Here is a 72,089-nt window from a genome sequence, read left to right on the forward strand (position 1 = left end):
TGAGGCACAAAAAGGGCAAAGTGTGTAAAACACACAAACACTTAACAATAAATGGTAAACATGATCAATCAAAAGGAAAACCAAGTATTGGAACTCATTTGAGTCCAATTCAACACAAGAAATGTCACTAGGACATTTTGACAAACACCTAACGTGCAACAATGCAATACAACAATGAACAGTGTATGAACATGATTAAAACTTGCCTCAATACACGCCAAATTTGCCACATGGGCCAACACAGATGCACAAAGATCAAATGGGACTCAGCCCAATCAAAGTTTTGAAAAAAAAATTTCACAAAATTAAGAAACCCACCATTTTTCAAAAAATCCCCAATTTTTAAAACCCTAAGCTAAAATCTGCAAAATTTAAGGAAAAATGGAAGTAATGTATAGAAAAACATATCTTGAAGTGATTTTACAGAGATTTTTGCTTGAAAATGATGGGGTCCAAGTGAAAAATGATTTTGGGTTGAAAAGGGTTCAAAGAGAGGCAGTGCGAGGGAAATAAAGAGGTTTTGAAAAACTGTCACATCTGCTACATAAAAACTGGAAACACGAATTTTTTGCGGGTTAGACAATAGCGAAACAGTCGTGAGATAGTTGCGAGAATCGCCACTGAAGTACAAAAGCTTTTGCGAGAAGCTTTTAGTCACGAATGAGTCGCGAAATAGTCGCGATAGCCTCTGTATGAATTGAAAATTTTCCAGTTTTTGCCTAAAAACATTTCGCGAGAAGTGTTTAGTCACGAAATACTCATGAGGCAGTAGCGAGAGTCTCTGTATGAAAATGTGACTTTTAATTTCCCTTAAGCACCTTTCGCGGGAAGCTCTAAGTCGCGAGCTTCTCGCGAAACACCTTCTAAACCAGTTTTTGAAGAAAAACACAAAAATGCATTTTGAACAAAAACTAAAAACACGAAAGTATAAAATCACTTTCAAAAACATATAAAACACTCAAAAATTATTTTGGGTTCGATCAGCAAGTTCTTGAGCATACACATCACATTTGAACATGTATAATCACACAAATGAGATAAGCACTACTTGAACCAAAGTCTTGTGTGTTGTGTGTGAGTATCAAACATGGAATGGTCCTTAGACCAGAGTGAAGCTTCAATGATCAATTCAATCAAGTCATATAAGACTGGTACTAAATCAAGTGGTCTATCTTAATTATAGAAATGAACATATATGACCACCCATAAGAGATTGATTACAAAACTTAGAAGCTTTTCAATTGGCTTTTGCATAAATCATAACTTTTGATCATTTTTGGATAATAAATCTCTTTTTGAGATCGATGCTTGAAATTTTTGATATTTCAACATTAAGAGTTAGCCTTTGGCCTTTTGAGAACCATGCATTTCATTAGAAAAGTCACTTTCACTTTTTCCTAGTCAAATACTAGTATGTGTGACAGGCTTTTGCAGCTCAATATCTCTTTTCATTTGGAGATTTACATTTGGTGAGCTCTTTTGCAAAAACATAAAAATAAAGTGGGAAGAGATATAGGCACAAGTCTATGCAAGTATCAAGACTATCAAGATTATTGACCAATCATTCATGACAAGCTTGAATATCTATTTACAACAATCACACATAATTTTCAAGATTTCTTCCACACAAATATATGTGCATATAGAACAAGCTAGGCTCGAAAATGACTACACCATTAGTACGAAGGTATTAGGCCAAACTCACATGTGATATACACAACACAAGCGATCAAACTTTTTGAAGATTTTTTAATTTTTATGGGTTTTTGAATTTTTGAACACACTCAAAAACAAAACAAGTAAAGTAAGATCAACAATAACAAGTACAAACCAAAATATGTGAAAGAAACATGCTATAAACCAGAAGCAATTGACACAAAGTGAATTATGCATGTCGTGATTCATGAACATATGCCCCTAAACATTGGAAGAATTAATGCATGGGCATGTTGTAATGCTTATGCATGATTACCCCTTTTCACCCACACGGCATGTGCATTTGGGGTGATATCCCTATAGGATTGCGTACGAGTGTTGTGGCCTTCAAACCTTCTAGAGAAGCTTGCCAAACAAGTGGTGAATGCATTAATCATTTTCATCACATCCATTACATCGGAATCACAATCTTGACCTTTTGATTGCTCAACAGCCCAATTTCATTCATCATTTATTGGTCCTCTTGACCTCAAATCACTTACATTCTTCAATGCCCTCAGCTTATGACAATTTGGTCTAGTGTGTCCTTGAAGTCCACAATGATGACAGAAATGTTGAATTCTCGGACCTCTTTATGATTCTGGAAGTGATTTCCCTTTGGCTTGAGACCTAACCATTGATTAGTTACGAGGCTTATTCAACACCCTTTGGTTAGCCACATTTTTATTCTTCTCCGGCTTTACTTTCTCAGCATTTGTGGTAGCTACAATTGGCTCCTTGGCCTTCACAAACTTCACTTCCCTGGTTACATTGATAGCTGAACTACTTTCTCTAGTATATCCCAATCCGGTTTTGTCGGAGAAAAGTTTTTCATGAGAGAGGACTTCATCAAGCTTCTTAGAGGGAGACTCGCTCTACTTAGCATTGGCTTGAACCACCTCAAGCTTAAGGAATTTTATCTTTGAGTAGGCTTTGATCAGCTCTCCATTCAATGTCTTTATTTCACATTTGGCCTCCTTATATCGCACTAGGAGACTTCTATAGTCCCCCACTGCCTTCTTCATCTTTTTAACTGCTACCTTGGCCACCTTTGTATATTCTCCTGACTTCTTAAGGAGGGAATTATAGTTTTCTTGAAGTCCCACTACACTTTCATCTTCTTCAGCATTAGATTATTCTACTACTCCCATTGGCTCCATTTCACTCTATTCACTGAGCTTTTCCATTAGCAAACTCATGTCCTCCAAGGACTTTACATGAGCAATAGTCATAAAAATGGAGTAATTCCCTTCTCCATCACAGCTCTCTTCTGAATCTGAATTGGAAGAGTCCGAATCACTAAGTGTTATGGCATATGCCTTGCCCTTTCCTCTTAGATAGTTAGGATACTCCTTCTTGAGATGTCCATGGCCATTGCATTCATAACGCACAATGCCTTGAGGAGATTGAGAGTCCTTCTCGTCTTTCTTCTTAAACTCCTTCATATCACCTTTGGAGGATGAAAACTTTCCTCTGCTGAACGATTTCCCACTGTTATTCATCTTCAAAAATTTTTGGAAATTCTTTGTAAGGAATACTACCTCCTTCTCCATACCATCTTCTTCAAAGAAGTCATCCATTCTTTTGGTGATGGTTTTGAGAGCAAGAGATTTGCTCAAATTATGAGAAGGCATTCCCAGCTCATATGTTTGGAGAGATCCAATGAGCTCTTGGATTTTGATCTCATCCAAATCTTTACTTTCCTCTGTAGCTGTGACTTTTGTTCGAAAGCTCTCTGGCAATGATCAAAGGATTTTCCTCACTATCTTTGAGTCCTCCATTTTCTCACCCAGGTTGAACTTGCCAATATCCACTTCATTCAGCTTACTTTAGAAAGAGTCAAATAACTCATCCTCACTCATTTTCAGCTCCTCAAATCTGGTGGTTAGCATCTGCAACTTTGTATCCTTCACTTTCTTTATTCCTTCATAGGTGGTCTCCAATATCTCCCAAGCTTCCTTGACTATTGTTATGTGAAAAATCCTTTGAAACTCATCTGGAGAAACACCACAAAAAATTGCATTCAAAGCTTTATTGTTAGCGTTAGCTGCAACAAGTGATGCTTCATCCTAAGTGGATTTAATGGCCTCCGACCTAGTCCATCGTACTTCTACAGCATCCCAAACAGTATCATCAATTGAACACAAAAGTGGCCTCATTCGGACTTTCCAAAAGGCATAATTACTACCATCAAAATATGGTGGAACATTTAAAGATTGAGACTGGTCCATCTCAAACGGGGTCAAGAATCGCACTAAGGTAATTAAACCACAGCTAGTGCACCCGCTCTGATACCAATTGAAAGCTCGAAAATATGTTGAAAACACAAGAACTGTTTAGACCCCTAAATTAAAGTTACGGCTCTATAGATTTTACACTAATTTAATACTAAGTGCAGAATAGTGTAAATGCGAGCGGATAAACAAATAAGCTACTTTTAATCCACAATCAAAGCAACACAACAGTAAAATGAAATGTAAAAGAGTAGGGAAGAAAGATGCAAAAACAAGATAACACTCTGATGTGTTATCGAAGAGGAAGCTGAAGAACTCAGCGAAAAACCTCTTTACTGCCCTCTAAGCGGTAATCGATCCATTAGACAATCAGTTGGGATACATGTGTTAGCAAGAAACCCTCCAAGCCTAATCTACCCGATGTACCTAAGCCCTCCAAGCTCCTACTCCAACAAGGCGTCTCGGAACCATGTCTTGTCTAGCTCTCTAGATCCCGCAACAAGCTCCATGTTGCATCTACCATCCTTGGCTTCTTCCAATGCTTCCCAACAGCACCAAAACTTCACTTGACACTCTGAAAAAGTGTGGTAAGTGTTTGGGATATTAACCTCTTAATGGTATGGAAATTGAGAGGTAGGAGTTGAGGAAATTCCACAAGCAAATGTGTAGAGGATTATGGGTATAACAATCTCTAACTCTCAAGGTGTTTGGCTAGAGTTTTCTCTTAGAAGCACTCCTCAACATTTGTGGGTAATATGGGTATATATAGTGTGCGTACAGAAAGTGTGTATCAAATAGTACAGTCTGGCAGAAAGAATGTCTCGCAGGTGTCTCGCGGGTAGCCCTTACCCGTGAGATACTCGCGAAACACAACTATCGGCATCTATCCTAACTCTTCACATTCCAGTCATGTGCAGGGCACATAGCTCACTTCGTGGGATGCTTAGTCATGAAATACCCGCGAGAGCTCCTCAGTCTTTAGTTGCTTGAGTCTTCACACACTCTCTCTCTATCACACAACCCTTACAATCAAATCCTATAATAAATATAGGGTACAAAAGATTGAATAAAATTACAATCAAATTTAGTACGGAATAAAAGCCAACAAAACACATAGTTGTAAATCACAAATTTACAGTCTAAATCTCCTATAATTTTTTGTATGACCATTAATATTGATTGTCTACGTGTATTTTAATCACATGACTAGTAGGTATCATATACCTAATAGTATACATGAATGATGATTTGAATCATTACTTACATGTTTATACGGTTTTATCAATTTCAAACATTTATGGTTTTATGGAAGTTGCTAATTTATTTGATTTCGGATATCCACTTATGCAGATTGTATGGGAGCCATACATGCATATACTGCTGACCAGCATATTTGGAGGGTTAAGGTGCCATTGATATATTTTTGGATAGTGAAGGGGCATCATCCCAAATGTGTCTTCTATCGGTTTGGGATGAAGTAACCGATTCCAGAGTTCGTAGATACATCGAGCGACCTTCACAAGATATCTCTCTGGGGTAAATAGGAGATGAACTGGGCAATAGAACATGCTGTCCATATTTAGCAATGGGGCAACCAAGGGCAACTTGTTCGCGATGCCCCTCTCCTGGATGGTGATACGACATACCTTGTTTAGTACGTGAGGTGGTACAATGGCAACACAAGGCAGTACATGACACTAGAATTTGCATACTGGGAAATCATGGTGAGGCAATAATTCCTTCCCCTTTAACAATTTTGCAACATGCATGAGTTGCATGCTTTCTTTTCAACCAGCATGGCCCCTTATTATAGTTTTGCATTATACCTGCATTCCTGCTTTCATGACGCCTTTTTTACAAATTTTAGGCATTTTTGCTTGAATAAACAATATTTATTACTAATGGGTTTGGTTTATGCTCCAAATCACCTTGATATCTGTAATATCTAAATATTACATTATGGGAAAAAGCTATCAAGTACTATAATTTTGTAAAAGTTACCGTAAATGTAACTTGAATGCAATTCCTATCATATATTTGTCTTGCCTTATATTAAAAAGTTGTAAGGATATATCCTTGCTTGGGATTTGAGGAAGACATTGGAAAGAACTTCGAATTACTTGACTCTTAAGAAAGCATCTGAATTGTAAGGTTTAGCTTTTTTGATGCTCCACCTGTATGTTTCGAATGTTGTTAATCATTATGCTTATATTCACCTGCAGTTTGATGTATTTAGGGGTCTAAGGAGAGAACTAGATTATTCACTAGACAGTACACTGTTGACATTTAAAGTTTAAAGTTATTTCATTTTGGACCTAATTTATTTTTGCCCAAACAAGTAGTTTTATTATTTGTAACATAATTTGTGGTACCTATAATAGCTTAAAGCTATGTCTACGTAGCTTTTACAATAAAGACGCTTGCCATATGTTATAAAAGGCTGCAGATGTAAGATTTTATTTTTTGAAAAATATTGTTCCACATTCACTCACATTCATTATTTTCGGCACATATCCATATAACTGATATGAAAAAAAACCACATTTTAACACATAAAAGGGGAAATGTGAGAATCAAAACCCTTCAAGTTTCATTACTTTGTAACCAAAATAAATTTTAAGTTAATAACAAGATAAATTCACATGACCCCGTATTATAGTTTTGCATCATACCTGCGTTCCTACTTTTATGACGCTCTTGTTTCGCAGGTTCGATCGACGCTTACGTCTCTACAAAGGTGCGATAAAGGTTCTGACATGTACAATGACCTTAAGCTAACACTAGAGGTTATGGAGGAGCTGGGCTGACTTAAATAGGTAGATGTGCTCACGGAAGCATCCAACTAGTACACAAGCCCTGGGTTGCAGTGAGCGAAGTGGTGGATCTTGAGGGCATGGACGTAGTAGAGGTGATCAAACTAGTCACGGTTGTATGACTGAGCCAGAACCCATCTACTTGGAAGGAGATAAGTTGTTTGCAAACAAATCATAGCTTAAAGGTGATTGGGTACTGTCTGTCGACGGCGACGGGACACCACTATGCACATCTAATGTTTGTGCTGGGCCATCCCACACCGCCGATCATGAGGACACTATTCCAGCCTAGACTATGTCCCATGGTGCTAGCAAGGACTACGAGGACCCTCCCCGTATGTCGCCCCTAGTGTTCAGCAGATCTGCCCATAATGGTGGATGCATATTTGTCCCCACACCAGGCATGCCCACCCCACCTTTAGTGCATGTGGAGCCCACCGTGGACCTTCATCTCCAACCCCCCATGAAGAGGCTGTACAGATTGAGCTGATATTGGGTTAGGACACTAAGCCGGTGGAGGGTTTTCAAAGATCACGATGCCTTCTTGCGCACACTCCCGATTGCAGGATGGTGATGGTATGTAATTCATTTACACTTCCCATCTTCTTGAACTAATTGTACTTTGCATTTGATTGAATATGTTCATTTAATTATGCTGTTGTGTCTGATGAAATAGTTAAGATGAGAGTTGTGAGAGCATATGGGTGGAAATGAAAAGGTCATTGGGCAGTCAGAGAGGGAGGGTGTTCATGCTATTGTGGTGGCGCATTTCGAGTAAAATTCTGGTTGCTACAAAATGTTTTTGTTGTCTCCATTATAGTGTGTTTTCCCATATATTGTATAAATATTTAGGCGGTATCATTGAAGTAGACTTCAAAGATACTTTTTTAAAAAAAAATGTCAAAGTTACTTAGTAAAAAAATCAAATAGGAAATCAATGTTTAATTCATTCAATGGCAGGTTTTATGGTTGTCCCATAAATATATATATATATATATATGTTGATACCATATTTTGTCTGCCCACGATTTGTGTGCCGGACCCCGAAAAATCTAAAAAATCATTTTCTCTCCATGGATCTGTGAGAGCATCCAAAATGACATGGTGTGACCCGTTCGGGGCATTGGAGCATCCGAAGTGCCTTTTTTAGCTAAAATAACCAAAATGCCCCTAGTCAGCCTTAGGTTCGACTGAAGGTCAAACGAAGTCCAAACTCTTGTAAAACAACATTTTTCACAGTTTTACATCAAACCCGGGCTTCTCAAAGATCAACCAAGTTTTACATTAAACACAGTTTTTCAACATTTGACCAATTTGACTAAGTTTTACCTGAAGTTGATCCCAAGTAGGCCCAAAAACCCTAATTTTTTATTCAACTGTCAAAACAGGTTAAGACCAATGTCATTACAAAGATTATGAAATTCTCATTCTAATAACTGTTCATGGATCGAAATCGAAGTTAGAACAGCCGACCATTGGATTTTCAAGATCCATACCGTTTCAAGAACAAGAAGTCAAGATCTTTCCAAAAGTGTCAAGATTAACCCGATTAGAGGAAGTTAATGCTAGAGGCCTTTGAAAGGCTGCCACCGGCCCTCCAAGGGCCACAGCCTAGAAAAGCAGGCCAAGGCTATAAATAGCCCCAGGCACCCCACAGACCAGGAAAGGAAGACATTTTTCTGAATTTTGCTCTCTGCCTAGCTTCTCCACACATTTCTCTCTCTTCCAAACACCAAAAAAGCACACAAGAAACACCTAAAAACACATCAAAGCTTCTTGATTCTTCTCTCTTCACCGAAAATACAAAGTATTGTTCTAGACCCAATCTTCCATTTCTTGCTTCTACACTTTGGGATTTGGGGTTTAGGGGTGTGGATTAGCCTTTTGATTTCTATCCACACCTCTAACCTTCTAAATCTTTTTCTAGCATTTATTTTGCTTTTATGCTTTAATAACATGATTTATTGCTTTCCTAGCATGCTTCTTGCTCTCTTTGTATTTCTAGTTTGAATCTCTTTGTTGTTATGTCTTATGCCATGTTTCGTGCTTAGATCCATGTTCCTATATGTTCATATGTTTAGATCTGCTTGCTTAGGGTTTTATGCCATGTTTTCCTATGTTTTGTTCCCCTTTTTGCTCTATGTTAATGTTAGGGTTATATGCTCACATGCTTGATATCATATCTATGGTTACATCTTGCTTAGATCTACATGTTGTACGTACGTTCTATGCGCCTATATGTTACATGCTTGTATGCTTGGATTCATGTCCTTCCATGTCTATGTTCTAAATTCCTATATGTTACATGTTTCTATGCCTGTATGCCTATATCTATGCTTCCACATGCTTGTGTGCTTGGATCTATGCTCTCTACATGATTTATGCTGTCTCCCATGTGTTCGTGCACTCCATGCCATGTTTGTGTGCCTAGGCCTAGGCTACGTTTGTCATGACATGTGCTATTGTAGCCCTTTTGTCATTTTATCTTTCTTTCTTGCATTTTCGCCTATTGGTTCGGATCTGTTCTAGACCTTATGGTCTTTGTCACTATCCGCACACCTTGGCCCACATCAAATGGTTTGGATCATCCTTATTTGCATGTATATGCTTGCTTGCTTCTATGCTTTATGCTCGTGTTAGCCTTTCTTGTTCTAGGCTTTGCCATGCTTGATGCCCTCCGTGGGTATGTGGTTGTGCGGTTACGTCTGATGCCTAGAAAGCCTTGTTTGGATGTAACCACTTGGGATGCATCGTCGTGATGCCGGTTGATTCATGCATGCCTCTCCCCTTTTCCGCTCCATGCGATGATATGCTTACCATACTTGTTTGTACCACCCGTTGGCTTTATATGCATCTTTACAAGCTTGCCTACATGTCCATGCATGAGTCTTGCTTGCTAGTGTGTCGTCCATGCTTCAACAAAAAGAATAGTAAATTGCCTTTCAGGGCAAGTGGGAGATTGTTGGGGTTTATGCCCTAAAATCCAATTTAATAGCATGTCATAAATAATTAAATTGTTTAATTATATGAGACTATTTATTAATGAACTAATGAGACATTATCTTAGTCCATGAGATGCATAGTATGTGATTTATGTGAAAAGTCACAAAAAGATATAAATCACAAGTTCTTTGTAAACTCGGAATTTTAGTTCGTAGTTGGTGATGAAATTGGGCATTTCATCTACGAAAACTATGATATATCAACTAAGATGATTTGTCTTGATCATGGAAGTGGAGACTTCTAGTTGATATGTCGATATGTTTTAAGAGTTAAGACATATTGAACTGGACCACTGTGAGATTTATTATTCTCCTAACAACTGTCAAATGAATAATAAACCTCATGACTTCTATTTACATTAACTCTAAATCCTGAGAGAATAATGGACCTGATCATGAGGTGTAAGTTACTTTGATATATCAGGAGTGAGATCTATAAGTCATGATCAAAACCTCAGTATGTTGGGCAGCCGCATTTAATGTTGATGGAACATATATTCTCAACATGGAATTCATAATCTCTTAACGGAGATATAAAATATTCCCTTGAGATAAATTTAATGGGTTTGGTTATTCAAAGTGTTGGGCCCAATCACTTTAGTAAAGAGTTACTAAATTATATATTTATGAAACTGGATTTCATAAATATATAATGAATAACATAAAGGTTTAAACTGGGTACTCAAGGGTTAAGATGTAGTAATCTTCAAAGTGGCAGTCTACATTCATGACTTTGTATTACTACGAATATTTTAATGAAAAGGTTGTATGTGAAATTAAGATAAAGATTAAAGGTATTCTCAAGTTTTGGTTTCGAACTTCATTGCATCAAGGTATGCTTCCTATTCTTTGTTCTAGAATTCAAGGTACATGTTATCTCTCATGAATGAAGTAGATCTGTGATTGTTGCTTCCGTTGTGTGTTTTGTATGAGATGCAAAACTAGATTTTCCAACAACAAGCCCGTCAAAGAATGAAATCTAAGACCATTTTGAAGATCAAAGAAGAAGTAGGAAAACAGTTGAAAGCTGGTTTCCTTACCACAATAGCCTACTCCGACTGGGTTGCTAACATTGTTCATGTGCCTAAGAAAGACGGGAAAGTGTGCATATGCGTTTATTACAGAGATTTGAACTAGGCCAGTCCCAAGGATAATTTTCCATTGCCACACATCAATACCCTGGTCAATAATATTGCAAGCTTGGGATGTACTCATACGCCTACCATGTCAAAATCTGCCAACATCCCTCCAAACTCCTGAAATATCGCTGGGAGGCTCGCCTTAAGAAACCAATGAAGAAGCCATAGGTGACAAACCTCCAGTCGTATGTCCCAACGCCGAAAACTACTCCCATGGCCTATAGCAGCTGGCAAGTCAACACTTACCGGTTTTTACCAAAGAAACAACTATCGAGGAACCACAAGAAGAATAGAGGAATATGAATGTTGATGGGTGCCATGTCCCACAGAATACTACTTTGCAGCCACTTAGTGTCGATCTGTGGCGATGCTGTGGGTCTGAAATATCCCCTCATCTCTGCAGTCCAGGGAAGAGGAATGCCTAAGAGCTCGAAAGACATATCAAAGCTCATCGGGTGGCCACCAAATCTGATACCCAAAATGGCTATCCAATCAAGAGGGACGACTGCATACTCCCCACAACTCAAGTGAAAGATGCTCGTCTTGGCATGAAACCGCTGCACCAAAGCCTCCTCGATCACATGCCTCATGGTAAACGAGGGAATCTGTAGGAAGTCCTCAAATCCCTGCTGTAATACCCAAAAAAAAAAAAAAAATAAAAAGTGGGGTATTTAAGCAAATTTGTTTATGGAGTCAACTTTTATAATTAATCTAAGGGGTTTTTAGAAAATAAGGTTGAAACCCTAGTTTATATAGTCTAATTTTTAGTCAGCGTATAGTGACAAATGTTTTGAGAGAGGAGACTACCCAAAATACTGAAGTAGAGAAGATTTGACTGCATAATTGAGGTAAGAGCCTAAAAAATAAAAAATAAAATAAAAATCTCTGCTTGTCAAATCTAAACTTTATTTAGAATTAGAGTATTTTATTTATGTGGGTATTTTGACTAGTAGTGAAATTATTTATTTATTCAAGAGTTTTAATGATGCAAACGAAGAAAATTTTAGATTTCTATTTCGGTCAATTGGACGCTACTACCTACAGATTTTTCTGTGCTCAACTTTTAAAAATATATATTCACGCTCTGTTGTGATAAGTGTAGCTGAAGTTCTAAATTTTAGGCGTGAAGAGTCTGGGGGTTAACTTTCTACACAGTTTGGTTGTTTAAGAAACTGTGCCCGAATTGATGGAATTGAAAAAAAAAATGAAGAAGAAGGAACCTGTAAAGTAAGTGTAGTACACATCCTTGTCATTCCTAGAGTGACCTAGTACTACTCCTAGGTGCTAGCCTTATCTTGTAAGGCATAATGGGTGGCAATATATATATATATATATATATTATTCTGATTAGGTGGAATTTTGGTGTGAGATGAGCAGACAATTATGAGATATTTTTAATAGTCTTTTTCTGGTCAAGTACAGTTATAAGTCTTTCTTGGATTATTTGATTATTGAGTAAAGTGTGCTTATAAATTGTTAGGTGAGATCTAAGGATTTTAGAGAAAGTGTTAGGGAGAAGTTCTTTGTGGTGAGCTAATTGAGGTTAGTAACCTTATCCTAATTGGTTTTATTTTTGCGTAACTTTAGCTGCTGAAAATTGTTTACAGTTGTTACAATTTTATTTCTATTGTATTACTGATTTCAAGTAAAGAATTATCATAGATATATCTAATTACTGAATATATGATGTATTTTATTTAATTGTTTTAGCTATACTGATTCAAAGTAAAGAATAAAGAATTTTCACAAATACATATGAGCATTGAACAAGCTATAACATCAATGAATTTTAGTTTTGATATCAAACTCCATCAATCATGTTCATATGGTGATAGTTTGTTCATTGAAAACCATAGATGGATTAAGGTTCCGAATTAAGCAAGGAGTTGTGCCGTTTGAGTTGACTACCTGTAGGGCGGTGGTGGGTAAGGCTTTACTAGTGGAGATGGGACTTAATGAGGCTTAAGAAAATAGAGATAATAACCAGAAGAAGAGACCTAGGCAAGGAGAGCAAAGCTCTAGCTTTCAAGCCAAGAAACAAGGAACACAACGTGCTAATACCAAGGCACTACCAAAGTGCTCTCGATGTGGTAGGCCTCATGCAGATAAGGATTGCCACTGGAATACTAGAGCATGCTTTTCATGTGGTCAAAGGGGTCATAGGATTACTGAGTGTCCCTAACGGAAGGAGGTTCAAACCATTCCAAGACCAACAACAGGACAGAATTAGGGAGTAAGCCAAAGGCCCAAGATCCAAGAAAGGGTTTACGCACTCACTCAATAAGATGCTAATACTTCTAATGCTATGGTAACAGGTATTATCCCGGTTTCCACAACTTATGCTTATGCATTATTTGATCCTGGTGCCACTCACTTCTTCATATCTTCTAATTTTACAAAGAAACATAATTTTAAATTTGAGCCAATAGAGTTTGAATTATGTGTGGATACCCCAGTTAGGGGTGTAGTAGTTACCGATAGTGTTTGCAAGTCTTGTGTTGTTAAAATAGCAGATAGAGAGTTACTAGCAGATCTAACATTGTTAGAGATGCGGGATTTTGACATAATCCTTGGGATGGATTGGTTGGCTGCCCATTATGCCATAGTTGATTGTCATAGGAAGAATGTAATTTTCCAAGTATCCTCTGCTTCTATTTGGCAAAATTCGGGACAGCTATTCAGATATCTGTCTTTTCTACTTGGCCTAAGACCAAGGCTGCTATTCAAATATCCTCTATTTCTACTTGGCAAGAATCGGGAGATCTATTCAGATATCCTCGGTTTCTACCTAACACCAAATTGGGACTGCTATCTGGATATCCTCTGTTTCTACCCGGCCTAAGAATAAGACTGCTATTCAGATATCCTCTATTTCTACTCGGCAAAAATTGGAACTACTATTCAAATATCCTCTGTTTCTACCCTGCGTATGACCATGGCTACTATTCAAATATCCTCTATTTCTACATGGCCAAGAATTGAGACTGCTATTAAGATGTCTTCTATTTCTACCCAACACCAAATTCGAACTGCTGTCTAGAAATCCACTGTTTCTACCCGGCCTATGATCAAACTGCTGTTCAGATTTTCTCTGTTTCTATTTGGTAAAATTCGGGACAGCTATTCAGATATCCATCTTTTCTACTTGGCCTAAGACCAAGGCTCCTATTTGAATATCCTCTGTTTCTACTTGGCAAGAATCGGGACAACTATTGCAAATGTCCTCTGTTTCTACCTAACACCGAATTGGGACTGCTATCTAGATATCCTCTATTTCTACCCGGCCTATGATCAAGACTGCTATTCAGATATCCTCTGTTTCTACTTGGCAAAAATCGGGACTGCTATTCAGATATCCTCTATTTCTACCCAGCCTAAGACCAAGGCTGCTATTCAAATATCCTCTGTTTGTACTTGGCAAGAATCGAGATTGCTACTCAGATGTCCTCCGTTTCTACCAAACACCAAATTGGGATTGCCATCTAGATATCCTCTATTTCTACCCAGCCAAAGATCAAGACTGCAATTCAGATATCCTCTATTTGTACTTCGAAAAAATCGGGACTGCCATTTAGATATCCTTTGTTTCGACCCAGCCTAAGACCAAGGCTACTATTCAGATATCATCTGTTTCTACTTGGCAAGAATCGAGACTGCTATTCAGATGTCCTCTGTTTCTACCTAACACCAAATTGGGACTGTAATCCAAATATACTTTGTTTCTACTCAACCTATGATCAAGATTGCTATTCAAATATCCTCTGTTTCTACATGGCAATAATCAGGTTGGTTATTTAGATATCCTCTGTTTCTACTCGGCCTAAGACTAAGGTTGCTATTCAGATATCCTTTGTTTCTACCTGGCAAGAATCGGGACTGCTTTTCGGATGTCCTTTGTTTCTACCTAACACCAAATTGGGCGTAACGACCTAAGGAAATGCGCTAGCCACATCTGCGCTATACCTCAAAAGGACTAGTCACAATTGAGGCTCCTTGTAATTGTTAATAAAGCCCAGTTCAACCCAGTAAATACCCGATGTGGGACTCATCACACAATCAATCAATTAAATTGGGGCATCACAATCTCTCACACTTAAATCCTTAATGTCCTCGTTAGGGCCTATTTTTTTGAGCCCACACGGGGTTACTGGGCCAGCTCTGATACCATATGTAACGACCCAAGGAAAAATACTAGCCACATCTGCGCTATACCTCAAAAGGACTAGTCACAATTGAGACTCCTTGTAGTTGTTAATAAAGCCCAGTTCAACCCAGTAAATACCCGATGTGGGATTCATCACACAGTCAATCAATTAAATTGGGGCATCACAATCATTGTAGTGACCCAAAAAGGGAGGTCTTGCATTCCATGAAATCCCACATCGCCTAGGGAAGTACATGGGAATGTGTTTATAAAGAATGACTTCCCTTCAATGTGTAGAGGCTTTTTCCCTAACGCAACCTGGGGAAGAACAAAACCGTGAGGGGTATGGGATCCAAAGCGGACAATATCTACACAGTTGGGGCAGGGTCATTACAGATGGTATCAGAGCCATGCCCTAGCTAGAAGTGTGGGTCCCACACTCGAGGACGCGTGTGCTCGTAAGGGGGGTGGATTGTAGTGACACAAAAAAGGGGGTCTTGCATTCCATGGAATCCCACATTGCCTAGGGAAGTACATGGGAATGTGTTTATAAAGAATGACCTCCCTTCAATGTGTAGAGGCCTTTTCCTTAGCGCAACCTGGGGAAGAACAAAACCGTGAGGGGTATGGGACCCAAAGCGGACAATATCTACACAGTTAGGGCGGGGTCGTTACATTGGGACTGCTATCTAATTTTCCTTTATTTCTAGCAGGCCTAAGATCAAGACTGCTATTCAGATATCCTCTGTTTCTATTTGGCAAAATTCAGGACAGCTATTCAGATATCCGTCTTTTCTACTTGGCCTAAAACAAAAGCTGCTATTCAAATATCCTCTATTTCTACTTAGCAAGAATCGGGACAGCTATTCAGATGTCCTCTATTTCTACCTAACACCAAATTGGGATTACTATCTAGATATCCTCTGTTGCTACCCGGCCAAAGATCAAGACTACTATATAGATATCCACTACTTTTACTTGGCAAAAATTGGAACAACTATTCAAATATCCTCTGTTTCTACCCTGCATATGACCACGACTACGATTCAAATATCCTCTGTTTCTACTTGGCCAAGAATCGAGACTGCTATTAAGATGTCCTCTGTTTCTACCCAACACCAAATTCGGACTGCTGTCTAGAAATCCTCTGTTTCTACCCGGCCTAAGATCAAACTACTATTCAGATATTTGTCTTTTCTACTTGGCCTAAGACCAAGGCTGCTATATGAATATCCTCTGTTTCTACTTGGCAAGAATCGGGACAGCTACTTAGATGTCCTTTGTTTCTACCTAACACCGAATTGGGACTGCTATCTAGATATCCTTTGTTTCTACCCGGCCTATGATAAAGACTACTATTCAAATATCATCTGTCTCTACTTGTCAAAAATCGGTACTACTATTTAGATATCATCTGTTTCAACCCGACCTATGATCCAGACTGCTATTCAAATGTCCTCTGTTTCTACTTGGTAAAAATCAAAATTGCTATTCAGATATCCTCTGTTTCTACCCTGCGTAAGAGCAAGGATGCTATTCAAATATCCTTTGTTTCTACTTGGCAAGAATCGAGACTATAATTAAGATGTCCTGTGCTTCTACCTAACACCAAATTCGGACTGATATCTAGATATCCTATGTTTCTACCTAGCCTAAGATCAAGACTGCAATTCAGATATCCTCTGTTTCTATTTGTCGAAATTCGGGATAGCCATTCAAATATCCGTCTTTTCTACTCGTCCTAAGACCAAGGCTGCTATTCAGATATCCACTGTCACTACATAGCAAGAATTGGGACTGCGATTTAGATGTCCTTTGTTTCTACCAAACACCCAATGGGATTGCAATCTTGATATCCTCTATTTCTACCCGACGTAAGATCAAGACTACTCTTCAGATATCCTCTGCTTTTACTTGGCAAAAATCGGGACTACTATACAGATATCATTTGTTTCAACCCGACCAATGATAAAAACTACTATTCAAATATCTTCTGTTTCTACTTGGTAAAAGTCGAAACTGCTATTTAGATATCCTCTGTTTGTACCCTGCGTCAGACCAAGGCTGCTATTCAAATATCCTCTGTTTCTACTTGGCAAGAATCGAGACTATAATTAAGATGTCTTGTGCTTCTACCAACACCAAATTCGGACTGCTATCTAGATATCCTATGTTTCTACACGGCCTAAGATCAAGACTGCTTTTCAGATATCCTCTGTTTCTATTTTTCAAAATTCGGGACAGCTATTCAGATATCCGTCCTTTTTACCCATCCTAAGACCAAGGCTGCTATTCGGATATCCACTGTTTCTACCCAACCTAAGACCAAGGCTCCTATTTAAATATCATCTGTTTCTACTAGGCAAGAATTGGGATTGCTATTCAGTTGTCCTCTGTTTCTACCTAACACCAAACTGGGACTGCTGTCTAGATATCCTCTATTTCTACTCGGCCTATGATCAAGACTGCTAGTCAAATATCCTCTGTTTCTACTTGGCAAAAATCAGGAATGTTATTCAGATATCCTCTATTTCTACCCGGCCTAAAACTAAGGCTGCTATTCACATATCCTTTGTTCCTACCTGGCAAGAATCAGGACTGCTTTTTGGATGTCCTTTGTTTCTACCCAACACCAAATCGGGACTGCTATCTAGATTTCCTCTATTTCTACACGGCCTAAGACCAAGACTGCTATTCAGATATCCTCTGTTTCTACTCGGCCAAAATTGGAACTGCTATTCAGATATTCTCTATTTCTACCCGGCATATGACCACGACTGCAATTCAAATAACCTCTATTTCTACTTGGCAAGAATCGAGACTGCTATTAAGATGTCCTCTGTTTCTACCCAACACCAAATTCGGACTGCTATCTAGAAATCTTATGTTTCTACCTATCCTAAGATCAAACTGCTATTTAGATATCCACTGTTTCTATTTGGCAAAATTCAGGACAGCTATTTAGATATCCGTCTTTTCTACCCCTCCTAAGACCAAGGCTGCTATTCAGATATCCTTTGTTTCTATTTGGCAAAATTCAGGACAGCTGTTCAGATATCTGTCTTTTCTACTTGGCCTAAGACCAAGGCTGCTATTTGAATATCCTCTATTTCTACTTGTTAAGAATCGGGACACCTACTTAGATTTCTCTGCTTCTACCTAACACCGAATTGGGACTGCTATCTAGATATCCCCTGTTTCTACCCGGCCTATGATCAAGACTACTATTCACATATCATCTGTCTTTACTTGTCAAAAATCGGTACTACTAATCAGATATCATCTGTTTCAACCCGACCTATGATCAAGACTTCTATTCAAATATCCTCTGTTGCTACTTGGTAAAAATCAAAATTCCTATTCAGATATCCTCTGTTTCTACCCTGCATAAGAGCAAGGATGCTATTCAAATATCCTCTATTTCTACTTGGCAAGAATCGAGACTATAATTAAGATGTCCTGTGCTTCTACCTAACACCAAATTCGGACTGATATTTAGATATCCTATGTTTCTACCCGGCCAAAGATCAAGACTGCTATTCAGATATCCTCTGTTTCTATTTGTCAAAATTCGGGACATCTATTCAAATATCCGTCTTTTCTACTCGTCCTAAGACCAAGGCTGCTATTCAGATATCCACTCTTTCTACTTGGCAAGAATCGGGATTGCGATTTAGATGTCCTTTGTTTCTACCAAACACCCAAATGGGACTGCTATCTTGATATCCTCTATTTCTACCCGGCCTAAAATCAAGACTGCTCTTAAGATATCCTCTGTTTTTACTTGGCAAAAATTGGGACTACTATACAAATATCATTTGTTTCAACCCGACCTACGATCAAGACTACTATTCAAATATCCTTTGTTTCTACTTGGTAAAAATCAAAACTGCTATTCAGATATCCTCTGTTTGTACCCTGCGTAAGACCAAGGCTACTATTCAAATATCCTCTGTTTCTACTTGGCAAGAATCAAGACTATAATTAAGATGTCTTGTGCTTCTACCTAACACCAAATTCAGACTGCTATCTAGATATCCTATGTTTCTACCCGGCCTAAGATCAAGACTGCTTTTCAGATATCCTTTGTTTCTATTTGTCAAAATTCGGGACAGCTATTCAGATATTTGTCCTTTCTACCCGTCCTAAGACCTAGGTTGCTATTCGAATATCCACTGTTTCCACCCAACCTAAGACCAAGGCTCCTATTTATATATGATCTGTTTCTACTTGGCAAGAATTGGGATTGCTATTCAGTTGTCCTCTGTTTCTACCTAACACCAAACTGGGACTGCTGTCTAGATATCCTCTATTTCTACTCGGCCTATGATCAAGACTGCTAGTCAAATATCCTCTGTTTCTACTTGGCAAAAATCAGGACTGTTATTCAAATATCCTCTGTTTCTAGCCGGTCTAAGACTAAGGCTGCTATTCACATATCCTTTGTTCCTACCTGGCAAGAATCAGGACTGCTTTTCGGATGTCCTTTGTTTCTACCCAACACCAAATTGGTACTGCTATCTAGATTTCCTTTATTTCTACCCGGCCTAAGATCAAAACTGCTATTCAAATATCCTCTGTTTCTACTCGGCAAAAATTGGAACTGCTATTCAGATATCCTCTATTTCCATGCTGCATATGACCACGGCTGCTATTCAAATAACCTCTGTTTCTACTTGACAAGAATCGAGACTGCTATTAAGATGTCCTCTGTTTCTACCCAACACCAAATTCGGACTGCTATCTAGAAATCCTTTATTTCTACCTGGCCTAAGATTAAACTGCTATTCAAATATCCGCAGTTTCTATTTGGCAAAATTAAGGACAGCTATTCAGATATCCGTCTTTTCTACCCCTCCTAAGACCAAGGCTGCTATTCAGATATCCTTTGTCTCTACCAAGCCGAAGACCAAGGCTACTATTCAGATATCATCTGTTTCTACTTGGCAAGAATCGGGAATGCTATTCAGATGTCCTCTGTTTCTACCTAACTCCAAATTGGGACTGCTATCTAGATATCCTTTGTTTCTACTCGGCCTCTGATCAAGACTGCTATTTAAATATCCTCTGTTTTTACTTGGCAAAAATTAGGACTACTATCCAGATATCTTCTGTTTCTACCCGGCCTAAGACTAAGGCTGCTATTCAGATATCCTTTGTTTTTGCCTAGCAAGAATTGGGGCAGCTTTTCGGATGTCCTTTGTTTCTACCTAACACCAAATTGGGACTGCTATCTAGATTTCCTTTATTTCTACCTGGCCTAAGATCAAGACTGCTATTTAGATATCCTTTGTTTCTACTCGGCAAAAAATGGAACTGCTATTCAAATATCCTATATTTCTATCCTGCGTATGACCACGGCTGCTATTCAAATATCCTTTGTTTCTACTTGGCAAGAATCGAGACTACTATTAAGATGTCCTCTGTTTCTACCCAACACCAAATTTGGACTGCAATCTAGAAATCCTCTGTTTCTACCTTGCCTAAGATCAAACTGCTATTCAGATATCCTCTGTTTCTATTTGGCAAAATTCGGGACAACTATTCCGATATTCGTCTTTTTTACTTGGCCAAAGACCAAGGCCACTATTTTAATATCCTCTGTTTCTACTTGGCAAGAATCGGGACAGCTATTCAGTTGTCCTCTGTTTTTACCTAACACCAAATTAGGACTGCTATCTACCAATCTTCTGTTTCTACCCGAGCTATGATCAAGACTGCTATTCAACTATCATCTGTTTCTACTTGTCAAAAATCGGGACTACTGTTCAGATATAATCTGTTTCAACCCAGCCTATGATCAAGACTGCTATTCAAATATCCTCTGTTTCTACTTAGTAAAAATCGAAACTGCTATTCAGATACCCACTATTTGTACCCTACGTAAGAGCAATGCTGCTATTCACATATCCTCTGTTTCTAATTGGCAAGAATCGAGACTATAATTAAGATGTCCTGTGTTTCAACCTAACACCAAATACGGACTGCTATCTAGATATCCTATGTTTCTACCTGGCCTAAGATCAAGATTGCTATTAAGATATACTCTGTTTCTTTTTGTTAAAATTTGGGACAGCTATTCTGATATCCGTCTTTTCTACCCGTTCTAAGACCAAGACTACTATTCAGATATCTACTATTTCTACCCAACCTAAGACCAATGCTACTATTCAGATATCATCTGTTTCTACTTGGCTAGAATCAGGATGGCTATTCAGATGTTCTCTGTTTCTACCTAACCCCAAATTCGAACTGCTATCCAGATATCCTTTATTTCTACTCGGCTGATGATCAAGACTGCTATTTAAATATCCTCTGTTTCTACTAGGAAAAAATTAGGACTGTTATTCAGATATCCTCTATTTCTACCCGGCCTAAGACTAAGACTGCTATTCAGATATCCTTTGTTTCTACATGGCAAGAATTAGGACAGCTTTTCGGATGTCCTTTGTTTATACCTAACATCAAATTGGGACTGCTATCTAGATTTCCTCTATTTCTACCCAGCCTAAGATCAAGATTGCTATTCAGATATCCTTTGTTTCTACTTAGCAAAAATTAGAACTGCTATTCAGATATCCTATATTTCTACCCTGCATAAGACCACGGCTGCTATTCAAATATCCTCTGTTTCTACTTGGCAGGAATCAAGACTACTATTAAGATGTCCTATGTTTCTACCCAACATAAAATTCGGACAGCTATCTAGAAATCCTCTGTCTCTACCTGCCTAAGATCAAACTGCTATTCAGATATCCTTTGTTTCTATTTGGCAAAATTCGGGACAGCTATTCCGATATCTGTCTTTTCTACTTGGCCAAAGACCAAGGCTAATATTTTAATATCCACTGTTTCTACTTGGCAAGAATCGAGACAGCTATTCAGTTTTCTTCTGTTTTTACCTAACACCAAATTAGGACTGCTATCTACAAATCCTCTGTTTCTACCTAGCCTACGATCAAGGCTGCTATTCAAATATCATCTGTTTCTACTTGTCAAAAATCGGGACTACTGTTCAGATATCATCTGTTTCAACCCGACCTATGATCAAGACTGCTATTCAAATATCCTCTGTTTCTACTTGTTAAAAATCGAAACTACCATTCAGATATCCTCTGTTTGTACCCTGCGTAGGACAAAGGCTGCTATTCAAATATCCACTGTTTCTACTTGGCAAGAATCGAGACTATAATTAAGATGTCCTGTGCTTCTACCTAACACCAAATTCGGACTGCTATCTAGATATCCTATGTTTCTACTCGGCCTAAGATCAAGATTGCTATTCAGATATCCTCTGTTTCTTTTTGTCAAAATTTCGAAATGCTATTAAAATATCCATCCTTTCTACCCGTCCTAAGACCAAGGCTGCTATTCGGATATCCACGGTTTCTACTTGGCAAGAATCGGGACTGCGATTCAGATGTCCTTTGTTTCTACCTCACGCCAAATTGGGACTGCTATCTTGATATCCTCTGTTTCTACCCGGCCTAAAATCAAGACTGCTCTTCAGATATCCTCTGTCTTTACTTGGCAAAAATCGGGACTACTATACAAATATCATCTGTTTCAACCTGACCTATGATCAAGACCGCTATTCAAATATTCTCTGTTTCTACTCGGTAAAAATAGAAACTGCTATTCAGATATCATCTCTTTCTACCCTGCGTAAGACCAAGGCTACTATTCAAATATCCACTGTTTCTACTTGGCCAGAATCGAGATTATAATTAAGATGTCCTATGCCTCTACCTAACACCAAATTCGGACTACTATTTTGATATCTTATGTTTCTACCCGGCCTAAGATCATATCATAAGTATGCGTGCGCATGCATGAAGAATGCATACACATACACACCCGAAACACAGAACCTGGAAGAATTCATAACAAAAACTTAGAAAACAAGAATCTAACAACCTAACATGCTTAACACACAAACACAAAGTAAACCTAGACTAAAAAAACATATTGTGAATGTATAAACATATATACAACATAAAGAAACAACTAAAAACAAAGAAAAGTGAAGGGCCAAAGTCAAAAACTTTACCTCAACACTAGAACTCTTTAGAGCTTGATTTTGACCATTCCCCTCTGTTAATCTAGTCACAGCCAATTCAAAATCGAGTTAGTAAACTTAAAACCCAAAGATCAAGACCAGAAAAGGTCCCAACCAAATAAATTGACTTGAAGATGTTTTGTGAAAAACTTCCTCTGTGATTCACTATTTTCTAGTAAATCTTATGTTTTTATCACCAGAATTCTTCGTCTTTGAAAATGTACCATTTATGGCTTCATATAGTCGAAAAATAAGGGTTTGGGGCAGCTCCTGATCGATGCGGAATTCGTTCCATACCAAGTTTTGATGTAGAAACCCTTCATTTCATAGTTTCTAAAACCCTAGCATACGAACGCATGCATGTCTATGAGTGTGCATGGGTATGTACATACATAAGCCATGCGTGCACATCCTAACTGTATGCGTACAAATACTACGAGTATGCATACACATGCAAGATGCATGCGCACGCATACACACCTGACCCTAAACTCAGAAAACCAAAACAAAAAGCAAAGAAAAAGCAAAAGAAAGGAGAAATCTGATAACCTAACATGCTTCCAACACAAACATGAAATAAATCTAGACTAAACAAACATATTAAATCATTTAAAACACATATATAAACACAAGATCACAAGAAGAACAAAGAAAAGAAAATAGCCAAAGTTAGAAACTTTACCTCTACACTAGAACTCTTTAGAGCTTGATTTTGACTGTTCCCTTGAGTCAATCTATTCACAATCAAATCAAAGACAAATTAGTAAACTTAGAACTCAATGATCAAGAACAGAAGTGGTCCTAATAAAAAAAATTGACTTGAGGATATTTTGTGAAAAACTACCTCTTTGATTCACTGTTTTCCAGCAAATCTTATGTGTTTTTCCCACTAGAATCCGTCCTCTTTGAAAAAGTACCATTTATGGCTTTATATATTTGAAAAATAGAGTTTGAGGTGGCTCTTAGAAGATGTGGGATTCATTCCAAACCTAGTTTAAATACAAAAAACTTGCCTTTCAAAGTTTCTAGAACCCTAGCATGTGCACACATGCACATGTATGCGTATGCATGCATGAAGCATGCTTATGTAGAACTTGAGCATGCGTGCACATATGCATGTATGTGTACTCATGCCCTAGGGTTTCGTGGTCTTTCTTTTAAAAAAAAAGTTTAATTGGTCCAAAAATAAGTTATATTTTCCATAAACACCTTCCTTAAGTCAATTTCCATTTGATCGGGCGTTAAACCAACCTTGAACTTTAGAATTTTAACATCATTAGGGAATGGGGGCCCGAGTTGTAAGGGGTGCAAAATGTGGTGTCTACAGCCAATGAAGATGCTTTCCAAAAACTTGTATGGGTTAGAATTCAATGACAAGAATGCATACCGTTAGAAAAAAGTAAAACTTAAACCAATGGAAAGACAACAATGATAATTTGATTTTCAAAACAATATAGAAGGACACATAATCTAGCATCATAACCTTATTCATCAAAGTATCTTATTGCAATAGGAGATCTTCCAAGGCTATCCTCAACAATAGCCACTGATTCTTCTATCTCCATTTTCTTGGACCTCAGACCTTTAATTTCCCCCACATCCAAACCTGGCAAGTTTGCTTTCCAAGTTTGCTTTCCATACCCTCATCATACCCACTTACAAGTTTTCAACTAACGGGGATAAATATATAAATTAAAACTCCTACACCTTAAGACTCACAAACTCACATACGCTTTGCCAATTTTTATCTCACTTTCTATCTCTCATTCTTCTTCAGATTGAAGACATTTAGTTTTTTTTTTTTTTTTTGGTTGAAGGAAATAACTTTCATAATATTAATCAAGGGGCTTAAAGTCAGCCAAAATAACAGCGTCTAAATCTGATGGAACAAACTCCATCCAGACTTGTATAGGAAAGTCTTGCTCTTTGAGCTAAGGCGTGTGCGACTGCACTACCTTGCCTATTGACATGAGAGAAAGAATAGTTTTTTAACAAACTAACATAAGATAAAGTGTCTTTTAAAATATGACCAACAGCAGAATTTTCCATACCACTACCACGTAGAGATTCTACTACAACCTCTGAATCACCCTCAAAACAAGATTGCTGGAAACTTGTTTCAGAAACCAAGACTGCCGCTCTTCTTGCTGCCAGTAGCTCCAAAGCCACAACTGAAGGTGGTTTCTTGATTTTTTCGGATTGAGCAACCATAACTTGGCCCTTAGAATTTTGGATGACTACACCGAGGCTTGCTTCATCTGATTCATCAAACATTGCCCCGTCATAATTTGTCTTGAAATAGTCCTGGGGTGGAGGATGCCAAAGCTTTTAAAAAGGATTTCTACTGCCCGTGGATGGACTTTCATGAGCTCCTTGAGTCTTGAAGCTTTAAAGGTAATCTCTTGCAAAACCCGTAACTCTAGCCAACGGCATAGAAGGTTCCTGGAGGCGAGATTTATTTCTGTGGTGCCATATAGACCATGCTGTGATGCTGAACAATGGGACTGTGTGGGGTTTTTCCCAGATCAGCTGCACTAAATCAGAGAAAGAACCCAAGACAACTTTATTTTTGTCAACCCAACCAAAGTCTGTTGCCTAAACCGATTGCACTTTCTCACAGCCCCACAAAGCATGGAGAACAGATTCATTCTCCCTTGAGCAGAGATGGCAGATGGGATCGATAGGAATGGCTCTTTTCTTTAGATTTTCTTTGAGGGCAGAAAGTTTGTGCATGATCTCCATAAGAAATGCTTGATTTTCCCCGATACATTCAATTTCCAAATGTTCTTCCAAAAAGACTTCTGTGCAACAGAAACTGTTAGTCTGACAGCAACAAGGGTAGCCCTTTCCATGAGACTTTTGTACCTCTATTTCACAGAATAAATACCAGAGTTTTCTGTAGGCCAAATAAGGATATCAAATTAAGGAACGGTACACAGAGGCAGGGACTTTATAAGTGCAGTTTCAGGCGGATAGAAACAAAGATCAATGAGGTGAGTATTCCACCAACCTGTTTAGGCATCAATAAGTGTATCCACCGTGGAATCAGGTGCTAAAAAAATTTGAGGGGAAACCACTTTACCATATGGTGAATTCAGTAACCATGAATCATGAAAAATCCTTATAAATTTTCCATCTCCAACCCTCCACCGAGCTTCCCTCTCAACAAGTTTTTTAGAAAATAAAATACTTTTCCAGGCAAAGGATCTCAATGCTAACTTTGCTTCAAAGATCGAACTGTAGGGGAAATATTTAGCTTTGAAAACTTTATAAAATAGGGAATCTATATCATGGATTAATCTCCACACTTGTTTGGCCAACATTGCTTCATTGAACTTACATAAGTCCTTAAAACCTAGACCCCCTTCTGGCTTTAGTTGACACAAAACTTCCCACTTCTTCTAGTGGATTTTTCGTCTATCACCCCTTTGACCCCACCAAAATTTTCGAATGAGCATCTCAATATCTTGACAGAGCCCTATAGGCAATCTAAAATAGCTCATAGCAAAATTAGGGATGACTTGTACCACTGCCTTCAAAAGAACTTCCTTTCCAGCCCGAGACAATAATTTTTCCTTCCAACCTTGCAATTTGCAATTTGAGAAAATAATTTTGCCTTTTTCCTTCTACCAATCACTGCAATAACCTAAGGTATTTTTCATATTCTTTGATCTCTGGAACTCCAAGCAAATTTTTTAATAGGTCTTTGGAGGATTCGGGTACTCCCTTGCTGAAAAAAATGTTTGTCTTCTCCGAATTTATCTTTTGTCCCAAAGCCTTTTCATACTTTCCCAAAATTTCTTGGATAGTATTAATATCCTCAATCTAAGCTTGACAAAAAAAGTAGGCTGTCATCTGTAAAAAACAAATGAGATATTTTTGGGCCATTACGGCAGAGAGAGACACCTTCAACCTCCCTTTCATCCACTGCATGTTGGATTAGTCCATTTAGGCCTTCTGTGACAAGGAGAAAAAGGTAGGGGGAGAGGGGATCTCCTTGGTGAATACCTCTTGATGGAATAATATGTCCTTTTGCTTCCCCATTCACCAAGATAGAATATGTAACAGATTTTATACACTCCATGATCCATCCAATCCATTTACTGTGAAACCCCATTTTTTCCATGATCTTTTGCAAAAAAATCGACTCCAGTCTGTCATAGGCCTTACTCATATCTAATTTCAGCGCCATGTGGCCCACTTTTCCATACTTCTTTGTCTGTAGAAGTCTCAAAAGCAACCAAGATATTATCCGAAATTGCTTTGTCGGATTGAAAAGCACTTTGTGGTTCAGAAATGATTAGAGGCAAAATTCTTTTTAATCTATTAGCCAAAACTTTAGAGACCAGCTTATATAAAATATTACATAAAGCAATAGGCCGAAATTCAATGATAGATTCAGGACTCCTTACCTTAGGAATAAGGGCGATGAATGTATGATTCAGACCCAAAGAGATATGATTAGAGTTGAGGCAAGAGAGTAATGCCTTGACCATGTCATTACCGATACAAGACCAATAGTGTTGGAAAAAATTGGAGGCATCCCATCTGGACTAGGAGCCTTTAGAGGAGCCATTTTTTTCAAAGCTATCTCCACCTCGATCTTGGAAAATTTGGCAATCAAATCTGAGTTCATCTCCTCAATGACAATCCACTGAGTGTGCTGCACTACAACTTCAATATTACCAAGTGTTGAAGAAGAGAACAGGTTTTTTTGTAGTATCCCACTGCCAGTGCTACAATCTCATCTTCACCCGAGACCATCTCACCGTTTGAACCCCTAAGCTCTGTGATAGTGTTTCGCCTAAATTTTTGGGAAGCCCTGTTGTGGAAATAACCTATGTTTTTATCCCCCGAAACCATCCAATGGTCATGAGCTCTTTGTTGCCATAATTTCTCTTCCATACTGAGGAGAATGTTTAACTTCAAATTTTAATTTAAGGAAAACATCCATACTTCCCCCCCTCACTGCTGCTGCTTCAGCCAATTCTAAAGATTTTTTCTTCTCCAACAAAGTTTTTGAAATATTGTAGACATAATTTTTACTCCATCTACGTAGCTGGTTTTGGCAATTCTCAATCTTTTTCATCATTTCTACCATGGGTAGACCCCAAGAGACCTCTCTCCATGCTGCTGTAACAGTATCGTGACAATCCTCATTCTCAAGCCATAATTGCTCAAATCTCCATGGCCTTTGTTTCTTAGGTGCAATCCCCTAGCAGAGAATAATAATAGGACTATGATCCGAAGAAACACAAGAAATAGTTCGGACCTTTGTTGCTGGAAAAAGATAAAACCACTCTGCTGAGCTCACCGCCCTGTCCAATCTTTCCCAAACAGACCCTCCAGTCGGATAATGCTTGAGCCATGTGAATTTTTTTGCCAATGAAGCTGAGATCATACAGCCCACATTCATCCAAGGCATCATGGAAAAGTTGCATTTGCCCATAGGGCCGTAGATGGCCACCCAATTTCTCATGAGACTTGAGGAGTTCATTAAAATCGCCTGCACATAACCAAGGTAGTGAAGACTTCCCATTTAAGTTCCTTAATAAATTTCAAGAATCAATTCGAAGCTGAGTTTTAGGTGCTCCGTAAAATCCTGTAAACCTCCACGCATTTTCTTTAGCACCAATGATTATAACATCGATATGATTTAAGGATGATGATTCAACTTTTAAGTCGAAATCCTTCTTCCAAAATAAAGCCAGACCACCACCAAGAGTAATTTTGACACTCCATGATGATGACTAAACTTCAAAGTTGTAAGGTTGAATTTAATCAACCATTTTGTTGGCTTTATTCCATGCCAATTGCTTGTATTTTAGCACTTTGAAACCATGTATTTAGGTGGGAATCTTGTAAGGGTAGTGAGTGAGAGAGTGTGAAGAAATGCTCAAGATTGTGCAAAGAAGCAAGGACTCGCGACTGGATCTCGCAGGTGGCTCACGGCTTGCAAGCTACTAGAAGCTGCACACATGCCAAACATGCCAGAAGCTAAAGAGTCATGCCAGCTGTTGCACTATAGGACAAAAGTCCCAGGCTAGCCAAGCTGTTAGCTCGCAGCTTGAACTCACGACTCAACCCAGTCGTGAGGTTAAGTCGCCAGAACACCCTGTTTGGAAAAAACTAACTCTTCGCATTCCATTCTCACCCTAGTATAAATACCCTTCATTCCCACGAAATGTAGAAAGCTTCCAGAGATAATTTTAAGAGAGAAACCCTAAAGAAAAACAAGGTTGCCTCATTCACAATCTTCATCTAAGAGACTCTTCAAATTCCTCTACTATCTTCCTCTCCATTGATACATCCTTGAGAGGTTCTTGACCAAATCATTTTCTCATCATATCCACGTTTGTGAGAATGTTCTTTTGGTGTTAAGGGAAGTAGTTCGGAAGGGACCAATGATTATTGGTTGATGCTATGGTTTATAGCAGAATCCGGTAAGCTAAAGAAGAAAATGGTTCGGCACAACCTCGTTGGAGCAAGAAGCTTGGAGGGCTTAGGTACCTAGGTAGATTAGGCTCAGAGGGTCTATTGCTGTTCCTGTATCCCAATTACATTTCCTAGTGGATTATTGACTACTTGGAGGGTAGCGAAGAGGTTTTACGCTGAGGGCTTCAGTTTCCTCTTCGATAACACATCATGTGTTGTCCTTGTGTTTGCATCTCTCTTCCCTTTATCTTTACCATTTAATTACTGCTGTGATTGTGATTATTTATGATTTAGATTGTTTATCAATTCTGTTATAAGCTTGTTATCATCTTCCGTACATACATTGTTTGATACAAAACTTGAATTGGTAATTTGTAGTTTGGGGGTCTAAACGTTCATAGTGTTTTCAACACTATTTGAACTTTCAATTGGTATCAGAGTAGGTGCACTTGTTGTGGTTTAAACACCTTAGTGCTATCCCTGACCCCGCATTGAGATGGATAGGTCTCAATCTCTAAAAGTGCCACCATTTTTTTATGGTAATAATTATGCTTTTTGGAAAGTTCGAATGAGGGCATTTTTGTGTTCTATTGATGATGCTGTGTGGGATGCAGTTGAAGTGGGTTGGACTAGGCTGGTAGCTACCAAATCCACTTGGGATAAGACAGCTCTTACGGTAGCAAATGCTAATAGTAAAGCCTTGAATGCTATTTTCTGTGGTGTCTCTCCAGAAGAATTTCACAGGATTTCATATATCACTATTGCTAAGGAAGCATGGGAGATTCTGGAGACTACTTATGAAGGAACAAAGAAAGTGAAAGATACCAAACTACAGATGTTGACCACTCGCTTTGAGGAGCTGAAGATGAGCGAGGATGAGTCCTTCAATTCTTTTTATAGCAAGTTGAACGAGGTGGTCGTCGGCAAATTTAATTTGGGAGAAAAGATGAAGGATTCTAAAATTGTAAGGAAGATCCTTCGGTCACTACCTGAAAGTTTTCGTGCCAAAGTAACAGCTATTGAAGAGAGCAAAGATCTTGATGACATTTAAGTTCAAGAGTTGGTTGGTTCTTTGCAGACATATGAATTGTCACTACCTACGCAGAAGAAGAGCAAATCTCTCGCTCTTAAGACAATTGATGAGAGGGTGGTATCTCATTATTCTTCGGAAGAAGATGCCGTAGATAAAGATGTGGCGTACCTTGTAAAAAACTTCCGGAAGTTATTAAAACTTAAGAACAGTGGGAAACCTGGTGACAAAGGGAAATTTCAGAATTCCGGGAAGGAAAAAAGGAAATTCCGAAGGAAAGATAGTAGAGAACCCCAATCTTCATAGGGAATCATGTGTTTAAATGCAACGGACACAGACATTTCAAGAAAGAATGTCCAAATTATTTGAAATCAAAGGGGAAGTTTTATGCCACTACTTTAAGTGACTCAGATTCATCAAATTCTGATTCTGAGGAAAGCTGTGACAGAGAAGGAAACTACTCTGCATTCATGACCATTGCACATGTGGAATCCTCAGATGATTTGGGTTCACTTGTGAAGGAGCTTGGTAAGCACTCTGATCTGGAGTCTATTGGAATAGTTGAGGAGTCTGAAGATGAGGAAGTTGGAGAAGCAGTGGAACTGCAAGAGACCTACAATTCACTCCTTGAGAAGATCGGTGAATATGCTAAGGTGGCTAACGCAGCCATTAAAAAGATGAAGAGGGCCGAGGAAGACTATAGAATTCTTATAGTGCAATACAAGGAAACTAAATGTGAAGTGGAGAAAATGAATGGAAAGCTGTTAGAAGCTTACTCAAAAATTTGTTTCCTTGAGCATGAAGTGCTTCGAGCAAATGCTCAAGTAGACCGTGTCTCCTCCAAGAAACTTAATGAAATGCTTGCTCATAAAAATCAGTCTCAGACAAGTCCAGAGTGGGATATACCGAAGGGAGTAGCTCATCAGCCAATGTCACCAAAGAAGTGACGTTTGTGAGGGCCAACGAGGCAATTGTGGAAGAGTCTATTCCTGATAAGGTTAAGACTGAAAAGAAGAAGAATGTGGCTGATCAACGAACGTTCAATACAGTCCATAATCCATCAGAAGCTAGACACGAAGCTAGAGGAAGATCACTTCCAAGATTACAACGGGTTCCTAGAACGAATCATATTGGTCACTATTGCGGATTGCAAGGACATACCGACCCAACTGTCATAAGCTGAAAGCGTTAAACAATGCAAGCGCTCCTTGATCACGAGGAAGAAGAAATGACAAGAAGTCTTGGGGTGGTGAGCAAATAAGAAGTCAAAACCGTGATCCTGGAATGATGGACATGATGAAGATGATCGGTGCCTTCACAAATTGCTAGGAAAGCTTCACAAAAAGGTTTGACAGTCCTAACTTTCGTACCCAATCCGTCAAAGATATCACCCCAAACGCACGTGACGTGTGGGTGACGAAGGGTACTCATGCATAAGCATCATAACATGTCTATGCATCATTTCTTCCTATGCTTTGTGATTATGTTTGGTTCTATGCTTATTGCTTCTGAGTGTTGATTTGTTGTTTGTTTATTTGTTTCATTTTAAAAATGTTTTTAAATTGTTTTTGATCATTCTTTTCTTACTTTTATGTCAAAAATCCAAAAATACATAAAAAGTAGAAAATCCAAAAAGTTTGGTCGACTTTGTTGAGTGTTGTCTCAAAGCATGTTTTACCTTGTACCTTTGCACTAATGGCTTTGTGCATCTACGAGCTTAACTTGTCTCATTTGCACTCATATCTTTGTGGAAAAAAATCTTGAAATCTATGTGATTGTTGTAAATAGATCTTCAATCTTGTCATGAATGATTAGTGAATGATTTTATTGATCTTGAGACATGCATAGACCTATGCCTATATATCTTCCCACTCTTTATTTTCTTGTTTTTTCTAAAAGAGCTCACCAAATGTAAATCTCCAAATGAAAAGAGATATTGAGCTGCAAAAGCCTGTCGCACATACTAGTATTTGACTAGGAAAAAGAGAAAGTGACCAAAATAAAATGTATGATGCCCAAAAAGGCAAAGGCTAACTCATCAAATGGAAATATTGAAAATTTCAGGCATCGATCTCACAATAAGATGTTTTGATTCAAAATAATCAAATGATATGATGTATATGGAGCCAAATGAAAAGCTTCAAAGAAATGTGCTCAAATTTATGTGGAAGGTCATATATGCACATCTAATCTAATACTATATATAATAGCAGAAGCTTTTACATTTTTACCAGGTGTTGACACGTAAGGCAAAACGACCCCCTTGAAATGCTGACGTGTTAAGTAAATTCTTTAAAATCTCGCTTGGTGCGTTGGAGAGACTCTCTTTCAGACACCCACCAACTTATCCCAAAAAAAAAAAAAAAACGCAAGCCTTATAAGACACCAGCCGCTTATCCACAAAAACAAAAAACAAAAAATGCAGACCCTAAAACCCAAACTGTATTTCCTGATCAAAATTCAAACTCACTCTAACTTGCGATTCTTCGCTGCAACACGGAGAAAGAAACAGAGAAAGAGGAATCAGGCCACTAGAACCACAAGCACATAGAAAGAAAAATCAATGCCCATCAACACCGGTAAATTTTTTTAGATTTGGGTATGAAATTTTACTTTTAATTGAGTTTTACTGTTGGGTGGGTTTAGATTTGATTTGTTTTTGTTTTGGGTATTTAAAACACAGAATGATTGAGAGGGATACAGAGATAGTGTTCGTGAATGTCTCTGCCACCAGTGTCAATCTGGCTTCCTACCACCGTCAGTAGCCTTGCCATAGAAGAAAAATCTATGGACCATCAACACCGTAAGGGCATATACACACCACCATCAGATTATCCGAATTGCCGCCGGTACATTCTTTCCTCCTTTTTAGATTTAGGTATGATTTTTTTTTTAATAAGATTTATGTATGATATTTGATTTTTTGTTTTAAATTCTTTGATAGGCTAGGTTTATTTTATTTTATTTTATTTTTTATAACTTACTGAAATTACCAAAAAAAAAAATTATTTAGTTTTGGTTTTTCCCGTAAAGAAACGAAATTAAAAACAGTTTCCTTTACTAATCTTAACGAAATCCTTGGGATCAGATAAGTGTAGGATTGAGTGTTGTGCTGATATTTGTTTTTTCTTTTTCAATCTTATTTATTTAGGTTTATTGTTTGGTAAGTTTATCAACGCAGGCACAGAGAGAAGGCCTATACCCGTAACCATAAAGTTTTTGTTTTTTTTAGCTTTCATTTTAAAATCTGGGGATTGAATATGATTTAGGTTTGAATTTCTTGGTTGGATTGGTTTAGATTTTGTTATTTGTGTTAGGCTTCCATTAACAATGCCTTCTATAGTATAATACTATAATACCAGTTTTAAAATGATATGGTTTTAGATATCCAGTAAGTTAGTGCTTATGTTGGAAAGAGAATATTATTAATATTGCTGTTCTCATCAAATTCAAATTCTTTGAATGTATTGTCATTGAAGGTAAAAGATAACATTTTTCTTATGCCCATTTTAATTTAGTTATCTAAACTAATGAACATTCTCTGCCTATCACATTCAGTAATGAATGACTTATATAATCTCTCTGATGGACAATATTGGGTTATGAACATTAGATTTTTAAAAATCAAATAAGGATGCTTGCTTTTTGGAAGAAAGCAAAGCTGGTGTATCTGTTATTCTTTATTATTAGAAGAGAAAACTCATTACAGCTTAGTCATACAAATCACTCATTTTAGCCTTTTGAAGATAAATAAGTATGTGTTGGTAGTCCAAAAAACTCTGCCATTTCCCACCCAATCATTGACCCAACTGTATGTAATTGATGGTCTCCACGTTAGAAAGATTCCACTAAGGTAATGGTAATGGTAACCGTAACTACATTTTAGTAATAAGCTCACAAAATTTTGATAAAATTCTGCTGTTGTTTTTTATTCTAAAATTTATTTTTATCGTTTATAATTTACGTTTTATGATGTGGAAAGAAGCACTAAGTTCCTATTTTGATGTTGTTGTTACTTATATATAACATCCATAGTCTATTGAATAATTTATGTTGTAGAGAAACGGATTGAAGTGGATAAGAATGTATGATTTTCCTATTAATCTTGATGGGGCACATTATAGAGTTCTCTATTGTTGTTGTTGTTTCTCAATTGTGGTTTCATGGCATTTAAGTTTCATATTTTTTGGCAAACGATCATAATGTAGCTTCAAGAAATTAAATATACATGATTATTATTGAATTATAAAAAAAAACTTATTGAGGCCTTTTTTGAATACCTAGCAGATATAGTCATCTATTTTTACTTACAAAATCCTTCATGGAAAAAAAAATAAATAAATAACAAGAGAGATGGTTTTGCAACAGATTAGTTAATTGCATAAAACTGATTAGATAGTAATAAAAAAAAAAAAAAAAAGAGAATCCTAACAATATATTTTGTTACTGTAATTGATGGAAAAACCTAATAGAATTTTATTCTGTTCTGTTTAGTCCAAAACAAAAACTAATTGAATCCACATACTTCTAAAAAAAATGAAAAAATATGCAAAACAAAACCAATACAAACCCAAATATGTCATTAACCAAATCTAAACTAAAATATCAGATAAATACAAGGTAAGTCAGGTCATCCTAACCTGTCAGTTTGATCTACCAACTCTTCTTACAAAACAGCCAAGTGTTTTATATGGCAAAGATCGCTGTAGGGTGTAACTAAAAACTAATTGAGACATACCCCATACTTAAGCCCAGATTAGTTAATTGCAAAATGATCAAATGTATGGGAAAGAGTCTTCCCTAGAAGATTGTAGAAGCCTTTCAAACTCTATGCGCTGCTTGGTAAAATTGGAAATTTCTTAAAGCCAAAAAACTATGGTATTGAATTGCTTTAGTTAGTATAGAAATTGACCAACAACCAAAAGCTCTTTCACTTTATTCATGAAGTAATCTATGATCCTCTTGAAACAAACCTTGCATATGACCTAAGATGGTTTTAGATTTCAGTCACCCCAAAGATTAAGTTTTCTTGATTTTGAAGGATTTTAGTTGTGATTGGTGATGACTCTGTAAATGAGAGTTTCAATTTCAAATAGTGTTTTTATATAGGATTACTTTATTTGTTAAATTTGAGTTTGGTATTGATTCAAAATTTGTAATGGTTCATTTATATAAACCTGCCATGTTTTCTGAATTTAGATAATTATAATTAATTACATGGCACACAATCACTCTTATAGGATCTCAGTTTCTAGCGCCTCATTTATATTGGCTCTTATTAGGAATTTTTTATTTATATACATATTTTCCCCCATATGTTAATGTAGATCACTCATCCCTACTTATAAGACTTTTGGCTACTATTCATAAGAGCACTAAATTAAATTGAAAGGTTAGGAAAGCCTAATTTTCCCTTTGTAGCTATTATTTAATTTGTAACTCTTTGTCCTTTGTTGATGCTTGATTAAAAAAAAAAAAACTAAAAAGTTTTAAAGATGATCAAAATGGACTCTTTGATTCTAAAAATAAATGCTAAAACTTATTTCTTTCCTATACCATGATATGATAGCAGAAAAGAAAAAAAAAAGAGAGAGGAAAATGCAAGAGAAGCACGCCTAAAAAGATGGTTGCAAATTTTTGAGAAACGAACCAATAGAAAATGGCATGAAAGAAAAAATAGTTTACAAAATAAACTTACCCAGGCTAGGAAATACAGGGGAATGGTCATTGCCAAAGATGGATAGAATGGTGTTAATTCATGACTACTCTTTGTTGCATTCACCTGGTACAAGTACTAACGTTTATGTGTTAAGAGGTTCACTTCTCTTTCTGCCACTTTGTCCTTATTAGTTCTTTATACATTCCTTTTTCTAAATTTGAAAATAAAACTTTCTATTCACATTTGATTATTAGATATTGACTTTGACATGGGCCATTCCTTTGGAGAAAACTAGAATGAACATAAGTACAAATGATACTTTGGTAAAAGGTAGGTCCAATTGTTGTGATGTTCTTCAATGAATCCATGAATCAGAAAATGAGAGTGGTCGTGAAGAATTTCCAAGTAAATGACTTAAATTTACTAGGAAAAAAAAAAAAAACTTGAGTTTCATTTTGTTCACATCTTTAATGTTGTCCCCATATTTTAAAATTCATATGGGAAAATCTACTGAACCTTGGAATTTTGGTCTACCTTCTTATTTATGTGTGTATTGTGGTTCAATTTTATGGTATGAAGAGAGAACAATAAAATCTAAGAGGCCTAAGAACCTAAAATTCTCTCTGTGTTGTATGGAGGGTAAGGTTAAGTTGCCTTCACTTAGGAAAGTACCTCCACTTATTGATGAGCTGTTACAACATTCTTTTTGTTTGACAAAGGAGCTGAGAAAATTGTATCTAAGACTGCAAAAGAACTTGCAGAGATGCAAGCAGAGGCAATTTCAAATAGAAATGTTAATTATATTTCTTTATTGTTTGAGAGCTGAACTTTTATAAACCTTTACCAATATTGTACACATACATATCATTATATGCCATTTAAAAAAAAAAAAAATTACAAAGGTATGCTGAATGTTTTCTGTAGCTTTTCCTCTTAATACTTTATCTTTATTAATATTTTCCTCTTATTGTCTCGAGCTTCATCATTATTACTAATTACAATTTCGAAACAAAATTGTATATTTGGTTTGTAGTCTTTAGCATTTTTTAGTTGTTACGATTTTCATGAATGTTGTTACCTTGGGATGCTGTATTTTGAAATTTCTCCAGCGTAGTCCTTCCTAACACAGTAATTGCATCCTATAAGATTTCAACCTCACAAACACTTGATAAAAAGGACTGCTCATTATAATCTTGATATGATTGCTTGATTAACAGTAGAACACAATTACAAAAGTGAATGATTAGAACTTAAAGTAAATTATTAATTAGAATGAAGACATGAATGTGAATGAGAATGTAGAAATTTACTTGAAATTCTGAGTTAAAGAAAGTCTTATTTTTTATTAAAGACAATAATATATCCAATATGATTTATATATTGTATCTTAAAATTGAGGCTCACATGTTTTTTTGATTTGGCACATTACTACTTATTGTTGAAGAGAAATTTCAATTTTGAACATTTCTTAAAATTAGATAAATTTTCATTAGAATACTCAAGATATTTGACAATTTCTAGCTTGGAAGGTCAGTATAGTACTATGAATGAAATAAACTTTAAAAAAAAATAAATAAAAAATAAAAAACCTAATAGTACAGGTCATGATGAATGTGTGTATACTTAGCTAAATTTGTGACTGTGTATACAAAAATTAAAATTGGATGTAAATGTGCTACCAAGGGAGATTCAGAATATAGTTGGGAACTAATATTACTTCCAAACATGTTCTAGAGATTCACAAAATTAGAATGTTTTCAATTAAAATTATTTGTGCCACACTCACTTTTTTTTGCAGCATTTTTGTTTGGAATTCCTAATTTGCACATTATTTACTATGCACACCTGCTTGGTACATAAGAAGTTCTCATCAAATTAAAAATAATATATTAGAACTTCTCATGGTGCCTTCAAAGCCAATGTAGTACAATGAAAGCAATCTAAATTTTGCTTATGAGAGAATTGTAACTTATTATTTAAGGATTTATTAAATGTTTGTGAATTCTTGAAGCACCTTTTAAATTAAGTGAAAATAATTGCAGGACACAAAAGACAAATTTGTAAGAAAAACAAGGGAGGAAAGCAGTTTTCTATTTACAACTACCAGATTTGCCGAAGAGGAAAATCAGATGATGATAGCATACCAATTCAAATGCTTCACAAATGAAGCACGGCTTCTAAACAAAATGCATTGAAGAAGCAGAAAATTTGAAGAGAAAAAAATAACCAATAGATGTACTACATTACCCGGATGAAATTTAAAGTATTTTATTATATTTTTATGTTAAGTTGAGTATTTTAAATATGTAAAAATATTCCCGTGTATTGCGGGTGTTAAATGATTTTTATTGAATATTTTTTGGTTTTTTTTTTTTTTTACTGTGTATTTAGACTTGATATACCAATAATATATAATAATTTATTTTTAAAAATAATAGTAACAAACGCTGAAAGAAACATAAAATATTCATTACTTATCAAAATATTAGTCATAAATATTGAATACTAAAGTGGCCCTACTATTACAATTTAAAATACATTCGTGCCCAATATTATGATAGACACGGAGGGATATAAAAATTATAAATAACATGTAGGTGCAAGCTTCTTGGTCAAAATTGTATGACAAATTTCTTAAATAAAATGTAAACAAAGGCTACTAAAGGATGTAAGGGAAGCCATATTGTTCACGAATGATTATGAATGCTTCTTTTGTAGCGTAAGGCAGCCCTGTCTTTGGATCACGATACCTACAACATGAAATGACAATTCATTAAGAAGTATAGTGGCAGAGTATATGAAGGAACCATTCATTTAAGAATTATATTTAAAAAAAAAAAAAGAGTTTGTTTTTTTTTTTAAATTGAGTAACCATTAACATAACATGATACATCAAATATATAATAACACCTTCTAAAAAAAAGTAGCGTAAGTTACATTTAAAAAAAAATAAATAAGAGAAAGTCAATCATAAAAAAAACAAAACAAATAGGAACTTGCAAAATATAGAACCTGAAAAGTTGTTAGAGCCTCTGATAGTAAATGTCTTTAATTTGAAGAAAAAGAAAGAAGGATGTAGAGCTATACTAAATGTCTTCAAGCTGTCATTTTTTGGTGCTCTTGTGTCTCTGAGCACATAGTAGCAGTTTCTGTCTTGCAGCCGTTGCAAGAGTTAGCGTGACCTTCTGTGGGTGAGGTCGGAGTGGTCATTTGGATTTGTAAGGCAGGAACATCCTCTAGGGTGGGTAACTAGTAGTAGTGAACAAAATGGCTGAAGAGTTGGAAGCGATGTGGGGTAAGTTATCTTTTACGGAGGAAGAGGGCCAAGGTATTGAACTGGGCAGCAACAGTACCAGAGCTGCAAAGGAGGTTGGTAAAAATTGTGCTATCATGAAGATTATAACCCTTAGAAGCATAAGCTTAGATACTTTGAGAAAGAACCTGAGAATGCTGTGGAAAAACAATAAATGGGTCAACATCTTTGAACTAGAAGATGAATTGTTTCTGGTTGAGTTTGGAGATGGGAAAGATAAAAAGAAAGTTCTCGAGATGAGCCCTTGGAGCTTTGAGAAACAATTGGTGATTATATAAGAGTTTGAAGGTGCGCAAACTCCAAAGGATATGGAGGTAAAATGGTAATTTGCTTTGGATTCAGATTTTTAATTTACCTCTTATGAGTAAAACAAAAGAAACAGGCTGGGTAATTGGGTCCTTTGTGGGAGATGTTATGGAGGTTGATGTCCTTGATTCAGGAGTGCACTAGGGTAAGTGCCTTAGGGTGCGTGTCTGGATTGATGCTACAAAAAAAAATCATCCGTGGCAAAAGAATCACTGTTGAAGGAGGTGAGTCTAGGTGGGTCCAGTTCAAATATGAACGACTCCCTAATTTTTGCTACTGTTGTGGATTGTTAAGCCATGCACTCAAACACTGTCTTGCATCATCTGTTAATGGTCGAATGGTGGAGGAAGACCTTCAATATGGGGCATGGTTGCGTGGTGACCCATATGGGAGGATTCAAAAAGAACCAGTGAAATATGGTGGAGGTGAAAACCAGGGAAGTAGGGACGGAGTTACTAGAGTGAGTTTGGAACAGACATGTGCTCAATCTGCGATGCCTGGGGAGGATGGGATTCACATGCCTGTGTCTCTGACAGTGACACGGGATGACGCAATTCTAGAGGCGCCAAGACAATTGACAGTGACACCTCCTGGAGAAGGTAAAGGCCAAGGTGCAGGACTGAAGTCAGAAAATAAAATCTCCTCTAAACTTGATAACTCCTCTGTCACACTCAGCATATGGTCCGAAGTCACGGAGGAGTTGCAATGGGAGGAAGTGCTTCATCATGCTTTAAGGAAGACGCCTTTTGAGGTAAAACCCATATCCACGACATCTTTTACCTTTTCTCCATCCGTATATGATATTTTAGAATCTGAGGAAGATATTCCTCCAGGTTTTGAGAGTCAACACATGAGGGAAACTAATGTGTCTAAGGTTATTGATAAGATTGAGGGGTATAAAGGGAATTGTGAATGTGTGGACAAAATAAAACCGGTGATAACATCCTCCCCTTCTAAGAAGCCAAATGGGCCCTCGCTCGGTGCTAAACGGGCCAACCCCTTAGTGGGCTCTTCCGAGCTAGGCTAACAACATAATCAACTCATGAGCTTAAAATCCCATGTGACTCATGGACCTCAGCTTAATAATTTCTCAAATCATCAAGATACAAAACTCGCCTTACATGCTTTGGGTCCAAAGTGGTCTCGTGTTCTCCATTCTTCACCAGGCAACAAGGAAGCTCTGCTTTCACATGTTGGACAAAAAAGAGGCTCTGTAGTGGACTCTAATCAGCTTGAATTAGCAAAGAAGAAATTTCGGGTTTCTCAAGATGATAAAGAAAATTTAGTTTTTATGGCAGAGGCTGGTTCCAAGCCCTGCCAAGAATTATGAGTATTATGTATTGGAACTGTCGCGGGCTTGGGAACCGGCAGATAATTCATGAGCTCAGGAGCTTTTTTTGGGCAGAAGATCCTACAGTGGTGTTTTTAGCCGAAACATGGCGTTCAAATAGCGTTGAAAACACTATGAACGTTTAGACCCCCAAACAACAAATTACCAATTCAAACTTTATACCAAACAATGTATGTGCGGAAGATGATAACAAGCTTATAACAGAATTGATAAACAATCTAAATCATAAATAATCACAATCACAGCAGTAATTAAATGGTAAAGATAAAGGGAAGAGAGATGCAAACACAAGGACAGCACCCAATGTGTTATCGAAGAGGAAATTGAAGCTCTCGGTGTAAAACCTCTCTGCCACCCTTTAAGCGGTCAATAATCCACTAGAAAATGTAGTTGGGATACATGAACAGCAATAGACCCTCCAAGCCTAATCTACCCGGTACCTAAGCCCTCCAAGTTTCTTGCTCCAACGAGGTTGAGTTGAACATTTTTCTTCTCTAGCTTACTGGATTCCACTATAAACCATAACATGAACCAATAATCATTGGTCCCTTCCAAACTGATTCCCTTCGCACCAAAAGAACATTCTCACAAATGTGGATATGGTGAGAAAAGGATTTGGTCAAGAACCTCTCAAGAATATGTCAATGAAGAGGAATAGAGTAAAGGAATTTGAAGAGTCTCTTAGGTGAAGATTATGGATAAGGCAATCTTGTTTTTTTCTAGGGTTTCTCTCTTAAAATTCTCTCTGGAAGCTCTCTACATTTCATGGGAATGAGGGGTATTTATACTAGGGTGAGAATGGAATGCGAAGAGTTAGTTTTTCCCAAACAGGGTGTTCTAGCGACTTGACCTCACGACTAGGTTAAGTCGCGAGTTCAAATTGTGAGCTAACGGCCTGGCCAGCCTAGGACTTTTGTCCTGTAGTGCAACAGCTGGCGTGACTCTTCAGCTTCTTGCATGCTTGGCACGTGTGCAACTTCTAGCGGCTTGCAAGTCGCTAGCCACCCGCGAGACCAGTTGCGAGTCCCTGCTTCTTTGCACAATCTTAAGCATTTCTTCAAACTCTCTCATTCACTACCCTTACAAGATTCCCACCTAAATACAGGGTTTCTAAGTGCTGAAATACAAGTAAATTGGCACGGAATAAAGCCAACAAGATGGTTGATTAAATTCAACCTTACAATCTCCCTCTTTAGCTATTCCGTGACAAAACCCTACAACAAACTCTAGACTTAACGCATAAGTTGGGAACAGTTGGAAAACTCACTCACACCTAACTCTAGAATCTGTGAAGCTCTTGAACCATAAGACCAAAACATCTCTTGAAACACAATAACACAATAAGTTCATTGTATGTAGAAAACTTGTAATGCATATGGAGCAAGCACAATGCGATCAAGCAAAATGGAATAAAGTAATAAATCATGGCTTGACCAAATATGTAATCACTGTAAGATAGTGACCACTATGCTCATTCACACTTGGAACGAACATCCGGACATTCAAGTTGATAAGCACAAAGCAAATCACTTAAATGACCAATACTCAACCAATGCACAGTACATGAAGTATATGTACCTAGGAATAAAATCCTACAAGGGCACAAGAGTGAGAGTACTTAAAGAAAATGCATAACATTTAGCTAGAAGTACTAGGCAACAAAACATAAAGGCTGCATAAGCAAGGTACAAACCATAAAAGCCTACAAAATGTATAGAAACAAACCCTAAAAGCTTACAAAAGCAACATGGGTACAAAAACAGTAAATAAACACTGAATAAACATCATTAAATAATAAAGACCATGAGTTTTAAACCATTAAAAAAAAAAAAAAAAAACCACATATTAACCGTAGTGTATCAAAAGGCATTAAACATAAAGTAAAACAATGTTTGAAACATGCTCCCCCTCAAAATGGCACTTACCCTCAAGAGTTGCCTCCTCAAGAATTCTCCCCCTTTTTGACTGGAATGGCCAAAGGGTTACTATTAGGAGTTAAGGTTGTCAAACTTGGCTGAAAGAACATTTAGCTGATCTTGAATTACTGCCATCCTTTCAGTATGCTCATTCTAAACTTCTCTAAGTCCACCAATCCTCTCCAAGATGATCTGGAGTGCATTTGGAGGTGCAGCTGATGAGGTTGAGGCTCTACTCCTCTTGCTTCTGCTTCTGGGTGTAACTAATTGTCCTGCAGCTTTTGCTTTAGTTTTCATAGGATCCCCTTCTCCTTGGTCACCCTCCTTATCATCACTTGGAAGATGGACTTGTATCCTTGTGAGGGTTAGCTTGTTTATGGCTGATAGAGGAGCCATGAGACTGATATCTTGAGGGATTGCAACACTTTTTGCTCTAAACAATCTCATAAGAAGACTAGGAAAGATCAGCTTAGGCCTGGAGGTGGTTCTAGTCTCTTCCACAATAGCGTCAAATATGTGGGAGCTGATGTCAATGAAAGTTTTCTCCTTGAGTTCCATGAGAAAGATTGCTCTGAGTGTAGTCATCTTCCTTATAGGATACAAGTTGTACATCATTATGGTGGTTAGACACCTCATGTCAGTAGGAAAGTCAGTAGTGTTGAGACATCTCTTTTCTTTAACACCACCAATCCGAGCCTGGACAGTGTCTAAAGATAGCATCCTATCTTTGTAGTTGGTGAACTCATGATCTTCTAATCCCTCAAGCCCTAGAACCTCATAAATATCATGAGCATCTATGGTGAACTCATGTCCTCTAATCCAGTAGTTCAGCTCATCTTCCCTGATGATCACATTTGCATAAAACTCCCTTATCACAGGTTCACACACAACCGGTAGGTCACCCAGTAACTTCTCCCATCCTTTACCTTCAAAACAGTCTGGAATAAAGGTATCTTTTAAATCATTTAGATCCATAAACCTCTCCTGGATTATAGCTCCCTTCATGAAAGAATCTCTGTATCTTTCAAAATGTTGGACAAACCTAAACAGATTATTGTCCATTTTCAGCCTTTTGTTAGCCTTCTTTGCAGCAGTTTTCTTCTTTGTAGGTGTGGGAGCCATCTGTAATCAAGCAGAAAAGGCCACAACAAGACATAGCACAATGGACGAAATTCAAACATTAGCAATAGTTAAAAAAAAATGGTTTGAAATCACCATTCAGTCTATAGACAGTTGAGATTCAGACAGTAAAAGAGGTATCACAGATCAGAAAAGGATATAACATTCTATCAACAATACAATGCATATCATACTGTGACAAAGAGCACGGTTTAAACAACCAAGATCTCTTTAGAGCACAAGCCCAACCACATACTTCAACAAGTAATAATCAATTGAATAGAAGCAGTGAAAACTAGATTAAGCCAAAACAAAACATATGACAATGAGATATGACTTCATGAGAATGAAATGATCAAACCAACTCAGAGTAGACAATAACCACAATGCAGAAGCAACATACTATCTTTAGTAATAAAAGATAATAACAACCATATAGAACAAGACAAACACATATATATTGAAAAAAAAAACCCAGTAAATCCGAACCAAAAACAACATGGGTAAGAGAAATAACAAGCAAACACCTCTGATAAACTAAAACATGACAACATACATGTTTAGAAAACTAGAAACAGAGTATAGCCAAGAACAAAACTTCAAATCTCAACAAACATTAACCTAAACCAAGTTCGAACTCATTATATCTCAAAACTCAAAAACACCACACAAAACATGAAAAACAAATGCTCAAAACATGTACAATGAAGTGAGAAAGAGAAAACCCATACCTTTTTCTTGAAGATTAGAGTAGAAANTTGGTTCACATTATTTTTGGAGGTAATTTTAATTAAAGATATATGTGCTAACTATTATTTGTTGATACAGGTTATGAGTCTCTTGAATGGTTTTTTTTTTTTTTTTGCTGAGCTAATGAGTCTTTAAAATATGTTAATAACTATAAGTGCTTGTGAGATGTAAGAGAAAAGAGCTGAAATTCAAGTTTCTAAAAAAAAACTTTACACACATATACACTTAGATTAGGTTAGAATAGAAATTTTATCTTGTATCAATAAATAAATAAATAAATACCTTAATAAACACCAAAACCAGCACATAGGAATCTCTTAGGAAATTAATTTATGCCATAACCTAAAAAGTTATTAATTTAGTACAAAGAACATTATACTTTTAGATTTCACAATCAAAACATGCAAAATCTATGAAATATAAACTTTGTAAAAAGAACATTATACTTTCAAATTTTGAAGTCTCACAATTTCAATCCCTCTTTAAAAGTAAAAGAACATATAAGAGGGAAAACAAAAACCGAAAATTAAATAGAACTTTGTAGAGTAAGTATTGACAGATTTAAATCTAATGGTTACCCAATTTAAAAAAAAACACAAACTCTCTTTCTAGGTTGGTTTTTTTTTTTTTTTAAATATAATTTATGCTACCTTTTTTTAGAGGGTATTATTATATATTTGATGTATAATGTTAATGGTTATCTAATTTATAAACATTTAATAATTTGTTATTTATTTAAATAGTTGACAATGTGGTGATAAGATTTTAAAGACTCCAAGATAGAGTTAAACTCTAAAAAAATCTTTATCTTTATTCTGAACAATTTTATTAGATATCTCATCAAAATTTAAATCAAACACAAACTCTAACAAACTTATACTATTATCTTTAATAACACGCAGGCTAACTTTGGTTTGTTGATTAAAGGTGTATTTTTTTTTAAAAATACTTGGTTTAACCCTAATTCTTTTATCTCTCTCAAGTTCACATGCACAAATTTTTTGAATTGCATGGAGGAGTCATTGGAATGGAATATTAGATAAGTTCGGGTGAGAGCCTGTACAAGAATTATTATATAAAGTGGTTGTTATCTAAGAAATTATTGTAAAAAAATTTCTTTTGTAACAAATGCAAACACCGCATTTTATACCCCTTACGACTCGGGCTCCCATTTCCCAATGATGCCCAAACTCTAAGGCCCAAGGCTAGTTTAGATCCCAATTAGATATTAAATTGACTTGAGAAGTGTTAAAATGGAAACTATAACTTTTTTAAATGCGTACAAATCTATTTTTTGGAAATAAATGACCAAAGAGACCCTCGACCCTCGTACGTGGACAACAGCGTGCATACATGGGCCAAAGCATGCGTACACAAGCATACTTCTATGTACGCAGCTAGGGTTTCAGAGATATAAAAAAAGGCAAGTATTCTACAATAATGGCTGAGATTTGAATGAATTCCACATTGTTTGAGAGCTATTCCAAACCCCATTTTTTTCCACTATATAAAGCCTTATATGGTGCATTTTCAAGACACAAAAAATCCTAAGGGAAAACCTAAGATTCATTAGAAAATAGTGAATGAAAAAGGAGTTTTTCACAAAACACCCTCAAGTCATTTTCATCTGACTGAGACCTTTTCTAGCTCCAATCCTTTGAGTTTAAAGTTTCTAAACACTATTTTATTGAATTGTGATATATTTGATTGAGGGGAATGGTAAAAAATCAAGCTTGAAGTGCTTTTTGTTTAAGGTATCCCTTAAACCCTTTCTTTTTTCTTTTTTGCCTTTAATCTTTGTTTTAGCCTGTTCTATTGCTTAGTTTATATTTATGCATGTTTGTCTAGGTTAGTTTTACAGTTCTTTTTATGCTCGGAGCATGTTTGGTTGTTAGAATTAGGGTTTTCATTTTTGCTCTATTTCTCTACTAGTTTGTTTCTGGGTTTGGGTTTTGAACAACCCTGCGCGTGTATGCCACAAACATACGTATGCAGGTCAAATCCTGTGCACGTGGGATTTGGCTTGCGTACGCAGGCCTCTATCTACATACGCAGGCCGTTGCCTAGAAGCCCTAACTTAGGTTTTTGCTCTGTTTCCATTGTTTGTTTCATATGTATTGCCTCTGTTTAAACCCTTTTCACATGTATACACGTATTTGAGTCTCTGCTTCAAATGCTTTATTTTTTGTTTATCCCTTATATGCTAGATTAGGGTTTTCTTTCGTTTTGATGCCATAAACATGCATTCACATGTCCATACATGATGCCATTGGTGTTGAGTTGCTGCAAGGTAAGTAAAGGTAGGTCATGCATAGGTACGAACATCCATCTTTTGTGATGAATATGTTTGTATGATGATTGATTTTGAGTATGGATGTTCATATGATCTTATGATTACCATGATTAAGTTGCTGCCTTGATTTATTTCTGTCTTTGTTTGAGATGCATGATATGATAGGGTTTTCACATGCTAGATGAATGCTAGGGTTTGTATATGTGTGTGTCTGGGTTTTTTATTCTTTAAGGTAGATAGGTATGTTTTTGGGATGGATGATGTCATGATTGTATGTTTACATGTATGCTAGTGTGTGCGTGTGTGTGAGTTTAGGACATATGTATTGAATGTGATTTATCGAGTTTAAGACATAAGACACAATGATAGGAGGCTAATCTTAGGGTTTAGTGGTCTTGGGTTTCAAATACCTTCCCAAGAATGTACCTAAACTCTGAACTGATATCTCTAGTAGTAAAATTAAAGGTCCTTCCTTAAAAGGAAGCTATATCTATGGTTCCTAGACCATTTCAAAAACTAGGTGGCGACTCCAACACTCCAACCTTTGTGTCCATTGTGGAGACTCCACTGGGGATAGTGAGTTTAATTCCTATGTGTCTTATTTCTTAACCTTGATAAAAACTATTTCAATACTTGTTTGCACAAATCTTTTGTCCCTTAACCTCGGTTGGTGATGAGTGAGAAGATGGAAGACTTCATTCGGGTCCAAATCTTCCAGAGTTCATCCCACCAACTCATAATTGGTGCCATTGCCTATAATGGGCTTTGAGTAAATTAAAGATTCGTTACCAATGCACTATAAGGTCCACTTAGGCCCTCGGTTGGAATCATAGCCCACTTAGTTGTGAGTGACCTACTTATCTATCCCTTTAGCCTTAGGGAGCCTACCCCCACTAGAGAGATCCTAGACCCTATTACAAAGGATACCCTTTATATCTCTTGTTTGTTTAACCATATATCATGTGTTCACCTAATTCCAAGGAACAAATAAAAGATGTAAAAATGAAAGGGATAGCCTTAAAGTTATGGTATTGGTGGAAATAAAAGATACAATCTTTAAGGGTATTGGTGGAAACTAAGGTCCTAAAAGAGGATTAGGCTGAGGCGAGATATGAATGATAGGCCAAAAATGGATTGACCCCTTGTGATAAATTAATTGATTAATTAGCCAAGTTTGTTAATTAATCAAATTAACATGCAAGATGCATAGTAGCACAAACAAATCACCAATTAAACTGAGTATGCAGCGGAAAATATATTGACACGGTGATTTGTTTATGAATGGGGAAAACCTACACGACAAAAACCCCACCAGGTGATTTTAAGGTCATCACTCCCGAAAATCCATTATTATCAAAACAAGCGATTACAAGTAAAGGAATCCCAGTACTTTATACCAACCTACAGTTGAACCCCTACACCAATACTTAATTGGACTTGTTTTGTAGTGACAATCTCTCATTGTAATGCATGGCTCCCAGTACGTGACTAACTAATTGCGCGAATCCTAGTACGCGACTTCAATCACCAACTAGAGAAGGTTGTTGGCTGCAAAGTTCTTCAGTTCATCACACGATGAAGATTGAGAAAGATGAAATGGGGCAAATTTTGTCTCCAATCACAATTTCCTTGAACAAACTTTGCTCAACACTTGTGCAACTTGTGTCACCTTTGACAGCCCTTAAAATTATCCTTTTATATGTCTAAGGTTGTGAGAAAAGAAAGCCCAAACATACAAATCACAAATTGGTTGAAAAATAGACCAGAAATTCTGAGTTCATAAACCTCAACAGATACATATCTTAGAGTAGCTGTCAAGCCACGGGTTGGAATTGCTCTTCAAGGCTCAATAGATGCTAGCTATTGAGCTTTAATGAACAACACTTTTCTCACTTGAATCTTGGACAGATTTTCATGTGTTTAACACTTGAACTTGAAACCTTGTTTCTTGAAGTATTAAACACATCCTAGATCCACCCAAATACAAGTAAAGTGCATTTTTTCAAAAGATTAGTCAATTACATAAAATAGTGACATATGTTCCTAACAAGTGAATTACATATGTCCTAACAATCTCCCCCTTTGGCAATCCGTGACAAAACCACAACTAACAAATGAGATATGAGAGAAGTCATAAATCACTTAACTTATATTCACTTGTTGAGTACAATAAAATCTATCCTAACACAAACTCTTGAAAAACTTTGCAAGAAGAGAGTCTATGGCAAGAAAGACTTTGACAACCTGTATTTCTGAAACACTTTAAATAAAAACTCATCATGTCATTTTAGTGTGAAACAGAAATAATAGATTGCATACATAATATAAGAAACATGTATATAAAGAAAGAAAGGAAACAACACATGGAGAGATAGGTGAAGAGAAAAACATACATCACTATATAAGGAATATAAGAACAATGTATGTCAATAATGGTCACAAGGCCCATGTACAAGAATAATGTATCTCAAGTAGAAAGAAAAGAAAAAATACATCAAGTCCTCACTACATCCCTCAATGTGCACTCTCCCTCTAACAAAAATAATCATATACTAATTCTCCCCATAACTATGACTACTCTCATAACTAAAACTACTCTCCCTTTTTGTCACAAGTGACAAAGGGTAAGAGTGTCAAGTAGACATCTCATCAGTGCTGGAAGAGCTAGCATCTCCATCCTCATCATCATCATTGTCGTCGGAGTCGTCATTGTCCTCAGATGTCTTAGATGCCACAGGAGGAGGAGAGGGAGACTCCACAAAGCCACCAAGGCGAGCCTGCCATCTAGCAATACGATCGACACGAGTGTTCACTTGATACAACTTAGTAGAGAGTGTACCAAGGCGAGCATCCATACGTTGAAGCTGTGGCATGATAGCATCTAGAGTCACACCCCCCACTGAAGTAAAGGGAGCGGAGTTGGATGGAGCTGAAGGAGTGGGAGGAGCTGTCATACTGGACTACCTTGAACGAAACTACGCCTCACTCCGTTCAACCGTAGCGGCATCAATGACACACATAATGTGAAAGTGGTCAGAAATGGGAAAGGGAACAAAAATATGGCTTAAGATCTTCATGATAGTGGAAGGGAAGATGAGCTTATCACGGGACATCGTATCCCTATAGACATCTATAATAGAAAGAATAAAGTGAGAGGGAAAATCTATAGTGAGATGCTCTATCAAGGAAAGCAAAAATTGAGCACGGGGCTGGGTAATAGAGTTATAATGAGAAAGGGGATGAAGAAAAAAAGTCATAACCATGTTAAAAAACCAAGGGCCTTTAGCAAAGGCTGAATAGTAAGTGAACTGATGCTCACCCCAATCAGAAGGGCACTCACAGAAAGTAGAAATAAGCTCATCTTTGGACACAGTCCTCAAACGCTCACAACCGGGGTAGTTAGGATGCTTTACCCTCGAGACATGGAGCACATCAGATACAATATCCGGTGTGACAACTATGTGCGTACCTCAAATGCGAGTAAAAAAAAGAAAGGTACTGAATAATCAAATCGATGCATGTTGGAGTAAAACTCCTAGATCAGCATGGATGGATAGGTGACCGGGACATCACACAGTGACTTCTAACCCCGACTGTGAATGACAATGGGTAGGTCAGTGTCAGAGAAGTCTGACAAAATGACTTGGTGTTCCAAATGAAAGCCTTGTCTAGAGAAGTTCTTCGAGAAGTCCTTTCAGGCTTGCTCATCACGGAACCAAACAAAAGAGGGGGTGGGATCAGAAGAAGAAGATGCCTCGGAACGAAGAGGGTTCTGGGACGGAGTAGACTTACGTTTTGGTGTCATGACACACTAACGTAAACTAGAGAGTGAGGGGGGGGGGGAAGGGAGAAAGAAACACTCAGAAAAGTCCCAAAACAATTAAAATATATAAAAATATATTGAAAAGAGAGTACATATGTATGGGAATGCATGAACATGTGACATGCAAAGGAAAATTGCATCATGGGCTTAGCCCAATCTAATCCTACCAGCGCATAATCAGATAACATATATAACAGACATCTAAATGCAAGAAAATATAGTTAGAATGCACATGAGATGCAATGTATGAAGTTTTTAAGAACAAATCTTCAAAACCCATCCCAAAAATTTTGCAAAAACCTCTTTGATTTTGAAAAACACCAAAATATCTAAAAATCCCAAAAACTTAGGTTAAAAAATCATGAAATGCATGAATATGAGGGATTTAGACACTTACCAAGTGAAGAATAATTTGATCTAGGCCAAAAACACCTTGAGGAAGAGGTTTGGAGTGAGTGAGAGAGGTTTGCGAGGTGAAAGGACATGGACAGATCGAGAGAGATCGAGGAAAATGAAGACCAGATCATGCTGACCCTATAAATAGGAGTTCAGTAAATATCGACAAATAGCAGGTGTCGAGAGAAAGCTTCGATAGACGAAGTTATCGAGCAGGTGCCCAGAGGTGTCCACAGCAAAACAAGCTCGATGGATCGAGGTAGCTATCAAGGAGCTATCAAAGGGACAGAAACTTTCTCAATCGATCCACATAGCTATCGAGAGGTGTCAAGATTGCGATAAAAAGAAACTAAAGAGCTCGATAGATAAGCTAGGTATGGAGAGGTGTCGAGGATCTGTTGAGGTTACTTTAAAACATTTTTTCAAGAAGAGAAAAACACAGATATGAATGCAATCAAACATGCAACTCAACCAATGATTGAAACAACATTTTAATCTCTTAAAAACATCTCTCAACAAAAAAATGTTAAGCATTTTGATCCCAAAACACACACACACTAAACAAGTCTAACCAATTTTATATTTCAAAAATAAGTCAAGATAGTTTAGTGAGCATACATTAACACATGTAAACCTTGTGATGGCCAGATCACATTGTACCTACACATGTATCAAAAGTAGCAAAGAATATTATGTCTTGTGTGTGAAAAACATCGCAAGATTGCATAATTGTTTACATGTTATGACGATTTGAGATATGAGAAAATCACTTTAACTCACACACAGTCATAACTGTTTGATGGGTACTATCACATTCGAGGTACAACCTATAACTCCCACATCTCCTAGAATACATGCTTGCAATCATATATAAAGCATTTTGATCTTTTTTGCTTTTATTTTCTTTGCATATTTTATTTTTAAGCAAATCATGCATAAGTATATAAGAGAGAGAAAAGAAATATCCAATGATGTTAAGCTTTTGACATTGCACTTTTGCTATGCCGAAGTATACAGATGTCATTTTATGATTTACGGGCAACAATGGTGAGATGGTTATTTATGTCTTTCTCTTAGGATTTTTTAGTCCTTCCCGTCGAAAAGAGTGATACACGTGTTAAATACAAGAGATTACTTAATCTTACTTATCACAATCACGAGCCACAAAGCTCACTTGCTTAGTTGTGCATAGAGATACTCATCTATGCTACAAAAGATACAAAGTTTAAAAAAATTTATTTCAATGGCCATCCAAGTTACACAAGTACCAATGTACACATAACACACACTATTTTTGTATTTTTTCAATTTTATTTTTTATTTTCATGAAAAACAAAATAAACCAAAACTGAAAAGAAAACAAACAAAAACAAATTAAACAAAGCAAAGCATAAAACTGGACTGACTAAAAACAATAAAGCAAAACCTACAAGTAATGCAAACAAAAACAAGAAGAGGAGAGAGAAAAAGAGACAAAATCACTTGGAGCCCTTTTCCTTCCACACCTTGGAAGAACCCTTCCGTTTGGCGAACCCTTGATCCGGTGGTGAAGGGGAAGAATTGAATTTGAGTAGATCATGTTAGGAAAATATGTGAATTTAAGTAGATCATGAATGTATGAATTTGAGTAAATTAGAAAAATAAAAAAAATAGTGTGTGTTTGTGCACATTGGTACTTGTGTACCTTGGATGGCCATTGAAACAAAGTCTTCTAAATTTTGTATCTTTTGTAGCTTTGATAAGCATCTCTATGCATAACTAAGCAAGCGAGCTTTGTGGCTCGTGTTTGTGATAAGTAAGATTAAGTAATCTCTTGTGCTTAACACTCATATCACTCTTTTTGATGGGAAGGACTATAAAACCCTAAGAGAAAGGCATAAATAACCACCTCACCACTATTGCCCGCCAATCATGAAATGACATTTGTATACTTCGGCAAAGTAAAAGTGAAATGTTAACTACTTAACATCATTGGGTATTTCTTTTCTATCTCTTATATGCCCATGCATGGTTTGCTTAAAAGAAAAATATGCTAAGAGCAACAAAAAGCAAAAAGAATCAAAATGCTTTATATATGATTGCAAGTGTGTATTCTAGGAGATGTGGGAGTCATAGGATGTACCTCGAAGATGATAGTCCCCATCAAACAATTATGATTATGTGTGAGTTAAAGTGATTTTCTCATATCTCAAATTGTCATAACATGTAGACACTTATGCAATCTTGTGATGTTTTATACGCAATATTCTTTGCTACTTTTGTTACATGTGTAAGTACAATGTGATTTGGCCATCACAAGGAATACTTGTGTTAATGTATACTCACTAAATTGTCTTAACTTCTTTTCGAAATATAAAATTAGTTAGACTTGTTTAGTGTGTGTGTGTGTGTGTTTTGGATCTATGTGCTTGACATTTTTCTTGTAGAGAGATGATTTTGAGAGCATAAAATGTTGTTTGGATCTTTGGTTGTGTAGCATGCTTGATTACATTCATGTCTGTGTATTTCTCTTCTTGAAAACCTGTTTTTAAGCAATCTCGACAGCTATGCTCCTATCGAGACCCTTCAGATGTATTTTATCGCATTCTCAATAGCTTCTCAATAGTTACTTCGATCCATCGACAAACTTTTTGGATACTCGATAGTTGCTTGATAGCTACCTCGATCCATCGAGATCCTTTAGCTGTGGACACCTCTTGACGGATTTTAGATAGCTCTTCGACAGATAATACACGCGTTTTTAAAGCTCGACACCTCTCAATCCATCGAGCTGCGAAGATTTCTATATATAGGGTCCGCGCAACATTTCTCTCATTTCTCCTTAATCTCTCTCGATATTTTGTGTCTTTTCACCCCCCAAATACTTCTCTCTCACTCCAAACTTCATTCCCTTGTGATTTTCAACCTAGATCAAGAGTTTCTTCTCTGGTAAGGGTCCTAAATCCTTCATTCTTCATGCATTTCACGCATTAGACCTAGGTTTTTTGGTTTTTGAAGAATATTTGTAGTTTTTCGAATTTGATGAAGTTTTGGTGAAATTTTTGGGTTGGGTTATGTTTATATGATCCTAAATGTCATGCATTGCATCACACTTGCATTATAACTATATTTTCCTGCATTATAGATGTTTGCTATATATGTTGATTTGCTGTGTGCTGTTAGGTTTGGATTGGGCTAAGCCCATGATGTTTTTAGGTTTGCAAGTCACATGTTCATGCATTTTCATGCATACATACCTTCATTTTTATATATTCCTATATATTGATTTCTTTGGTGCTTTTCCGCGTGTCTTTCTTTCTCCCCCTCTCACTCTCTTTCTTTCGGTTAGTTGCATCATGACACCTAAATGAAAATCCACTTCGTCCTAGAACCCTCTTCGTTCTGAGGCATCCTCTTCCTCTAACCCCACTCCTTCTGTTCGGTTCCGTAATGATAAAACCCGAAAGGACTTTTCAGAGAACTTCTCTAGACAAGGCATTCATTTGGAACACCAAGTGATCCTATCGGATTTCTCCAATACTGACCTTCCCACTGTCATCTACAGTAGGGGTTGGGAGTCACTGTATGGCATCCCAGTCATATGCCCTTTCATGATCATACAGGAGTTTTACTCTAACATACATAGATTTGATTACTCTATACCCAATTTGTCACTCGCGTTCGGGGTATACACATTGTAGTTACTCCAAATCTTATATCCGAGGTACTACACATTCCTAGGGTAGCGCATCCTGACTACCGTAGTTGCGATTGTCTGAGGACTTGCATCTTGGGGTGACCGTCAAAACACTCCTTGCTCGAGCTTTGCAAAAGGTTCAAGATTCCTTAACATGGTGATGACATTCATTCTTCATACCTTGTCTTACTATAACACTATCACACAACCTTGTGCTCAATTTTTGTTGTCCCTTTTAGAGGACATTTCTATCAACTTCCCTTCTCACTTCATCCTATCCCTTGTACATGTTTATAGGGATACGGTGACCCGTGATAAGCTCATTTTTCCTTTAGCTATCACGAGGATCATTCACCATTTTTTTGTCCCCTGTCCTATGTCTGATCACTTCTCCATTATGGGTGCCATTGACGCCGCTACTGTTAGACGAAGTGAGGCTCAGCTTCACCTGAGGTGGACAAAGACCGAGATGGCAGCTCCCTCGGTTTCTTTAGCTCCTTCCAGCTCTACTCCTTCTTCTTTGACGGGTGGAGTGACACTTGAGGCCATCATGGCACAGCTTGTGCACATAGATGCTAGCCTTGACACTCTCAGTGATGAGTTATGTGAGGTGAACACCCGTGTTAGTCATATCACACAGCAACAGGCTATCATAGGTGGTTTCACTGTTGCTTCTTCTCCGTCTCCATCAGCTTCCAAGGATGAGAGTGACGATGGCTTTAGTAGTGATGATGCTGATGAGGATGATGGTGCTAGCTCGCCCAGTGATGATGAAATATCTACTTGATGTACTTACCCTTTGTCACACGTGATAAAAAGGGGGATTAGTTTTAATATGAAAGTAGTCATACACATAGGGGGAGGGTTAGTATAGGAGATTTTATGATAAGGGGAGGGTATATGAGGGGTGTAGTGAGGACTTTTTGTATCTTTTCTTTTCTTTCTCTTTTAGATACATTATCTCTTGTACATTGGTCTTGTGACCATTTAGTGATAGCAAACTTTGTACTTATCCTTGATATATATATTTGATGATGTTGTTATCACATTTCACCTATCTCTCCATGTATTGTTTCTTTTCTCTCTTTATACACATGTTTCTTATTTAATATATGCAATCTATTATTTCTGTTTCACACTAAGATGCAGTGATGAGTTTTATTTAAAGTGTTTCAAAAATACAGGTTGTCAAAGTCTTCTTGCCGTAAACTCTCTTCTGGCAAAGTTTTTCAAGAGTTTGTGTTAGGATAGATTTTATTGTAATTCAAAAAGTGAGTACGAGTTGAGTGATTTATGACTTCTCTCATATGTTCATTTGTTTGTTATGATTTTGTCACGGATTGCCAAAGGGGGAGATTGTTAGGACATATGTGAATCATGTTAGGAACATATGTCAATATTTTATGTAATTGGCTAATCCTTTGACAAAATGTACTTTACTTGTATTTGGATAGATCTAGGATGTGTTTAATACTTTAAGGAACAAGGTTTCAAGCTCGAGTGTTAAAGCCATACAAGTTTGTCCAAGAAACAAGTGAAGAAGTGCTGGATTTTAAATCTCGATAGCTAGCTCAACAGTTAGTATCTATCAAGGTTTAAAAGCTATTAAAGCCCGATGCTCGGCAGCTAGCTTGATAGATAAGCTATCTATTGAGATTTATGAAAAACAGATTTTCAGCTCTAATTTTCATCCAATCCATGTGTATATGTTTAGGCTTTCTTTTTTCACAACCCTAAACATATATAAGGATTATTTTAAGGGCCGTCAAAGGTTGCGCGAATGTGAAGAAAAGTTATGTTCATGCAAATTGTGATTGGAGACAGAATTTGCCCCAGTTCATCTTTCTCTTGAAGAAGCTTCTGTGTTGGTACACTTTAGGGTTTTGTAACCTAGGAGTTTCGTGATCTTCATCATGTGATGAGCTGAAGAACTTTGCAGCCAAAATCTTTCTCAAATTGGTGAGTAAGCCACGTACTAGGATCCACGCATCGAATTGGTTAGTCACGTACTGGGAGTCGTGCATTAAAAAGGGAGAGATTGTCACTACAGAATAAGTCTAATTAGGTATTAGGGTAAGGGTTCAACTGTAAATTGGTATAAGGTACTGGGATTCCTTTACTTGTAACCGCTTGTTGTGATAATAATGAATTTTCGGGAGTGGTGACCTTAAAATCACCTAGTAGGGTTTTCACCATGTTGGTTTTCCCAATTTATAAACAAATCATCATACCAACTTTATTTTCCACTGCATGTTTACTTAGCTGGTGATTTGTTTGTGCTACCACGCGTTTTGTATGTTAATAGAATTAATTAACTTCAATTGGTTAATTTATCACAAGCGGTCATACATTCTTGGCCTATCAGTAAGCTTTCATTTTCCCCTTGCTCTATGGTCAACAAGCTGGACAAGGAGCGTTTATGTCTTTGTCCTCCAATAAAATTGTTGATAAACAGCTTACTCAATTCTTCAAAAGAACTCATAGTATTCGAAGGTATCTTGCTAAACCACACTCGTGCTGGCCCTTTGAGGGTGGTAGGAAAGGCCCTACACATAATCTCGTTTGGAACCCCTTGAAGGTGCATCGTAGTCTTGAAAGTAGCGATATGATCAAAAGGGTTGCGCATTCCATCATATAAGTCCAAGGCCTATCTTGAACTTAGGAGGCAAGGGATTACTATTGATGTAAGGCGTGAAAAGGGAGTCTGTTCAATGAACTAAATCATCTACAGGATTCGTCCTTCTCATGTTCTCCCTTATCTCGTCCATATCCTTCCTCATCTGATCCATCTCCCTTTCCAAGTGTGACACCCTTCGTGAAGCGATACCCTTTGACTGGTTTTCAGGCTCAGCATTTCTTCCTCTATCTTCTTGACTCGAGACTTATCCTTCCATGTATCTTTCATGGCGTTGCCTTTTTAGACTAATCTCTCTAGTCAACTCTTGGTTCTGACGGGTTAATTCTGCCATGGCGGCTACCACGGACTATACATGTTAGATGGAAGGCGGTTGTGCTGACTGTCGATCATGGTGGGGATTACTAGAAGCATCCCTACTCTTTTGGTGGCTTGGGCTAGTGGCCTTTGATCTTGTCTAAACCATGCAGCCTTTTGTCGAAGAAAGATAAACTACAAAACACAAAATTAATCCTTACACAGACGGTGTCAACTGATGATGCAAATAAAATCAGTAGGCTAAATGCTCCATGCTTCAATGATCTAGTAGTTGCTTGAAAGGCCTGAAAAGGAAAACATATAATCAAAGGTGACCGGGGTGAACTGGCCAAGAACCCTCTGATGCTTAAGTTAGTTTCTCTTTTAAATTCTGGAGTTCCAACTATTTGGGAGTTGTCTAAAAGCTTACCTTCATTTGATGTGAATGAGTGTTTATGTAGTGTGCTCTGGAAGCGGTTACTTGTCTTGTAACTTCCCCTATATTTGTGAAGGTCAGAAGGTTCAAGGTTAACTTCCACAACCGCTATAGGAGTTAGAATATTTTATCTTTATCTTCCATAACTGTCGTTGGAAGTTAAGTACTGAGTAGGAAGTTATAGCGATGAACCAGGATCTTACTCATGCCTCGAAATAATAACATGTGGTTCAATTTACTAGCTCTTGTAGATAAATTTCTATGGAATTTTCCCAAGTGTCGGGGGTCGTCCAGGTGCTTTCCTCATGGACGACCCATATGCCTTTGGATGATCGTTTTGCTAGGTATAACCATTCTTGTCTTCTTGGCCTGGACGACTCTTATGGATGAATTGGAGTTGGTTTAATTTTCAGTTCACCATCAGAAGTCATGACAAACAAGGTAAAGGTAAAGGAAAAGAAAAAGAAGAGATTGAGTATATACTTGAGCAATAAGGGAAGGCATGAGTTGTACTCAGCATCGGTCATGAAGTGTGGGGCAAGCATGAACTCTAGAGGATCCATCAAAATTTGTGGGTCATCACTACGCACTAGTTGACACCGCACCCTTTCCACCAAGTAGAGTGCCCTTAAGCCTGCTTCTTCAAAAGGTCAGGTAATCTCCGAAGCAATGATGGTAGCAACTTCCAAATTTGGTGAAACAATAAGGGGTTGGCCGGCCCATGGAGTCCAATTGACCTATGATGATACAAGGTTAGAAGAAGAGTATCCTAAGAGAAATGCATGAAGAAGCATGAAAATTGGAACTCTTAAACTTACCTCATCTGAAGTTAACCTAGCAAAATAGGCCTTCACTCGAGAGAATTCCCTCAAACTTAGATTGGCGCCTGGAGTTATGAGGCCATATCTAACAATCCACCGCTGCAAAAGGAAGCATAAGCCATACGTTAGATGCAAGATGACAGTTTGTAGGACTACAAGTTGCAAGTGGAAATACAAGAAATGGCAAAAGAACTAACCTCGAGGAGCTTCCAAGGCCCCACAAGCTACCGCAAGGTGCCTTGGCTAAGAGTGTCCTGGGTAGAGTAAAGATAGGCAAGACATGCCTGCCCTCAATTGGCCCTCCATGCCTGTGCAAACTCTTAAAAGAGGGTCAACCACCTTAAGGACACCGTTTCCCCACCATTAGTGATGACATAAGCTCCTAACAAGTGAAGAAGAAAAGCCCTAGCCATTTGGGCATGCTCCTCCATAGTACTTTATGGGAGAAGCATGTAATCCAACACTAAGTCAAAGTAGTGGATGGTCTTGGTGGAGTATTTCCTCCCCAACATGTCAAGACCTAGCTGGATGCTGGACATGCCGTCTAAGCTAATGATGGCCCCTTTGAAGCTAAGGCCAGTCATGCAGTAAAAGTCATAGGGAGTCACCATCATCTCCTACTCAACAATATGGAAGGTATGAGTAGTATCTCACCACCTTTCAATGAGACATTACACCAAGGTAGCACTTGCAGACCTTTCCAACAGAAGACCAAGGATAGGTTCAAAGCCCACTTCCCAGATGTTATCCCTCATTTCGGGAACGAGGAAGGTATACCACTCCACCACCTTGTTTGTGCTTCCCCTACTAGTATAAAAGGATGAGGATTACAAAAGAAGAAGATAACATTAGATTCTTGATTCAAGCGAAAATGATGAAAAATGATGTTTTCAATACAAGAATAAAGATAAAAAGAAGGATGCAGTGATGTTCATATGCAAAAATGACAAAAAGGGGTATTGGGATTGCATATAGAAGTGAAATAGTTGAAAGAGAAGTGAAAATAGGCAGAGTAAGGCCTCTGCCAAGCGTCTCACATATGTGGGTCAAGGCTTACATATGCAGACAGGACCCCACGTACGCAAGCCCATCCTTACGTATGCAGAGCCTCAAGAACAGACCTGTGTACGCAAGAACAGACCTGTGTACGCAAGAACAGACTTGCGTACACAAAAGTCCAAGTTGGCATATGCAGGCTTGAGCCCATGCACACAGAAGGATAAACAAGAAGAGTCCTTCGACATTCCCGTGCATGTATCATCCAAAATCAATCCTAAACATGCTCCTACCCCTCCTAATGTGTCAGGTTTTCATCTAAACCCACCCCACAACAAAATCCAAGCATTTACATGGCCAAAAACACATCAAAATGGAAGATCAAAGAGAAACTTGAAAATGGGAAAAGTTTGAAAAACTTAAATAGGGACGTGATTCTCTGGCCGGTATGTCAATGTAGGAGGATCCATCAATCTCACTACCCCACTCCAGCGGGTGAGGAGAAATGCATTAGAGGAAAGATGTAGGAAATCTTCTTGGCCTTGGGTGCTATTGTAGGAGATGAAGAGAGTCTAGAGAGAAAATCAGAGAATGAGAGAGTTTTGAGAGAATAGGAGAATCAGAGGGTGTGAGGAAAAGAAAGGAGGAAAGTCTTTATAGAAAAAAAAAAAAAAAAAAAAAAGAGAAGTTGAAGAGTCATGAAGAAAATAAAGAGATGATTTTTGAGAGAATAGGAGAATCAGAGGGTGTGAGGAAAAGAAAGGAGGAAAGTCTTTATAGAAAAAAAAAAAAAAAAAAAAAAGAGAAGTTGAAGAGTCATGAAGAAAATAAAGAGATGAGGGAGATGAAGAAGAAGAAAAAGAAACGGTTAGTAACCAATGGGAAAATAAAGAGGCAAGAACACTAAACTACGTGTAGTTTAGTCATGAACAGTAAATTCTCTAGGTTTTCTCTCTCAAAATTCTCTCTGGAAGCCCTCTACATTTCGTGGAAATGAGGGGTATTTATACTAGGGTGAGAATGGAATGTGAAATGTCAGTTTTTGCCAAACAGGGCAAGTTGGCAACTTGAGCTCGCGACTTGGTTGAGTCGCGAGTTCAAGACGTGAGCTAACGGCCTGGCCAACCTAGAACTTTTGTCCTATAGTGCGATAGCTGGCACGACTCTTCAGCTTCTGGCATGCTTGGCATGTGTGCAACTTCTGGCGACTTGCAAGCTACGAGCCACCCGCAAGATCCAGTCACGAGTCCCTGTTTCTTTACACAATCTTGAGTATTTCTTCACACTCTCTCACACACTACCCTTACAAGATTCTCACCTAAATACAGGGTTACTAAATGCTAAAATACAAGCAAATTTGGCACGGAATAAAGCCAACAAGATGGTTGATTACATTCAACCTTACATATACATTTCCTGCCCAACCTGCCATCTATCATAGAATTGGTATCGTGACACTGACACCCTTTTGTCAGAGCTTAGAGTCTCATATGGTGATGGTTTTGACGACGCCATCCGTCAGGTGAAGACTTTATATCCAGAGTTGGATTTGTCAACCGTTAACATTAATGCCTAGGAGCAAATGTCCGTCCAACCTATTAATTTTGAGAATACGGATGAGCTTTTTGGTGAGAATGCACCCGTCAATGATGCCCCTCGTGACGGGACTATTGTTGAAAGCTAAGTTGAACCAAAAGATGGTCAGGCCCATCACATTAAGGAGAAGGATGAGACCCCCGCTGTAGATGTGTAGTTTAATTACCTTTTAGTATTATCTTTTTAAATGCCCTTGGAGAACATTAGATGTATAATCCTCATCTTGAACTTATCCCTTTTTTGGGTTTTAGCTTAATTACTCTACCTTATTTTTATTTTATGAATGGATTTGTTTTGCAACTGCGATTGACTCCGTCCATATTGAGGACCTGTAATGTTGATATCATTCCTTATGTAGGTTAACATTATGTCTTTTCAATGAATCTTTGGATTCGTCCACTATTTGAATTTTTAATCCATTCGTTCATTTGATGAGCTTGTTTTATTATTATTGGACCTGTCCATTCTACGGACAGAAGGAGTAAATATACTATCCATGTTGAGAACTTTGTGATTTCTTCTATTAAAAATAGACCTTGTTCACTTTATGGGCAATGAATTTGTCTATCTAACAATGGAACCCATCCAGTTTGTGGACCTGATGAATTTGTTGGTTAATAATTAACCCTGTCCATCTTGTGGACTGATTTTTATTTATTTAATGATAGAATCCGTCCACTTTGTGGACTTGTAATTTTGTCTATTCAACGATAGACTTTGTCTTCTTTGCGGATTTTATAATTTGGTTTATTCAATGATAGACTCCGTCCACTTTGTGGACTTTATAATTTGGTCTATTTAATGATAGACTCCGTCCACTTTGTGGTCTTTATAATTTGGTCTATTCATAGACTCCGTCCACTTTGTGGACTTTATAATTTGGTCTATTCAATGATAGACTTCGTCCACTTTGTGGACTTTATAATTTGGTCTACTCAATGATAGACTCCATCCACTTTGTGGACTTTATAATTTTGTAGAAAACATACTCAAGCAATTCTGAATAACTCCTCTTATTATAATGGTAAATACTTGTGCATAGAAATTGTCCTTAAAAAGTAAAATAAGCAAATAAAAAGCTTGTCTTAGAGCTTAAAAAGTAGGTAATAAAACTAAGCTAGAAAGAAAATAAATTGGTGGTGAGGAGTGCCGTTGCTTGTCTATTGCCAATGGCCTACTAGTAGTACTTCTTTAAATGTTCTGTATTCCATGGGTGGTGTAACTTTTGTCCGTCCAGTGTCTCTAGGTGGTAGGTTCCTTTCCTGTGCCATGATGTCACTCTGTATGGTCCTTCCCAATTAGGTCTGAGCTTTCCTTGGGAGGCATCTCTTGTAGCGCCCATTACCTTTCTTAAGACAAGATCTCCTACCTGCAAGTCCCTGTGTCTGACCTTGGAGTTGTAGTGTTTGGCCATGAGATTTTGATGTCGTGCTAACCTTTGCTCGGTCGTTGTCTTCACTTCGTCCACCAGGTCAAGCTGTAGGTGCATGGTTTCATCATGCTTGCTTTCATCGTGGTTCCCCACCCTGTAGCTTGTAAGTCCTACTTCTGCCGGGATGATTGCCTCACTCCCATATGCTAGCCGAAACGGGGTTTCTCCTATAGGTGTCGCACCATTGTCCTGTATGCCAACAAAACACTTGGCAGCTCCTCGAGCCATATACCCTTTATCCCCTCGAGCTGGGTCTTGATAATTTTGAGCAAGGATCGGTTCATCACCTCAACTTGCCCATTGGCCTGTGGGTGGGCGGGTGATGAATAATGGTTCTTGATACCCAACTCTGAGCAAAAGTCCCTGAACGCGTTGTTATCGAATTGTTTCCCATTATTTGAGATGAGTACTCTGAGTATGCCATATCTGCATATGATGTTCCTCCATACGAAACCTCGTTTATTCTTCTCTGTAATAGTGGACAAGGCTTTCGCTTCCACCCATTTGGTGAAGTAGTCAGTGCCGACCACTAGGAACTTTAGCTGTCTTGCTGCCATTGGGAATGGACCCATGAAATCTGTTGGGAAATATAGACCCCGGTTGATAGAATTAACAAGTTTTAAACCCAAGTTGTTAAGATTTATTATGAACAAACCTTGTTAAAACAAACAAACATCAATATCATGTCAATAATGAATGCAGCGGAAAAGTAAATAAGACAAGATATGATGACCCAGGAAAACCAATGAAACCAACCAGTTTCACAGTAAAAAACCTGGGGGGAAACCTTCCCGAAAAGCAATCCACTATAGAAAAGAGAAGTTTCAGATCTAGTACAAAACCTTTGTCCCTAGACTCTACAATCCCCATAGATGAACTCACAGCAGAAACCTTCTACCGCTTCAGAACCTCTGAACTCTTCAATATATGAACGCCACCCTTTTTGTTGCACGGATCCCAATACGACTCACTCACCAACTTGAGAAAGAAGAATGTTGGCTGCAAAGTTCTTCACTTCATCAACAATGAAGATCAAGAAGCACTTGGTTACAAAACCCTAAGGCGCAAAGACGCAGTAGCTTCTTTCAGAGAGAATAAGGCATCTATCACCTTTTTTACATATGTTCTCCTTGTATTCTCTTATGTGACGGCCTTTAAAATAAGCCTTATATAAGTCTAGGGTTGTGAGAAAAGAAACCCTACTCAAATACATAAGCCTAGCCCAAAAATCAAAAAGCTGAAAATTCTGATTTTCCGTAACCTCGATCGATCGAGAGGTGTCGAGGTTTAATGAATCTCAACAGATAGCAGCTATCGAGGAGGTGTCGAGAAGGTGTCGAGGAAACAGAAACTTTCTCGATCGATCGACCAACTATCGAGAAGCTATCGAGATTTCGATAAGAATCAGCTGAAGAGCTCGACAGATAGCCAGGTGTCGAGGTAGCTATCGAGAGGTGTCGAGCTTTATAAATTTTGCACTTCAACATGCTTTCTCTTGGACAGACTTGATGACTTCAACACGTGACCTTGAAACATTGTTTCTTGAAGTATTAAAAACACCTAGAACTACCCAATTACAAGCAAAGTGCGTTTTGTCAAAGGATTAGCTAATTTACATAACTAAGTGACATATGTTCTTAAACAAGTTAAAACATATATGTCCTAACAAAATCTAACCCCCACTGAGCGAACAGCTTGGGGGTCGTCATAGGGGTAAGTTCCTCTATTAGTTGCCTAATGAGGTTGCCGAATCTTTGACATTTATTGCAAGCCTTCACATATGCACGGGCATCCTTCTACATAGTTAGCCAATAATATCCTGCCCTGATCAGCTTCTGTACTAATGAGTGCGATCCCGAGTGATTTTCCCAAATTCCTTCGTGAACTTCTCTCATAACATAATCTGCTTCTTCGGGGCTGAAACACCTTAGGTAGGGTCGAGAGAATCCACTTTTATAAAGAATGCCTCTGATTAGGATGAAGTGGGCAGCTTGGACTTTTAATCTTCTGGCAGCCTCCTTCTCTGCTGGCATCGTCCCCTCCTTCAGGTAGGATACTATCGGTGTTGTCCAACAACTCTCTAGTCCAATCTCCTGTATGCTGACAAGGTGTATTAGCGGTGAAACTTGGACAAAAGATAATACCTGACTGGGGATGACCATATGTTCTACTGATGCTGCTTTAATGAGTCGGTCAGCATGTTCATTCTCTTCCCTTGGGATTTGAATGAACTTGGCTTGGAGATTGTTGACCCGGTCCTTCACTTGCTCCAGATGCTTTTTCATCCGATCACTCCTACAGTCGTATTCTTCATTGACTTGACTCACCATTACTTGGGAGTCGCAGTAAAGGACCAAATTTTTAGCTCCAGCAACTATGGTGAGGTCGAGTCCTACGACTAAAGCCTCATACTCCGCTTCATTGTTTGTCATAGGGAAATCTAGACGAATCATGCATTTGATCTTATCTCCTTCCGAGCTATAAAGTATCATGCTAGCTCCACCTGTATGCTTATTGGAGGATCCGTCAATGTCAATGCTCTATAATGGGACCTCTTCTGCCCCCTGTCCTATGCTGGTGAACTCTGCAATGAAGTCAGCGACCACTTAATTCGATTACCCATAACGCCACTTGTCCAGCAGCTTCTGGATTACTTATTACTCTCCTTAGAGGTTTGTTTGTTAGGACGATTATTGTGTGAGCTCGGAAGTAGGGCTTGAGTTTGCGTGCCGCAGTCACTAAGGCAAAGTCAAACTTCTCCATCGGTGGGTATCTCTCTTTTACGCCTTAGAGTGCACAGCTTGTGTAGTATATAGGTTTTTGTACCTTGTCTTCTTCCTTGACTAATGCAGTGCTAACTACCACTGGGGATACTGCTAGGTAGAGGAACAACTCTTCCCCGGGTTGGGAAGGACTAAGCAACGGAGGGGATGAGAGGTAGGCCTTCAGAGCCTCGAATGCTTGTTAACATTTGGCCATCCATTCAAAAGACTTCTTTAGCATGCAAAAGAATGGCAAACACTTGTCTGTAGCCCTAGACACAAATCTGTTTAGCGCCACTATCTTGCCGTTAAGGCTCTAGACTTCTTTGACATTCTTCGAGGGTGCCATATCGATTATAGCACGGATCTTATCTAGGTTGGCCTTTATACCCCTTTGGGACACCATGAACGTTGGGAACTTTCCTTCCATTACTTCGAAAGCACACTTGCATGGATTGAGTTTCATGTTGTAAGAGCGAAGGGTGTTGAATGTTTCCTTGAGGTCCGTTAAGTGATTTTCCTCCCTTCAGCTTTTCACCAGCATGTCGTCAACATAGACTTGAACATTTCTCCTAATTTACTATGCAAACATCTTGTTCATAAGCCTCTGATACGTTGCGCCCGCGTTTTTGAGGCCGATGGGAATTACTTTTTAGCAAAAGAGACCCTGGCTGGTGACGAATAAAGTTTTCTCCTGATCGGCTTCGTCCATTCTAATCTGGTTGTATCCTGAAAAATGCGTCCATGAAGCTTAGCAACTAGTGTTGTGCCGTGGAGTCTACAAGGATGTCGACCCATGGAATGGGATAACTATCTTTCGGACATGCTTTGTTTAGGTCGGTAAAGTCTACACAAATCCTCCACTTGCCCCTGGCTTTTTTGACCATTACCACATTTGCCAACTAGTCGGGGTAGTAGACTTCTCTAATGAAGTTAGCTTCTTATAGCTTGCGAACTTCCTCCACTATAGCTTGGTCCCGCTCAGGGGCGAATACCTTTTTCTTCTGTCGGATGGGTGCGAAGGCGAACGACACATTTAACTTGTGTATCATAACAAAGGGATCTATCCTTGGCATATCCTCATGGCTCCAGGCAAATATGTCCTGGTTATCCCTAAGGAAAGTTGTCAGCGCTTGGAGAATCATCGGGCTGGCAAGGGTACCGATCCTTATTGTTCGGTCATTTTTGGAGCCATCGAGAGGTATCTCTTTGAGTTCCTCCATGGGTTCTGTTATTGTCCGATGCTCTTCTATGTTCATGGCTTGGAGGTAGTCATCCATCTCCATTATTGCTATGTAACATTCACGCGCTACCACCTGATTTCTGCACAGCTCTCTTACTCCGTGATCCGTAGGGAATTTGATCATCAAGTGGTAGGTCAAGGTTACTGAGGTTACTGCCTTCCATGAGTTGAGGGTGGGCTGTCCTATGATAGCATTGTAAGTGGATGAGCAATTAATCACGAGGAAGGTTACGTCCTTAGTGATCTGTTGGGGGTAGTCACCCACCGTTACAGATAATGTGACTACCCCAAGGGGGAATACCCGTGTTCCTCCAAATCCAACAAGCAAAGCATCCGTTGGAATCAATCACTCTCTATCTATCCTTATTTGTTGGAATGTTGGGTAGTAGAGAATCTCAGTCGAGCTGCCATTATCAACCAAAATTCAGTGCATATTGTAATCTCCTACCCATACGCTAACCACGAGTACATCGTCATGTGGGTGGTGAAGACGTCGGGCATCTTCTTCTGAGAACCCAATGACGGGATTGTCCATCCGAGGTATTTTTGGAATGGAGCCCGTTAGCTGAATGTTTTGAACCATCCGTAAGTACGTTTTCCTGGCCTTTTAGAATGACCTAGTGGCCATCGTGCCCCCTACTATCATTCTTATATCCCCTATAGGTGGCTTAGGCTGCTAATTCTCTCGCCGAGGGGACTACTCTTGTGGCTGGTTCGTCCTCTCCTTGTTAACAAATCTCTGCAACTTTCCTTGTCGTATAAGGGCTTCGATGTGTTGCTTTAGGTCGTAACAGTCAGATGTGTCGTGGCTGTGATCATGGTGGAACTAGCAATACTTATCCCTAGGCCTCTTATTAGGATCTCCCTTCAGCTTAACTAGAAAGGTTAGGGCTCCTTCATCCTTGATTTGCATTAAGACTTGGTCGATTGGAGCATTCAACGGGGTGAAATTCATGAATTTCCTCGCAGGGTGTTTTGAGCGCCTGTCCTCCCATTGTTCTTCAATCCTTCCCCTTTTTAGGCCTCTGTCCTGTCATGTATCTTCCTACCTTTCCCTCTTCTTAGGCCTATCTTCTCGGGCCAGCAACGCATCTTCTGCGTTCATGTACTTTGTTGACCTGTACAGCACATCCGACATAGTTTTAGGGTCGTTCTTGTATAAGGAAAAAATGAACTTACCCTTTTTCAGTCCGTTTGTGAAGGCAGCCATGAATATCTTATTGTCCACTTCATCAATCAAGAGAGCCTCCTTGTTAAAGCGGATTATGTAAGACCTCAACATCTCGTCCTCTCACTGCTTGATATTCATCAAGCATGCGGTGGACTTCTTGTACCTGTGTCTGTCGATGAAGTGCGAGGCGAACTGGGTGCTTAACTCCTTAAAGGTGTTGATCGAGTTGGGCGTTAGCCTACTAAACCAGACCCTTGTAGGGCCTTCAGCGTGGTGGGAAAGGCTCTCACATGATTTCGTTTGGTACCACCTGAAGATGCACCAAGGTCATGAAAGATTCCAAGTGATCTAGCGAATCTTTGTTCCCGTCATAGTTTTCCACCTACGGCATACGAAATTTCAGCGAAAAGGGAAGGAAATGATGGGTGCCGTAAATGGCAAATCCGTTCGGTGGACCAAGTCATCAAGATCGCTCGACACTCGTCCCTTGAGAGCGTTCATCATAAAATCCATCCGTTCTCTCATCATCTGCATCTCTACCATAATATGGGGCGGAGCCGCATCAGTGGTTGATGGACGGCTTATGTCTTGCCTTTCTGGCCTGCTTCGGGCATTACTCTTTTCCGACCCCTCTTGGTCTCTCCGTTCAGCACTGGTATCTTTTTGGTCTTCCCTTTGATTATTCGGTGCTGTGTTCTTCTGGCACAGTTGTTCTTCTAGGTCGCAGTTTTGTTTGGTGAGGCATTCCACAGCAGCGGCGAGAGTTTGGACCTGTCTCTCAAGGGCAGTTGTGGGTGGTTCCTCTTCTTAGATGTCGTTAGTGGTTGCCATTGAGCGAGTGAGCATCATGCAACTCTTTTGTTCGGGAAGCGATAATATGGCTCACAAATTGCAAGGGACCCCTATAAATGGCACCAACTAATGATGCCGAGAAAATCACCAGTGAGTCACATAGCCCTCGCGCACTCAAAATAGTCCCTACACAAATGAAAAGAGAAAAACCTTAAGAGAGTACCTATGTGGTACCGGCCAAAGACCCTCCAAAGGTTAAGTCAGAAAAACCTTTTTACAACTCTAGAGTTCTAGAGCTAGGGGGGAAATTATGCGTATTTGTTTTCTAAGGGTCCTTGGGTTTTTATGGTATCGTAAAATCGAACTTCTCATACTTGTGTTACAAGTCTTTTCCTTATAGGGAAGATCTTCATTAATGCACGCACATTCTAGAATTCTTTTCCTTCTCGAATTCTATTTGCATTAGGACTCTATAAACTAGGGCTAATCGTGTGCCGCAAGTATTTTCAGCTTAGGGTTTCTTGGAAACCACATAAGGACAAATCGGATGGCACGTGGCTATTCAATCCGTCCACCCTACGTCCGTCTATATGCGATCCGTCACCTTCAGTTTTTCCTCTTCATTTAAGATACAACAGCATTTTATGATCCATTGTAGTACCCAATACTTTTTCCATTTGGAACATATGGATGGGATATCAACACATGCAAAGCTAATAGAAATAAAGTGTCATGTTGCGATTATTATGCATACATCCATTAGGTATCAGTTTTAATATTTTCAATCTATTACTTCAAAATGCCGATTACACTATAAAATAACTGAACCTACATCTATTTTTACTAACGTCGAAGATTCATAACGATGCTTTATCAATGATTTGGTATGGAGGACGCCTTTCACAACAGTATATTGTTAATAATTATGTAAAAATTGAAACACAAAAGCTTAGGTGGTTTGAGCACAATCAAGATTCTATTAGGGCAAATCAGTACCAAGGCTTAGAAGATGCTTTCCATGAAGGACAAAGTGATACTGGTAATGTAAACTTTACACTTGAAATTTACATTACTTTATTAATGGTGAATTAGTATCAATATTTACTAATGGCCTTACTTTTTCATTTTATATTTAAGAAATGTTGGACATAGGAGTGATATTAGGTCAAGTCAGGTCAGGTTTACTGTGACTTGAAACCTGACCCGATAGAAATCATGTTTGGTGGCCTGAAACCCAACCCGACCTGAAAAATCGGATCTGTAATCGGGTCAATTTTCCGGGTCTTAAGTTGGACCTTGTTTTTTTTTTTTAATGATAATGGTGAAATATTTGTATGCCTCATTTGAGCCATACAGTCTCAATCATAATAAGCACTCAAATAACTAAAACATTTAAATAAAGTCATAACTTACAAGCAGCTTCATTTACCATGCTAAAAGCTATCAGTACCACATCTCAATTTCTTTGCCTATCATAGTTACACCAAGAAACAAAGACATACATAAATAGAAAGTTATTATAGACCTTCTCAGCCTCCATAGATCAAATAATGCAGAGACCATTTATAATAATCCAATAAGAAAGATTCGATTTTTAACCATCTGATCAGCCATTATCATACCCAAAAAAAAAAAAAAAAAAAAAAAAACAAATTTATCAACTAGGTCCTTGAAAAATTAAGCTAATCTTTGTTGGGTAAGTAACTCTCAGCTGATTAGATTGTTAAAAAGCTTTCCTTTGATGTGACCATATTGGTCCAATGAAAAAAAATGAGACTAACCCTTTATTTTGCTTGAGCAAATGCTTCTACGAACAAGCTCAACAAGTCACCAAGCAATAACACAAAGAATAGAAGCTAACCAATCAGTCAAACTAGTTGGCGTGCTAGAGAGAGAGAGAGTACCAAAGTGAAACAATGAAGAGTGATTTCTAGAAGAGGGAAGAGGATACAAAAGAACCAAGCACAATTCCATAATAGAACCATCATTCACATGTTCAAAGAAAACCCAAATCATCCATTATTGTAAAAAAAAAAAAAATCAATAATAAAATAACTTGAATTCATCAACCTAAATCATCCATTATTGTCAAAAAATATCAATAATAAAATAACCTGAATTCAACAACACAAATCATCCAATATTGTCAAGAAAATCAATAATAAAAACCTGGATTCTAATAATAAAACAACCTGAATTCATCAACCTTTTCATAGGTTTGAAGAAGCAAAAGAAAAACCCAAATCATTACAAAGTATATAAGTTATGGTTCCATCCACAAGCATAAAAAGCCAAATCATTACAAAGTATATAAGTTTTTGCATTAGCAAATTTATTTAATAAGATTTCTTTATAATAGTCTAGCAAATCAGGCAAGAATCATCCTTTGCCCTTCTCCAAAAAACAATAATCAGCACGTCACGACCTTCTACTTAGGGCCCAACCTTTCACCTTCAAAACTGCAACACCAAACAAAGAAAAAGCTAAGTTCTCCCTCAAATTTTATGTTTGAAAAAAGTTACTGCTCTTATAAAAGGTCAAGCATTCAACAAATTACCATATCATTCCTAACCAAAATTCAAAAAGCTTATGTACACAAGACAGAGATGCAATGCAAGAAATATGCATTAGCATTGTTAAAAGTATATAGTATACGCAACAATTAAGTATTTGAATTAATAATAAAATGAAGTGTATTTTTCTAAATATTATCTAAAGCATATATTACAGCCCTTAAATTGTAGTCCAATGTTGA

The 72,089-nt window shown here is 37.9% G+C and overlaps 1 protein-coding gene and 1 long non-coding RNA gene across 3 annotated transcripts; both read left to right on the forward strand.

Annotated features, from left to right (window-relative positions):
• Positions 1–30,017: 30,017 nt before the first annotated feature.
• Positions 30,018–31,498, forward strand: LOC136064131 (uncharacterized). The gene is made up of 3 exons (XM_065765466.1): positions 30,018–30,485; positions 30,600–30,742; positions 30,889–31,498. Exons 1-3 carry the CDS (start codon positions 30,018–30,020, stop codon positions 31,496–31,498), a joined length of 1,221 nt encoding a protein of 406 aa, XP_065621538.1.
• Positions 31,499–32,888: 1,390 nt separating this feature from the next.
• On the forward strand, positions 32,889–38,580 carry LOC112018445 (uncharacterized). 2 transcript variants are annotated; one of them, XR_010625806.1, is made up of 3 exons: positions 32,889–33,150; positions 33,235–33,400; positions 38,253–38,580. It is a non-coding gene; the product is annotated as an uncharacterized LOC112018445 (long non-coding RNA). The 2 variants fall into 2 exon arrangements; XR_002883602.2 differs by having other exon boundaries at positions 32,891–33,130.
• The last annotated feature ends 33,509 nt before the right edge of the window (positions 38,581–72,089 follow it).

The sequence above is a fragment of the Quercus suber genome, unplaced genomic scaffold, assembly GCF_002906115.3.
Source record: "Quercus suber isolate HL8 unplaced genomic scaffold, Cork oak 2.0 scaffold_631, whole genome shotgun sequence".
Taxonomy (NCBI): domain Eukaryota; kingdom Viridiplantae; phylum Streptophyta; class Magnoliopsida; order Fagales; family Fagaceae; genus Quercus; species Quercus suber.

Excerpts from the sequence above, each read along its gene's own strand:
- LOC136064131 (XM_065765466.1), top strand. The coding sequence starts at position 30,018 with ATGGATAGGTCTCAATCTCTAAAAGTGCCACCATTTTTTTATGGTAAT. Across the intron at positions 30,486-30,599 it reads AGATGAAGGATTCTAAAATT|ACATATGAATTGTCACTACC; the intron begins GTAAGGAAGATC and ends GGTTCTTTGCAG. Across the intron at positions 30,743-30,888 it reads CTTGTAAAAAACTTCCGGAA|ACATTTCAAGAAAGAATGTC; the intron begins GTTATTAAAACT and ends CAACGGACACAG.